The 64,972-nt window shown below is 40.4% G+C and overlaps 1 protein-coding gene and 1 long non-coding RNA gene across 2 annotated transcripts; both read left to right on the top strand.

The window, feature by feature from the left end:
• The first annotated feature begins 32,079 nt into the window (after positions 1–32,079).
• Positions 32,080–63,755, top strand: Caprin1 (cell cycle associated protein 1). The gene is made up of 19 exons (XM_032903815.1): positions 32,080–32,251; positions 32,769–32,978; positions 45,828–45,890; positions 45,991–46,077; positions 49,257–49,495; positions 49,582–49,664; positions 51,028–51,165; positions 53,014–53,066; positions 53,155–53,241; positions 53,435–53,590; positions 53,675–53,783; positions 55,660–55,721; positions 56,352–56,462; positions 56,619–56,768; positions 57,569–57,719; positions 60,064–60,258; positions 60,842–60,942; positions 61,232–61,295; positions 62,863–63,755. Exons 2-19 carry the CDS (start codon positions 32,769–32,771, stop codon positions 62,925–62,927), a joined length of 2,124 nt encoding a protein of 707 aa, XP_032759706.1. The 5' UTR covers positions 32,080–32,251; the 3' UTR covers positions 62,928–63,755.
• Positions 40,215–43,379, top strand: LOC116901691. The gene is made up of 4 exons (XR_004388010.1): positions 40,215–41,065; positions 42,802–42,807; positions 43,241–43,243; positions 43,369–43,379. It is a non-coding gene; the product is annotated as an uncharacterized LOC116901691 (long non-coding RNA).
• Positions 63,756–64,972: the final 1,217 nt, after the last annotated feature.

Below are 64,972 nucleotides of genomic sequence, written 5' to 3'. Positions count from 1 at the left end.
TTGACGATTTTGCAAACTTCTTACAAAGCCTTAGAGGTAGCAGGAACCAAAAGAACATGTAATTTTTTTTAATAGAAGAGGAGCTTGAGTTAGGAGTGGTTGCCTGCTAGAATTGTGCTACTAGCTCAAGGATAGAATTTAATTTTTGTTCGTATGCTAAACACACATGACTTATTTCTGTAAGCAGGGTCTCCTTGTGGAGCCTGGGTTAACCTCAAACTCATGATCCTCTGGTCTCAAATGCTAGGATTACAGAACCGCGTCACTTTTGTGGACTATGTATCATCCCTTGAGTCAGACGATAGTAGGCACTGCAATTCTGTAAATGAAACATGCACTTGCTCTTAAAGACTTGATACAATAGTCAAACAAGTAAACCTCCAACAAGTGCAGAGCAATGAGGGGAGTCCAGGGCATGTGACAGGCGATGTGGGCGGTGACTGATGTACTGCTCTTACACAGCTGCACGATGGTCCAAATGGTAAATGACTTCTGCCACTGGCCAGCAGCCACCTCTCTCTTTTCCTTTCCCCAGCCATCTCTATGGTTCAGAAATTAGTTAGAAATGAGTCTGGAGTCTTAAGAAAAATGACTATGTGGTCCTAAGAGTTCCAGCGAGGCAAAAAGTTTTTCTGGAGAAGGTCTTATCAGATCAAGCAAGCAAGAACGCCCAACACAGGTCCCACAGGATTTAACTCCTAATGTAAGAGGGTCTTGTGCCTCCCATTCTCAAGGGATTGGCTGATTTAAAGTGGCCCAGTTGGTGGGAAGAATGTGATTTTATGCAGAGTACCACCAGAGCATGTATTTTGATATCAAGGGCTAACCCTGGAAGAATTTGAACTTTTGCCAATTGCTTTTTTTTTTTTGACAATTTTTTAAATGTCATTTTGTCTTGTTTAACTGAATCCCCATCAAAATTCCTACTCAATTCTTTATAGAGATAGAAAGAGCAATTTGCAAATTCATTTGGAATAACAAAAAAGCCAAGATAACGAAAACTATACTCAACAATAAAAGAACTTCTGGGGGAATCACCATCCCTGACTTGAAGCAGTATTACAGAGCAATAGTCATAAAAACTGTATGGTATTGGTACAGAGACAGGCAGGTAGATCAATAGAATAGAATTGAAGACCCAGAAATGAACCCACACACCTATAGCCACTTGATCTTTGACAAAGGAGCTAAAACCATCCAATGGAAGAAAGATAGCATTTTCAACAAATGGTGCTGGTTCAACTGGAGGTCAGCATATAGAAGAATGCAAATCGATCCATTTTTATCACCATGTACAAAGCTTAAGTCCAAGTGGATCAAGGACCTCCACATCAAACCAGATACACTCAAACTAATAGAAGAAAAAGTAGGGAAGAGTCTTGAACACATGGGCACTGGGGTAATTTTCCTGAACAAAACACCAATGGCTTATGCTCTAAGATCAAGAATCAACAAATGGGACTTCATAAAACTGCAAAACTTTTGCAAAGCAAAAGACACTGTCATTAGGACAAAATGGCAACCAACAGATTGGGAAAAGATCTTTACCAATCCTACATCTGATAGAGGGCTAATATACAAAATATACAAAGAGCTCAACAAGTTAGACTCCAGAGAGCCAAATCACCCTATTAAAAAATGGGGTATAGAGCTAAACAAAACATTCTCAGCTGAGGAATATCAAATGGCCAAAAAGCACCTAAAGAAATGTTCAACATCCTTAGTCATCAGGGAAATGCAAATCAAAACAACCCTGAGATTCCACTCACATCAGTCAGAATCGCTAAGATAAAAAACTCAGGTGACAGCAGATGCTGGCGAGGATGTGGAGAAAGAGGAACAGTCCTCCATTCTTGGGATTGAAAACTGGTACAACCACTCTGAAAATCAGTCTGGAGGTTCCTCAGAAAATTGGGCATAGTACTACCCGAGGACCCAGCTACACCACTCCTGGGAACACACCCAAAAGATGCTCCAATATATAACAGGGACGCATGCTCCACTATGTTCATAGCAGCCGTATTTATAATAGCCAGAAGCTGGAAAAATCCCAGATGTCCTTCACCCGTGGAATGGTACAGAAAACATGATACATGTAAACAATGGAGTATTATGCAGCTATTAAAAACAATGACTTCATGAAATTCTTAGGCAAATGGGTGGAACTAGAAAATATCACCCTGAGAGAGGTAACCTAAGGGCAGAAAAAATACATGTGGTATGCACTCACTGATAAGTGGATATTAGCCCAAAACTCAAATTACCCAAGATGCAATCCACAGACCACAGGAAGCTCAAGAAGGATAACAAAATGCAGATGCTCCCACTCCTTCTTAAAAGGGGTAAAAATATCCATAGGAGGGGATATGGAAGCAAAGTTTAGAGCAGTGACTCAAGGAATGGCCATTCAGAGTCTGACCCTCATGTGGCCCATATATATACAGCCACAAAACTAGGTAAGATTGATGAAGCTAAAAAGTGCATACTGAAAGGGACCAGATATAGATCTCTCCTGAGAGACACATCCAGAGCATGTCCAATACAGAGGTCAAAGCTAGCAGCAAAGCACTGAACTAAGAATAGGACCCCTTTAGGGGGAATTAGAAGAAGTATTGAAAGAGTTGAAGGAGCTTGCAACCCCATAAAAACGACAATGCCAACCAACCAGAGCTTCCAGGGACTAAGCCACTACCAAAAGACTATACATGGACTGACCCAGGGCTCCCAACTGCGTATGTAGCAGAGAATAGCCTTGTTGGGGCACCAGGGGAAAGGGAAGCCCTTGGTCCTGCCAAGGTTGGACCCCCCATGCAGGGGAATATGAAGGGGGCAATAAGGGGCATGAATAGGGGGAATAACCATATGGGGGAGTGTGGTGGGGTCATGAGGGTTTTTGGACATGAAACAGTAAAGGGGAATAACCTTTGAAATGTAAGTAAAGAAATATATCTAATAAAAAATTAAAAAAAGAAAAAAAAAGAAACTACAAATAAAAAAAAAAAAAAAGAAAAGAAAAGAGAGTAGATGGGCTGGAGAGATGGCTCAGAGCTCAACTCCCAGCAACCACAAGGTGGCTTGTAACTATCTATAATGGGATCTGATTATGCAGACAGACCATTCATATACATAAGTTATATAAATAAAATCTTTTAAAAATTATAAAAAAGAGAAGAAAAGTCAGTAGACTTGCGTACGTTCCCCACACCCATGAATGTCCAGAATTCTGCTTCAGTTCTCAGGGGTAGTCTCTTCTGATTGGATCCTCGCAAGGCACAACTAATTTGTTGATATGTTTAAATAGTTCAAATATCACCCTTGAGAATATTTCAAATATCACCCTTGAGAATACACAGAGAGAGTTACGATTGGACAGCATGTACAGAGAACCAACTCAGGACAAAGGCTTGAAAAATGATTTTGAGGACTGGGAAAAATTACATAACACACTCACAGTGCAATGCAAAAGCAGTCATTATGAGGCAAGCCGGAAAGCTTGGAGATTGCCTGAAAGCTTGGAGATTGCCTGAAACCTTGATGTACTTTTTTTACAACTTGCTGTGAATTTTTAATCATTTTGAGAGTTAAAAGTTTTTATATATGAAGGAAATTTATACTGCTGTGTGTGCATTGTTTGGTTTTGTTTCTCTTAGTTTTTGAGATACAGTTTTGCTCTATAACTCAAGCGGGCTTGAAATTTGCACCACAATCCTGGGAGTTTTGTTAATTACAGTAATATTTGACATAACATTGAATTTGAAATTTTGCTCATTAGAGGACAAAACTGCAATATTTGATAGAAACCAAGGGGTTCTAGTGGCAAATATGGTGTCGACAGGTTTTGCCTTTTACCCTATTCCCCCTTGCTAAAAACTGTTAGATTACATTCCTAAAGAGAGCCACCAAGGTCTATTTCCTTATTTTGCTACTTCCTCCTCCCGAGCTGACCACCAAGGTCCAGCTTTCAAAGCACTGAGGTCCAGCGGTCAAAAGCCCATTCTTGGCCACCCTAATGAACCCGTCCAGTCAAAATCAAACACCTCATCCTAACACAGGATTTCCCCTTTTCCCTTTGTAAACTGCCATTTGCTATGAGCCACGTCTGTCTCCTCTCCACCCAGAGGCAGTCCTTTGCTCCTCCAGGGCGAATATCCTGTGGTGGTTTGAACAAGAAGGGCACGTATAGCCTCATGGGTTTGAATGCTTGGCCCATGATGAGTGGCACTGTTAGGAGGTGTGGCCTTGTTGGGGGAAGTGTGTCACTGTGGGGAGTGGGCTTTGAGGTCTCCTATGCTCAAGCTAAGCCCAGTGGGACATAAAGACCCTTTCAGCTGCAAACCATGTCTGCTCACATGCTATCATGTTTCCTGCTAAAACAATAATAGACTAAACCTCTGTAATTGTAAGCCAGTCCCAATTAAATGTTTTCTTTCATAAGAGTTGCCAAGGTCATGGTGTCTCTTCACAACAATACAACCCTAACTAAGACATAGCCTTTCTCTCTCTTTCTTGCCCCTCTTTTCTCCTTTCCCTTGCCTCCTACCCTGTCTTTGTCCCTCTGGAGCAAATAAATCCCCTCTGAGGAGAACGTGGTCTTGGTATGTCTTGTGCTGACTCCAGTCCTTTTCAATAATGGTAGTGCACATCTGTAATCCCAAATGGGTAGACTCAGGAGAATCAGAAATCCCAGGCCACCCCTCCATCTCTCAGGAGCTACAGACACTGAGTCACTGGGTGGGGGTGGGGGGGTGGAGTCAGATTCCTGAGTGCTACAGCCACTGGTACGTTTCCCTTCCTCAGGTAAATACCTCCTACCTACTCATACAGGTAACACATGCACACGCGCGCACGGGCACACACACACATACACACACACACACACTCAAAAGGAAGGAAAGAAGAAAGAAGATGGAGGTATGAAGGAACGTTGTTGAGAAAAAAGAGGTTGGTGCAAGGGGTAAGGCACTAAGGGAGTATAATGGAGAATATAGTCAAACTTTATTGCATATACATATACATATATATGTGTATGAGTCTGTGTGTAAGAAAGAAAGAAAGAAACAAACAAACAAAGAAATTCGAGTTCAAGTCCAGCCTCTACTATATAGTGAAAGAGTGAATTTGAGTCAGCCTGGGCTATATGGAACCCTGTCTCAAAAAGAAACAACATATAAACAAATAAATAATAAAAGATAAGAATTGTAATGATAAAAAAGCTATCTTAAAAAGATATGTCTATCCCCAGCTCCGAAAAAAAGAAAAAAGAAAAAGAAAAAAAAAAGACATGTCTATTTGACATATGATACAGAGCCAGGCATAGAGGTGCATGCCTTTAATCCCAGCACTCAGGAAGCAGAGGCAGGCAGTGCTCTGTGAGTTCCAGGACAGTCAGATCTATACAGTGAGTTCCAGGACAGTCAGGTCTACACAGAGAAACCCTATCTTGAAAAAAACGAACAACAACAACAACAAAATATTTTTTAAATAGGACACAGTCATCTCTCTGAATAGTCAGTAATATGTAAAGGTCCTTTTTTTCTTCCAAAGTTCTCAGGACCTTGGAGGTCCCACCCTTTGTGGCGTCTGCTGGTTCTGCTACATGTTGTTTCTCTCTCTCTCTCTCTCTCTCTCTCTCTCTCTCTCTCTCTCTCTCTCACACACACACACACACACACACACACACACACACACACACACACGTTGGTAGCTTTTTAATAAGTGTTTGTTGCAGTTTTCCTCTTCCAGCTAGCTCCCAAATAACTGAAACTGGACTATGATGTTTATTTAACAAGCTTTAAGGACAGACACAACAACTGAGTAGTATTGCTCTATTTTAATCCTCTAAACTAATCTGGCTACCTCCTAGTCAAAATCCCAGTGATACTCGCATTTTAGTACTCTTCTGGCTTTCTAGGTTCCAGATGTTTCCCTCTGGTGTCTCATGGACTCTCTACCGGTGGCAAATCCCACTTCCTCTCTCTCCTTCTCTCACCCACAAACCCTGTCTGAGAGGAAGTCCAGCCCCATTCTCTCTCCTGCTCAGTCATTGGCTGATCAGCTTCTTTATTGACCAATCAGAGAATAATTGGGAAGCAATGTTTATACAACATTGAGATAGGATAGTCTCGGAATAAGGATTGCAACCAGATGTGGAGCACCGAAATCATCATTTGAATAATACATGGATAATCTTTACACAGTGCACAGTAACATTATGCCTACACACTCTTGATACACAACACACACAAACAAACAAAGTAAATTTTGGCCTTAAATACAAATAAATAGAATTCCATTTAGTAAGTTTCCTTGAATCACAAGATAAGTTTCAAGGATAACTCCAGAAATGGAAATGAATGGTAGTTTTTGTGTGGAAAAAAAATACCTTAATCACCACATACACATATACAGAATGCATGTGTGTGTGACGTCTACACACACACACACACACACACACACACACACACACACACACACTTTCATATCTTACTCTTAAATTTTCACACACTCTTTTGTTTTGTTTTCTGGGTTTCTTGAGACATGCTCTTGTTATATTGCCCAGACCATCCTTAAACTCATGGACTGTAGGGTTATGGAGTCCCAGGTCCACTCTGCCACAGGGTTTGGCTGCTGGGACACGAGAAGTTTGACTGCGTTTTCCCCACACTGTTGCCGGATGGTTGATGGGCTGTAGGGACACCACTCCAGAGGTGGAGAAGCGCAGTCTGAGGCACACAGCTAGATCTGGCTCAAGGGGCCCTAGTCCTGCAAGGAGGCCAGGGCAGTCAGATTCTCAGGCATCCAGGCTCTGCTAGAAGCCGTTGGAACAGCAGAGAACAGAGTGGGGGCCCACGGGTTAGATCTAGCCTGGGGACAAGGGGGAAAGAGGGGGGGTTCCGGCTGGTACCGCGGGGAGAGTTCTTGGCTTGCAGGGGCAGGTTGCAGGCTTGGTGGCTGTGGTTGCACAGAGACCTTCTAGCAGAGATTAGACAGTAACTCTGTAGGCGAAGGCCTTCTCTGTGGCTCTCCACGGCGGATCCCAGTGAAAACAGACAGTCTGTGGTTTTAAGGCATTTATTGTCATAGCAGAAAGTGGATAAATAAAACTGTACCCCACTTCTCAGGGTGGTCCTGAGATTACCTTTTGCCGCGAGGAGTGTCTGGGAAGGAAAGTTCATTGGCCAAGCCTCCAGGCCTTGGTACTTGTTATAATGGAGATCTGTCTTGAGCCTACGTGACTTGTCACATCCTCTACCTCTAGCTGTGTGTGCAGGGGCTTGAGGCGCTACATGACTAACGGCCATAAATCTATGGAGTGCTGCAGCTAGTGACAAGCCTGGCTCTCCGGCAGTCAGGCGCAACACCTACTGTCCCTTCAAGGTCACCAGGGTTTCAAGTCTTAGCTCAACTGGGAAGCAGTGTGCCTTTCAGGGTCCTGCAGTGGACTCCCTGCCTCTGTGCCGCCAACACTCTATGTATCTTACTTTTTTAATATTCATTTCTAAGTCTTGATTTTTTTAATCAAGAAATAAAATCAAGATCACCTATAAATTTTTTAAAAATCACAAGGAAGTGAAAATTTAGCAAATCTATATTTAAATGTAATATATACATCTTGCTTTAGTTGCAAACTCAGCAGTGACCTTTCACATTCAGTTACTTCAAGTTTAACAACGTAAGACTACAGCAATGGCTAAGCAGTTAAAAGCATTGCTATGCTTGCAGAGGACTCAGACTTGGTTCCCAGCACCCACATCAGACTTGGTGGCTCACAAACAACCAGTAATTTCAGCCAGGGTATCTGCCAACCTCTTTGAACGGATGCACACACAGTACACATAAACTCGCACAGGCACGTTGAGGTTTGGTCTGTTGCTGTGTATTGTGGTGCTAAATATTGGCTCCATAAGGTCTGGCTGCATCCAGGGAGGAGGAAATAAATCCTCATGTGCACCAAGTGATACTATGTAACCTTGGTCCTTAATTGAAACTGTCCATTGAAAAAAGATGCTGGGCAGAAGAGAAGTAGGTGGGGTTTGGGTTCTCAGGCTTCGGGTCTGAGGCAGGACCACAAGAGGGAAGAGAAGGAAGATGGAGAGAGGACAAGATGCCATGGGTAGGTGAGTCATCAAAACATGACCGTGAGGGTTGGCCAATTGGAGTATGAGGAGCCCAGACGGAACATGGCAAGTTATAGCTCTGGGTTATTGATAGGGAATTGGATATCAATAGCTTAGAGGGTATCTGCCCAGCTATAGTGATTTAAAAACTTATCATAAGTATAAAGGTTTTGTGTATTTTTAAAAAAGATTTACTATATTTATTTATATGAATAGACTGTAGCTGTTTTCAGACACACCAGAAGAGGGCATCGGATCCCATCACAGATGGCTGTGAGCCACCATGTGGTTGCTGGGATTTGAACTCAGGACCTCTAGAAGAGCAATCAGTGCTCTTAACTGCTGAGCCACCTCTCCAGCCAGTATTGTGTCTTTTTACCTAGGAACTAAATGATCCAAATCAGGGAAGAAACTCCAATTAATATTATTTACTGCAACATAGGCACCTACATCACATTAATAATGACGGCTCAGTGATTAAAATCACTGTTCTTCCAGAGGGCCAGAGTTCAGTTGGAAACTCACAACCATCTGTAATTCCAGTTCCAAGGGATCTCAGGGAATCTAACATACTCTCTGACTCTACAGGCTCCTGCACACATGTAGTACATGTACATATACTCAGGCACATGCATATAACATAAATATCTTTATTAATACATTTTTAAATTTAGCAAAAGTTTAACCAAAGTTGATATATATGATAGATAGATAGATAGATAGATAGATAGATAGATAGATAGATAGATAGATAGATAGATAGACAAACAGAGTCCCATGTGTATCCTTGGCTATCCTGGAACACTCTGTATAGACCAGGCTCACCTAGAACTCGCAGGGACTCACCTGCCTCTACCTCCCAGAGGCTGGAATTACGCATGCATGCATTGCCATACTTTCTGGCCCTGAAACGTATTTAATACACCTAACTATTGAACACCATAGCTTAGCTGGCCCTACCTTTGAAATGCTCTGAACACTTGCATTAGCCTATAGGTGGGAATCCCAGAAGAATATCTTACCATATGTTGTTAGTCCGGGACATAACCAAAACTTAACATTGGAACTCAGGTTTGCACTGAATGCATATCACTGTCTCAGCAGCATCACCATGAAACTGGAAACACGAAGCCTAATTACTTTAATTCAGGGACCATCTGAAGTAATTAAATCGATTCTGATATTATAAATCTGATTGGCATAATAGTTCCCTGTTCCTCTCAAGCACTTCAGATAATTTACGGGACAGACAATTCATGCTTGAAGAATAATTTTATGCACTTGGAAGTTCTTATAAGTGTTATCAATCAAATGGATTATTACAGTAAGACTGCTTCTCGGTGTCTAATGCTTCAAAAAATATCTAACATCTCTGAGTTTAAAATTACCAATCTAAAATAAATCACATGTCTCAGATAAGCTAGCTTGTAAGATTCTCAGCATGCTAACTCTTAAAAGTTGTATAGTGTAAGAGTATTCTCTAGGTCCCAGCTTTTCCCCATCATTCCTTTCTTTTTAATTAATTTGTTTATTATTTTTAAGTACACTGTAGCTGTCTTTAGACACACCAGAAGAGGGCATCGGATCTCATTACAGATGGTTGTGAACACCATGTGGTTGCTGGGATTTGAACTCGGGACCTCTGGAAGAACAGTCAGTGCTCTTAACCACTGAGCCATCTCTCCAGCCCATCTTTTTTTTTTTTTTTTTTTTTTTTTTTTTAAGATAAGTTCTCATTGTGTAGTCTCAGCTAGATGGATCATGCTGTGCTCACAGAGATCTATGCCTGCCTCTCCCTCGAGAGCTGAAGCTAAAGTGTGTTCCACTCTGCCCAATGTAGCTTTTCTTTTTTTGAATTTTTTAAATTATATTTTATATGTGTGAATGTGAAGGTATATATAGGCACATGTGCGTCATAGCAGTGTCATGGAGGTCAGAGGACAACTTGTGGGATTTGGTTCTCTCCTTCTACCATGTTAGTCCCAGGGACCAAACTCACTCAGGCTGTCAGGCTTGGCAGCAGGGCAGCCTTACCCATTGAGCCATCTCACTGACTCTGGCCCCAGTGCTCTGAAGTGTCAGTCTCAATTCCATAGAGATGCACTGAATGTCAGAATCATGAGGTGCTGCTACAAGTAACATGTTTCTGAATGCACAATAACCGAAAGTAGGTTCACAGTCACGCAATGGGGAGGGGGACTGAGATGGCTCGGTGGTCAAAGGCACTCGCAAACCCAATAGCTTGAGTTTGATCCTCAAAACCCCCTTAAGGGAGAAAGGCTCCATAAATCATCCAGGGACCTCCGCCCTGGTACCATGGCACATGTGCACATCCTACAACAATAGTAAACAAGAATTTGTAGAAAATCAAACACGAATGAGCTAGATGTTGTTTGTGGTAGCTGGCCCATGCTGTGGCACACAGCTTTACTTCAGCCTTGGTTCTGAACACACAACATCCGTTGCTTGCACTGCGTATGCCATCAGGTAATCCACCATGATGGCCGCCTGACACCCGGCTCAGATTTGAGACTGCCGTATGTGATGACTTCTAATAATTTTATTGTACATACACGTTCTCTTATAGTAACAGTGTGGTTTCATTATGGACAACAAAGGCTTAAAGTTGTAATTAAGGGGTTGGAGAGATGGCTCAGTGATTAAGAGCACTGACTGCTCTTCCAGAGGTCCTGAGTTTGATTCCCAGCAACCACATGGCTTACAACCATCTGTCATGAAATCTAATGCTGTCTTCTGGGGTCTGAAGACAGCTTCAGTGTATTCACATACATAAAAAAAAATCTTTAAAAAGTTGTAATTAAACTTGTCCATTTTACTTTATATATGAATATTTTTCTTGCATATATGTCCATGTACCATGTGTGTGCTTAGTGCCTGTAGTTATCAGAAGAAAGCCTTGGGTCTTCTGGAACTGAAGTTATAAATGGTTGTGAACCACCATGTGAGTGCTGAGAACTGAACCTGGGTTCTGCAAGAACAAGAGCTTTAAACTGCTGAGTCATCTGTCCAGCCCCAAAGAGTTTTAATATTTTTCTAACATCATTTCTCAGCGTGTAGGTAGCAATTGGTATATCTGTGGGTTGTATTGTTAGAGCTGTTTATTTACAAGCTGTGTGAGTTGCTGGCTTGAGTGTCATAAACATGTCCCTGCCACTCTACTCTGCAAAGTGGAGGCCTCAGAACTGACACCTATACAACAGGGATAGGGGCCAGGATTAAAAGTGGTGCATGCCTTTAATCCCAGCATTTAGAAGGCAGAAGCAGGCAGATCTCTGAGTCTGAGGCCAGCCTAGTCTACAGCGTGAGTTCCAGGACAGCCAAAGCTACACAGAATAACGCTGTTTCGAAAACTGGGGGTTGGAAAGGAGAGCCCGGTCTTTAAAAACCAAAAATAATAATAATAAATGAACAAAGATAAAAAATAACAATATAGATCACCTCTCAAAAACATCGAAGAAAATCTACTCGCTGAGGTATCAAATATTAATTTAATATTTAATCATTATTTTAAAAAACAAAAAATCACTCTCATTATGCAAATTTTCTTTTATCTTTAATAAATTACATATGGGTCTGGAGAGATGGTTCAGTGTTAAGAGCACTGACAGCTCTTCCAGAGGTCCCGAGTTCAAATCCCAGCACCCACATGGTGGCTCACAACCATCTGTAATGGGATCTGATGTCCTCTTCTAGTGTGTTTGAAGGCAGCTACAGTGTACTCATATATAATAAATAAATAAATCTTAAAAAAATAAATAAATTACATATGTACCAAAGAATTGTTTTCTTGTTTCAGAAGTACTGGGGCGTTGAACTGGGTACTTCACAGGAAAGCACTCTACCACTGAGCTATAGCCCCAGGTCAAAGAGCTATTTTTAAATACCCTCCTTTGTGGTTTATATTGAATAAATGTTTGATTTGTGTCCAGTGGTATGTTGGAGAGGGCAATCGGCATAGCGTGTACCAGCTTACTGGTTGACTGATAAATTTTCAGGCTGTCTGATGGTTGTGCAAAGAGTCATTATGCAGACTTATCAATAAACTAAATTTAAAACTACATGAAATCAATGCATTAAATTATGCATGTGTATCAATAAACTCTATTTAAAACCAAGTTAATAAATACTCAAAACTTATCAGGCCTGGTGGCATGGACCTGTAATCCCAGCTACTTGGAGGGCTGAGGCAAAATGATCTCAGGTTTCAAGGTCGATCGGAATAATTTAGTGAGCCCTCTTTTTTTTTTTTTTTTTTTCAAAATCAAAAGGGCTAGGGGTCATGGTTCACTGGTTGAGAACTTGTCTAGCAGGCTTAGAGCCCTAGCTCAGTCCTCTGTACCATAAAATGTAGAGATGGGTCTGCGTTTAAAAGAGTTTGCTGCTCCTCAGAGGATCTGGGTTTGATTCCCAACATCCATGTGACAGATCACACCACTTACTGTAATTCCAGTTCCAGAGGATCCACAGGCATGTGGAACACAGGCAGTTATACACATAAAATACACACACACACACACACACACACACACACACACACGCACGCACACAACCATTTCCTGTTGGAGAAAGGCTCATTAATCATTAAATAAGACCTGGCGGCTCTCTTTTTTTGTGGCACTATCTAGGCTATTAGCTGAGTCGAGATGCTGCTGCCTATCTCCTTCCCTGCCACTGGCTGTCAGAAACTCATGGACGTGGACGATGAACACAGATTTCATACCTCCTATGAGAAGCGCATGGTCACAGAAGTTGCTGATGCTCTGGTGAAGAGCAGAAGGGTTGTGTAGTTGGAATCTGTGATAGGAACAACCAAAAAAATTTTCCCATGAAGCAAGGCATCTTGGTCCACAACAGAGTGTACCTGCTGTTGAATAAGGGCATTCTCAGGAACTGGAGAGAGGAAGTGCAAATCTGTTCAGGGATGTGTTATAGATGACAATCTCAGTGTTCTCAATTTGTTTATTGGGGATAAAAGGAGAAAGATATTCTTTGGGTGACAGGTACGCCTGTGCCCAAAAGAGCTATCAAAAGGTTTTCATTCCCTCTAAAGGGGATGATACCCCTACCTGGGCGTTGTGGCGCCTGCGGCAGAGATAGATGGATCTTTGAGTTCAAAACCGGTCTGGTCCATCCTGGTCTACAGAGTTCCAAGACATCCAGGATTACAGAGAAACTGTGCTTTGAAGAAAAAAATAAAGACGTCCACCAATATGTTGTCAGATAGCCCTTAAAAAGAAAAGAAGCTCAGAACCAAAGCACCCATTCCACGTACTCTGTAACACAAACACGAACGTGTCGTGTAGGGGGCGGTTCTGATGCTAAGGTTCTGTTTCCCAATTGGTTCTTGATCTGTCAGTAAAGAAAGCCATGGGCCAATTGCTGGGAGGGAGGGAGAGGTGGGACTTCCGGACCCCTTGAGGCAAAGGGTCAAAAGGTAGGAGAAAAGTTTCCCCAGGCTTTGGGGAGAGTAGAACCTGGCAACCATGTAAGATCTCAAAATGGAGTGGTCATAGAGGCCGCTCTTACAGGTGGGTGGTCAGGGGAATTTAGCAATTGTGCCAAGGAGGCAAGTTGAAAAGGAAAAGGTGTGTGTCTTTTATCTGTGGATTCAAGGGAAGTTGGGAGGGGGCTGTTAGCGTGGTCACTTCCTAGAACTACAGGCCGGTAGAGAGTAAAAATTACTTGCAACAATGTTGCTCTGAAACAACACACTAAGGAAAGCGAGGAGGAAGCAGTAACATGAGCTAAGAGAATGAAGGAAGCTAAAGACAAAAGCTGGGGATGGATTGTCCAGAGACCAAGGTTGTACCCACTGAGAGCTACTTCTAAGTTTGAATGCAGTCAAAGCTCAGTCTTCAAAAGTAACAAAGAAGCCGAGCGGTGGTGGTGTATGCCCTTTAATCCCAGTCCTTGGAAGCAGAGGCAGGTGGATCTCTATGAGGTCCAGGCCAGCCAGAGTTACATAGTGAACTCTGTCAGGCCCCAGAGTTTGAGGGTTCAGTTCCCACCTGATACCAGTTTAAAGCACAGAAGATGACCTACACTTCCATACACCATCTATGTATTGGGATCCCTAGTACTCTCTCCTGGGTTAAATTAATTTGCTAAAATGGTTCATGAAACTCAGGTAAACGTTTTGAACTCTAATAAGGGATATAGTAAAGGACTCAAGTAAACACCTAGACAAAAAGATTGTCAAGGGCTGGAGAGATGGCTCAGTGGCTAAGAGCACTGACTGCTCTTCCAGAGGTCCTGAGTTCGATTCCCAGCAACCACATGGTGGCTCACAACCATCTGTAATGAGATGTCTGGTGTCTGAAGATAGCTACAGTGCACATATATATAATAAATAACTCTTTAAAAAAAACGAAGGGGGATAACATTTGAAATGTAAGTAAATAAAATAACCAAAAAAAAAAAAAAAAATAGGTTACATAAGACCTAGGTAAGAAAATAGGTTTCTAAGTTTCATGCATAGTGTGTTGGAAGAAATATATAGTCTTTGAATAATGGTGGTGCAAAGCGAGTGTATGAAATGTGTATTGGGGGAAAGGCATCTGTGGTGACTCTGATGTGAACACAGTTATTTATTGGCGAGAACAGATACCAGATCCACTAAGTAGCACTGTGAAGTTTTTTGGAGAATGTTCACTACTACCAAACTGTGCTTAATTCACCCTAATTTCCAGCTAAGTTTACCGTGCTCCAAGGATATAGGACAGGGCACTATACAGACTTTCTAAGGCTTGACCAGACAAATATGCAACGTTCTTGTAGGTCTCTGCCTCTGTTAGGGCTTGCTCTGGGATAGTCCCCAGCCAGGACACACATGGGGTTTTATAGGTGACCTAACTTTTTCCCCATAACTAATTAGAGGAAAGGGCCTGGTGTAAACTCAGGTTCATCTCAAGAAGTGCAGAAGTGTGTGTGTGTGTGTGTGTGTGTGTGTGTGTGTGTGTGTGTGTGTGTGTGTGTGTGTATGTCTCGGGTAGGGGGTAGTTTTACTCCTCTCAAAAGGACTAATGGGTTGAGTGTGTTTATTGGGGCCATTAGTCTAGAGTACTTGATGGCCCGCTAGACCACTGGTGCCAGAGGAAGAATTTTGCCATTCTATTTTGTCTGGCTCTGATCTAAAATACCACTCACTTTCCTACTGTAGTTCCCAAGGTCTGCCCAGACTGCATTTCTAACACTACCCTTGTCACACACTAGTGTTTCTGTCTGAAAGTCATCAACCATATGGCTCGTAACTCCATTAGCAGCAAGTGGCAGCCAGGAGTGATTCTTGGGGCACGTGTAAACCCTCCTGGGAACATCATTCGGTGGGGAAGGAAATATGAGGGGTGCCTTGACACTGTAACAGCAACAAAGCCAAGGTTTAGAGCCTTGATGTCCTGGTTAAGACACTTAAGACAATGCTGCAAGGCAAAGGTGTTAGGATCTGAGTTCCAGGCCAGCCAGCGCTATATAGTGAGACAGGACTCAAAAAAAAAAAAAAAATCAAATACAGAGTTTAGCCAAGAATCAATGAATCCCCTCTCATCAGAGTGTCCCAAATTTCAGCTCTGTCATCTCTTTCTGGACATTTTTAAGGAAAACTCTGGAAATGACTGGAATCCCTGCTAGTTGATTAGGGAAGTTTGGGGACATTGACACAATGATGACTTTGTATCCTGGCCTGTTGAAGTCTGAGACCTAAGGTTTATCAGCAGCTCTTTGTCACTGCTGTCCTAACCGAGCTGTCTGCATGCCTGACAGCCCTTGTTGTTCTAGCCCCACTGCTGCTCGTCAGAGGAGCCAGGTGCCTGATTATATCACTACTGAGACTCCACAGCACAAGCCCCAGTGCTTCTTCCGGTTCTTCAGGCCTCTCATGCCATGGGGTGAAGCGTAAACAGCCTCCAAATTCATGGATGGAAAGACCCTGCTGGAGGCTGCTGGAAGGAGTGTGCCATAGTGCACTTGGTTACTTTCCTACTGTGCTATAAAATACCTGGCCATGGACAATTTATAGAAGGAAGAGTTTATTTGGGTTTGGGCTTCCAGGAGAGACTGTGTGGTGGGAGCAGTAAGGCAGCAGGCAGGCGGAGTGCGAAGCTGAGAGATCACATCTTCAACCTTCAATATGAAGTAGAGAACAAAGTGGAAGCGGTCTGAGGCCCTGGACTCTCACAACTTCCAGTAACACGCTTCCTGCAAGCAAGGCTGTCCCGCCTCCCTAGTCCCCTGACTGGGGACTGGGTGTTAAATGTGAGCCTCATTCAAACCACCACATACAGTAAGGCTTTCTGGACCCAGTGACATGCTCGCTTTCTGGGACTTAGGTGGCAACATTGGAAGTAAGATCAGACTCACATGGCATCTCCATGTTTAATGTGTTGAGGCCCCAGATGTCGAGTTGATGGTCAGTGGAGTCAGGCTCACTGGCGGTTAGCACAGGCCCTGGCAGGCTTCAGGAAATGTTTCAGATTAATCCACTGTAGCTTGTCATCGCTATTTTCATTGCCACATTAATCACCGATCTATTACATCTACGGTCTAAAGGTGTGGTCTTTGGACCATCTACATGAAGAAAAATCTCCTAATGCAATTCTCAGCCCCATCCCATATCAGTGACTAACTCTGGGGCAGTGACCTAAGGACCTGTATTGTAATAAGCTCTGCCTGTTATTTTGACACCCTTCAAAGTATGAAGACGACTGGAACTGTCCTCTGTGTCCTCATATATTAGCTATTTCTTGGTCCTGACTCAGCTTCCTGCTGTCCATACATGCCCTCCACTCCCCAACTCTCCGACTTAGTGTTTCATTGTTTTAATATATTATCTACCACTGCCTCCCGCAAATACTCTGAAGTGTCTGCTCCTTGACCAACAGATGCCCTTATAGACCCCGAATTACCCAGCAATCTTCTCCCGAGATGATAAATTTGCCCAGACTTATCTCCCAATTGTCCTCCTTTCTCCCCTCCACTATCTTAGATCACTATTTTTATCCCCATTCCTTTGTGAAAAATCCCATCTCCAAGCGTTCTGTGCTACTTAAGTATATGTCAGTCTGGTTTGCCTAAGGGATGCCTCAAAGGGGCTGGTAAGACATTATTTCTGGAATCAGCATTAGAATCAGTAGACTAGGAAAGAACCTCTACCCTCACAGACAGGGCTGTGCACCAACCAATCCACTGAGGACTGCATTCATTACTTTTCTCCTTGCTATCAGAATTCCTATCAAAAGCAACTTAGGGGATAAGGTTATTTTGTTTTTTGGTTTTCTGAGACAAGGTTTCTCTGGGTAACCCGGCTCTCCTGGAACTCACTTTGTAGACCAGGCTGGCCTCAAACTGTCAGAGATCTGTCTGCCTCTGTCTCCCAAGTGCTGAGATTAAAGGTGTATGCCAACACTGCCAGCTAGGAAAGAGGGGTCTATTTGGATCAAAGTTTGATTATAATAGGCCTTCTTGGAAGAAAGGTCTTAGCCCTGGAGTCTGAGGCTGCTGATCATATTGCAATCATCAGGAAGCGGGGAAGGAAAGAGAGAGAGAACAGGAGAGCTGTGTAGAAAACACAGTATGGGGGCACTTGGGTGAGGCTTAGGTCCAGTGAGAATTCTGCTGCAGTCCAGCTGGGAGGTATAAGTGTTGGACTAGAAAAATAATCAGAGTCTTTCTCTGTTCTCAGAGACTACTGAGGAATGTGACTTAGTGGTAGAGAACTTAATCAAATACTTATAAACCCTTGGGGTTTGATCCTCAGCGCTGTAAAACAAACAAACGAATGCAAGGAACACTTCTTGTCTCTGAACTGTTCTCTGGAGATGGGATCCTAGACCACAGCCTTCCACCAGGTAACTTCTAGCCCAGCTTTTCATGCTTTATCCTTCTCACAAAGCTTTGTTCTACTTCCCCCACCCCATCATCCTCAGCAAATAACCATCACCTCTATTCTACAGGAAAAATAAAATGACCCCATCCTGCAGCAATCCCTTCCATTTCTAACCACCGTCACTATAAATAGCCACAAACCATTCCCTTCAGTCCCTCACAGTAAGTGTCTCTCCACTGGGTCTGAGTCCCCAGTGTCCACTATCATCCATCTATGCCTGATTCTTTGCCTACATGGGACAGACACCCAAACCATACCTCCTCATCCTCCAGCCCTCATCCTGTTGTCCAGTTCTTACAATCAGTAGATTTCCAGTTTCTGTCTTAACTGTTCAGAATTTTTTTGACATAGTTGATTGTTTGAAATGGTTTCTTCCATTGATTTCTCTGATGTCATATTACCCCTGTTTGTCTTTGCATGTTCTCTTCCTTATACTGGCTTTCCCATTCTCATAACCTTTAAATATTAGTTATATCCTAGTTCCTTTTATTTTTAATATCTCAATAGGTCTCATTAATTCTCAACAATAACTTCAGTTGCTAGTTAATTATGAGTGAACTCCACAGTGACTGTTTAACCAGGACCTTGCTTCTGAATTCTAGGACCTAGTCAAATGTCTGCTTAGCAAGTCCTTATGGATGTCTCATAACCTCTACAAACTTAACATGTATAAAGTTGAACTCCGTGTATAAAATCCAACTCCTATTGCACCATCTGGTCCTTCTGCAGAGAAGACTTTAGCATTTGCAGGTGCAAAAATCAGAAACCATTTCACCTATGACTCCTTTTCTCCTCCTCCTCCCTCCCACCCTCCTCCCTCCCTCCCTCTCTCCCTTTCTCCCTCTCTCCCTTCCTTTTTACTTCTTTCCTTCACTTAGTCAATTACCATATTCTATTTATTTCACCTCTCAAGCTGTCTTACCGTGGGTTTTATTGCTGTGAAGAGACACCATGACCAAGCCAACTCTTACAAAGAAAAACATTTAATTGGGGCTGGGTTACAGTTCCATAGATTTAGTCTATTATCATTGTGGTGGGAAACATAGCAGGGTGCAGGCAGACATGGTGCTGGAGGAGCCAAGATTTCTACACCTTGATCTGAAGGTAGCCAGGAGAAGACTGTATTTGTTTCACATTGGGTGTAGCTTGAACATTTAAGACCTCAAAGCCCCACCTCCACAGTTACACACTTCCTCCAACAAGGCCACACCTTCTAATCGTGCCACTCCCTATGAGCCAAGCATTCAAACACATGAGCCTATGGGGGACCATTCCTATTCAAACCATCACAGACAAACTGTATATAAAATATAATATATATATGTCTTTCTCCCCACTGGAATCTCTCCATATCTCCTGGAAGTCCTTGGTGTAAGCCACAGTCACTTTTACGAAAGCAGCGACCTCTCATTTCCGTACATTCACATTTGCCTCTCTCAGATCTATTTTCTGCAAAGCAACCAGAATGAACTTTAGAAAATGCAGTTCTGATTAGACCAATATATCCTGTTTCACTCTCCTGGGGTTGAAAACGAGGTCACATTCCTCTCGGTGCTCCAATCAGATGACTTTGAGCCTTCAACTTGTCTCCCTTGTGTGATAATTTCAGATTCCAAAGGTTCAGATTGTCTTAATAAACTGAGCTGGAAAACTCGAGCAGATTCTTTTTCACTTCCTGTGACTGTCAGTAAAACACAAGATTCAACCTATTCCTCTGTCATCTGTAGACCTCACTCTTTGCAGTGTGATTTGCTTTGGCCAGATGTGACCAACAAGCCCAGGGGAACATCCACTCAGTGAAAACAAGTGATCTTTGATGATCTAGGGGCCCAACAGTACTGACTCCTAGATGAAAAAAAAAAGAAAAACACAATTTTCTGAGGTGTTCTACTCAGACATGATGACTTTGTCACAGGCTTAGGATCCAAACATTCATTCTCTTCCCTTACACATTTTCTAGTTCATACAAGGGGATAAGTCGTTCCAGTAGATTCAGAACCTGCTTTTATTCTCTGAGGCAAAGCCCTAATAGCTTTGTAAACTAGGACATGCTGCTTGTTTCTGCCCAATTCTGCTGCACGAGAGGGTCAAGTGCATTTGGTGCCACAGAAGGGAAAGCTGAGGCCTGCCCAATCCCCAGGCATTTGAAGCCTGTGTGTGTGGTTAAGTTTTGTCTAAGAGACTTTATTTCCTTAATTGATCTTTAACCAAAATGCCCTTAATTCTTGTCTAGGTTCTGTGTTTGCTTTTTAACCTGACTACTAATTTAAGCGAGAAACTTCAAGAATCCCAGTAGCTGGTCAAGTGCAGTAACTTAAAATTAATCACAGGAATTGAGAGGCAAAGTCAGCTAGGTCTTTGTGAGTTTAAGGCCAAAATGGTCTATATATAGTGAGTTCTGGGACAAGCAGGGCTGTGTTGAGAGACCATGTCTCAAAAGATCAAAACTAAAACAAACACAAACAAACCAAAAACAGACAAAACCCCAAACTAAACCAAACACAAGAAGCCAAGAAACAAGCAAACAAAACACAAGCTGAGACCTTTTTCTAACTCTGAAAAGAAAGGATGCTTAGAATCTGGGATCGGAGAACCAAGTATCAAGATGTCGGGGGCTGGAGAGATAGCTCAGCGGTTAAGAGCACTGCTCTTCCAGAGGTCATGAGTTCAATTCCCAGAAACGACATGGTGGTTCACAACCATTTGTAATGGGATCCAATGCCCTCTTCTGGTGTGTCTGAAGACAGCTACAGTGTACTCGCATACAATAAAATAAATATTCTTTAATAAAAAAAACTGTCAGAAGCTGAATTATCTGCGGAGTTTTATTTATGCATTTCATAGATGATCTAAAGTTCTCATGGGAACATCAGGGGAATACTTTTTCATGCCTTTATGTGCCTAATTACTTCGATTTAATATTATGTAGACTCATCCACATTGTAAAGTATACCAGAGATCTATTCATTTCTAAGATCTTGAAGTCGTGCAGGGCCCCCAGAGGCATTCAGTTTAGATTAGTTAGAGGGAACTGGCTAGTTCTTTCTGTCCTTTGTCTAGCCTGTCCACTATGAAACCAAAGAGTAGCAGCAGAAAATGTGGTTTTATAGTATACTACTGCTATCTTCCGTTATTTAAATTCTGTCTTGTTGGAAGTAGTAGTTCCAAACTTTAATCCCAGTGTTCAAGAGGCAGGGGGAGGAGCAGGTAGATCTCTGTGAGATCAAGGCCAGCCTGGTCTACCAGGAAAGTTCCAGGCCAGGCAGGAACTTGCCTCAACAAACAAGCACACAATTCATTCTTCCTATTGGTGTTTTCCTTTCTAATAATTTCACATTTATTTATATGTTTATTTATTTCATTTCTTGAAAGGACTGGAAACACAGCTTAGCAATTAAGAGCACTGGCTGCTTTTTCAAGATTCCCGGAACAACATAGTAGTTCACAAGGGAAGTAACATCCTCTTCTGGTTTCCAAGGACACTGTACTCACGTGTTGCATAGAAATCCGGGCAGGCAAAATACCCATACACTAAAATGAAAATTAGTAAAATATTAAAATTTCTTGAATCCTTTAGCTCTCTGTAGTCTTCAAACTTTCAGGATTAGCATCATAATAAGGCTGAGAGGCCCTTAGTGCACCCAGCGTACAGGATTGGCCATTCTAGTCAACCAAATACGCAGGGTGTGGGTCCATAGGCAGCGCCTTAATTCTATTTTCAAATTGTCTTATGGATATTGGTGCTTTGTCAACATGTATGTCTGGTGCTTAAAGAGGCCAGAAGAGGGTGTTGGTTCCCTTGGAACTGGAATTCGAGATGGTTGTGAGTTGCAACATAGGCGTTGGGCATTGGAATCCAGGTCCTCAGGAAGAACACCCAGTGCTCTTAACCTGTGGGCCATCTCTATAGCACATGGAGGGCTCTCAAGGAACCCTGAGTGTACGGCACTCTTCCTTGCTTCATACCACTGGCCCACCTTGCTGACTTGGGCTCAGTTACCCCTCCTTTTCCTTCCCCTGAACTTCCATTCACCATTCTGTATGCATTCTTCTCCCAACACGTTTCTCTCGACGTTTTCTCTCCCATCTTAGAATCTGTTTGCTTCTTTCCAGAATCGTCACTAGAGTTTGCAGACATTTTCCACCTGTGTGGTGATTGTCAACGTTCTTTACTTAACATCACTCCCTGGGAAGAGAGATAAGTTGATAGTATGGGAAGAAAAACTTCTGAATATTTTGGGCATTTTGTTTTGTAGAAATGCATAACACATCCAGTCTCTTCTAGTTAACAGAGATTCGCAAATTTAGGTGTGCAAAAGGGATATTTAATTTTTATGTATTTATTTGTTTTTGGAGACATGGTCTCTCTGTGTAGTCCTGGCTGTCTTGGCACTCCCTATTTTGGTCAGACTTACAGAGATCTGACTGCCTCTGTTTCCCAAGTGGTGGGATCAAAGGTGTGAGTCACCACATCCACCCTGACTTTTTTAAATGCATTGCTCTCAAGTGCTAAATTTGGGGAAACAGATACAATGTCTTGGATGGAACCCTGGAGTCTTAAGTTTAATAAGAATACCAGATGATTTAGAAGTCTCCAGTCCTTTCTCATTTTGGGAACCCCTCTCTCTAGGATGAGATCTGTGGAGTGGGGCTCACATCCCTTTTTCATTTGCAATTCTACATCCACTGAAAACCCTACAAGAAACTTTCAAATTGCATTCTTGGAGCAGTAATTAACCGCTTTGTGCTCCCAACCAGTTCTACGAGCACCTGCACAAGATAATGAAAGACACACACACAGGCACACAGGAGCAGGAGAGTTAATTTGAATATGCCTTGACTAGCTCAGACTTGGCAGTTCTAATCCTTCTTGCTGTTAGCAAATAATCTCCTCTATTACTCCTAAGTTAACATCTTTTAAAATCTGTATTTCATCTCTGCTACCCTAAACACAATTGGGGAAGTGGCCTGTGTGGCCACTTTCCGAGATTCTTACATGCCGCAGCAGGCCTTTGGGTTCTTCCCCATCATGGCATCTCTGCCTTTCTCTCTTCCAGTTCTAGACCTTGCAAATCCAAAGGTCCCGCCTTAATCTACCTGCCCAGCCATTGGCTGTTGGCTCTTTATTGATTGATCAAAAGCCTATTGGGAATAAGGACCTTCAAGGTTTGGACATGCAGATTCCAGATTTGAGAGCCGAATTAATTCAAATCATTAGAATCATTAATTCAAAGCATTAGAACCAATCCCTAACTATCAATATTAAAAAAGAAAAAGGAATGGGCAAGTGAGATAGCTCAGTGAGCAAAGGTACTTCCTGCCAAGCCTGATGACTTCAGTTTGAATCCTAGGACCCACGTGGTAGGGGGAGTACCAATTCTTGCAGGTTTTTCTCTAATTGCCACACATGTCCACCATGTTCCCTGCTAATGTAATTTTAAAATTTATTAACATCTGAGGGGTAAACAGTAACTCAAGGAGAGTTGTATTGTTAGGTGTGAAAGTCAGGCTTGAAATACTGGACATCCTGGCTAGCTGTAGGAATATTTTGAACATCTATTTTTATACTTCTACTTGGTTTGGGACACCTAGTTTTAGTCCTTGTAACATTTTTGAAGTAATTACCTGGAAGGATTTTCTTTTCTAAATTATTATTCACAGAGGGCTGTTTGTGTAACTCACATCATCTTTGTCTGAAAAAGACTATAGTTGCACATCACCCTCCAAAATAAGTGGTAATTGTTTATAACTTAGTTTTATGTTTGCTTACACTTTGCCTCTGTGTTGATTTGAATAAAAATGGACCTCATAGGCTCATGGATTTGAATACTTAAATCACCAAGGAATGGCTCTATTTGAAAGGATCAAGAGGTAAGGCCTTGTTGGACAAAGTGTGTCACTGGGATTGGGTTTTAAGGTTTCAAAAGCCCATACCAACTGTGATGGCTATTCTTGTTAATTTGACTACATTTGGAGTGAATTATAATCCAAAAGTAGGGGCACACCAGTGAATTTTGGGGGGGGTTGGTTTGAAATGGGTAAAGCCACTTTTAGTCTGGACCTTTGAGGCAGGAAGACGCACATCTTTGATCTGGATCTTGAGGTGGGAAGACACAGGTTTCATCTGGGCCACACCTTCTGCTGGAAGTCTAAATAAGGACATGGAAGAAGGAAGCTTTTGTTCTTTGCCTGCTTGCCCTCCTCACTTTGCTAGCAGATGCATTCTTCATTGGCTTTAGAGCCTACCTCTTTGGGATTTCAATATCTATTGAAGACCAGCTGAGACATCCAGCCTTGTGGACTAAGCAACTCCTAGACTCTTGGATTTCCTGTTAACAACCAGTCATTGTTGAATTAGCTAGACTGTAGCCTATAAGTCATTCCAGTAAGTCTCCTTTATATAGAGAGATTCTTTCTGTAAGTTGTTATTCTAGAGAACCACGACTAGTGTCCCAATGCCCAGAGACTCTCTCTTTTCCTGTTTCTTTGTGAATAAGGATATAGAACTCAGTTACTCTCCAGCCATCATGTCTGCCTACATGCTGCCATGTTCCCCAACAGGTTGATAATGTACCAAACCTTTGAAACTGTAAGCCAGCCCCAATTAAATGCTTTCTTTTTATAAGAGTTGCCATGGTTGTGGTGTCTCTGCAAAATAACACCAAGACAGTCTCTAAGTGTTTTCTCTTTTGCCAATGTCATTTCAATGTTTTTAATATAAAATGTTATTGATAAACATTTTTTTCCTCTTGAAATGAAACAGGCATTCCCAAACTTGGCATTACTGTCATTTTGGCCCCAGTGATAGTGTTCACACACACACACACACACACACACACACTATGGCCTTTAGAAGTATCTTTCACTTCCATCTACTTTGTACAATTAACATTGCCCCTTTAAGTTGTGTCATAAAAACAAAAAACCTCCCTATATTGCCAGATATCTCTGAGGAGCAAAGATAGACAAGTAGAACCATGAGGTTAAAACTATGCAATTCACCTAAACAAGTGCATGGAAGAGTTCAGTGTCTTTGGCCAAAGTTTTTTTTATTACATCGATCATTGAATATAGCTTCTAAGAGTGTTTTTTAAGAAACGGCAATATAGTTTTTTTTTTTTTAACTTGATCCTGATTGGCTGCTGAGTAGGAAACTTGAGTGTCCCCATAGACACCTCTAGAGAGGCAAACTCAGTCCTGAGGGCTCTCCCAGCACTCTGGGGTCAGGAGTCCACCCACTAAGCCTTTGAGTTTTCATTAGAAATGAAGCTCGGATCTCCAGAATGTGCTAGAATCTGCCTGAAGGCACCTCATGCAGCTCCAGACAGACAGAGTCGTCATCTTGGAGATCATGGCTCAGGCAGTTGAGATCCCAGCTCTCCTCTCACTTCACAGAAATCCTAGGACCTCTTCTATCTTGGAAAGAGAAAAAAAATGTTTTGCTTTCAAGGACCCCAGTGAGAAGGACCTCCAGAGCTGTAGTACCGGATCATCCCACCATTCCTGTGCTGTATGCCTTGAACATCAAGCTCGACTCCAGGGATAGTCTAGAGACCCTTGGTTCTGCCTCTGCCTCCACTCCTGGTTTGCTGGTCCTGCTTCGGCTTTGAGGGCCAGGAGACTTGTTGTAAGTCTCATCTGTAGTGTGTTAAATGTTGTGTGTTCCTAAGAAACTCTAGGCTCCAGACTATACTCCCCTGGGTCTCTCCCAATGGAGAAAAGAAAATGAAAGGTTTCAGAGCTCCTGAAATGAACTAGGTGGGTGGGCTGAATTTGAAACTTCTGTGTAGTTTGGTGTTCTGGTCAAATTAGATAGAGTGGGATACACGTGGTCACACTTTCCCTTCTCCTCCCCATATATACTGCCCCTCAAATGGACCACAACATTTAAAGAGATATCTTTACTTACTTTATTAGGCTGGGTGTTGCTGGCCCTTCATTATGTGGTAAATTGGTCATCTTGGTCTTTCTTCTATAGAGTATTGGGGTGAGAAAGCACTTTTGCTCAGTACTAGCTATGACAGAAATAGGCAGCATGGAATATGGTCAACCTTGAACTGTCCCTTTGCAGTTTCCCTCTTTGGGTGGCTTTGAGTCCAGCCACCAGCCAATCTGTACATAGGCTTTGGGTTTCCTTTTCAATTCTGTAGATAGTCTGAAAAGAGAACCTAAGGGCTGGTAACAGTAGGACTCCTGAAGAAGCTGGATATGGAGCCTGTGAAGGAGAGAGCCACAGGTGAACTGAGCACAAGCATCAGCTATGTGGGAACAGTTAATGTGTTCTGCAGTTGACATGTTGGATATTAGGGCACTGCTACTTGGGGCACAGTGGGTATATTTCATGTCAAGGTCCAGATGTCACTAACTTAAGGTTCATAGTCACTGGCTGGTTGCCTTCATGGGGGCAAAGAGTGAGTCCTTTTTTCACTATTCATTTCTTTCAAAATGAGCAGCACAGTGTCCTCACTGGAACACTGGTTAAAAGATTATTCCCATGAGCATTTTGCAACTATATTTGTAGAGTTCCAGGCAGCTTTTCTCAAATGCCAGAAAGCTATACAGCTGATGGCAGCCTTCAGTTAGCTGGGGCATTCAGACCATTCCCCAGGGAGGTGGTGTGTCTGGAAAGATGTGGGGTATCTTACAATTTTTCTGGGTTGCTGACTACCTTTTCCTTTCTTCAACTATGGCAGAAAGTACGGTTTCAAAGATTACCTGATCCACCTCCAAATTCTTGGTCATTAGCCTTCACATTTTTAAGTTAAAGGGAGAAGCTGAGGGGAGTGAGGAATGGCTGGAGAGTGAGTGACTCATGGTGAGGTGAGTGCATGATTATGTATCAGAGTGAGCCAGCCTGACAGAAATAAATAAGGGCATGAATGGAAGCCCAGGTGGTCTGTTCAATGTCTTATGCTGTCAAACCTGCAAGCAGACCCATGGCCAAGGTATATACAGGTAGTTTTGAGTGGAGCACACTTGGAGAATGAATGCTGATCCTCCAAGGGTCCTGCAGAATCCAGACTTGGATGATGCTGAGTTGGTGCCATCCCCACATACCTTTGTCTGTGAAGAACTGTGTAATGTGAGAGAAAACTGAGATTTAATTTCAAACACAACATTAAAGAATAAAATAACAGTGTTTGGGATGCAGCTGGAAACCCTCAGCACGATATAAACCAGGATTGCTGGCACAAGCCTGTAATTCCAGCACTTGGGAGGTGGAGGATCAAAAGTTCAGGTCAGGGCTGGAGAGAAGGCTGAGTGTCTAAGAGAGCACTGTGCTCTTCCACAGGACTCGGTTTCTAGATCCAGGTCCTAGATTCATACTGGGCTGCTCTAAAATACCTGTAACTCCAGCTCTAGCCCCTTTCTGACCTCCATGGTATGTACACTCATATGCATATACCTATACTCAGACATGCATCCATCCATATAAAAATATGCCAAAAACCCTTCAAGGTCATCCTTGGCTACATATCGAGTTTGAGGCCAGTCTGGGCTACTTGAGACCCTGTCTCAAAAACAAACAGGCAAACAAAAACAACAGTATCTGGGAAAGTTTTAAAAATAACAAACCCCATTCTGAACATACTGTATCTCCCTACAAAGTATGTTTGTTCTATATTTAGGCATAATATCACAAGAAAATGTGTACATAAGAGAATATAAATTACTATTTAGGCCAATAAGTCAGCAAAGAGATGGATCAAATATGGTAATCAGTGTCAAATTGATGTACAAATACAGAGGAAATAATATTGACAAAAAAAAATTGGCAGGCCTGATACTGCTTCTGAAAAGAGGTGAAAAGGCAAAGCTTAGGTTAAATGAACTATAATTAGCTGAATTCACAGGACGGGGGGGGTAATTAGAAAAGTATACTTGAAATACTTTGATTTATATTAAAATGAAAATAATTTAGAGATTTTAAGAGCCGTGTTTATGTGATGTTCATACTTCACCAGGTTTCTGTGTCAAGCTGAAGCAAAGATGTACTTGATGAAAAATCTTTTTGGTACACATGAACTTGCTATCACCCAGAACTTGGGAGCCTGATGCAGGAGGATTGCTGAGTTTACAGCCAACCTGGGCTACAAATGAATTTAAGGCTAGTCTACTATTTAAGTACTTCTGTTACTTAGTATCACTATGGAAACAACAGAATACTGTGGTCTCAGGTATTAAAATGAGTATCAGCTTGGGAAATCTGGGTTGTTAAAATGTACTACTGTGCATAGTACTAAGGATTAAGGACCCTTGGCAAGTGTTTTCCACTGCTTTGCACTCTCCCTTGGGTTTGCTTAGAATACTCTTTATACTTCTTTTTCACCAATACAATGATTCTAATGGAGGAACCAAAAGGTTAAAAGCAGCAGTGATTTAAGGTTTTGCATAAACATTTCCCTTCTTTCAAACAGGAAACAGACACATTTGTTTTACAGAGATCACTGCATCGGGCTAGGCAGGAAGTCAGCCTAAAGACACAGCTTCCCCTTAAATGTACTGGTCTTCCTGGACTTGCTGATATTGTTCCAGATTATCAGAGCAGAAAGAAAAGGGATTGAGATGATGGAGTATGGAAAGTGAAACCACAACAGCTACATGTGCAAGTATTTCAGTTTCCCAGCTAGGTGCCAACAGAATATTGTGTCTTGATCCTGTTGTTCAGTGTCATGTAACTCTGGCATATGTTGTATGTCTGGAGAATTTGACTAACTTCTAGAGCCAGCCATGGAGATGTGTGTCTGTAATCCTGTCACTCAGGCTTTGGCAGGAGTATAGTGAGTTCAAAATGGCCTGAGTTACATAGTAAGATCCTGTCTTAACATCCCCCCTTTCCCATTACCAGAAACACCTGATTGACTTTTTTCATTTTTGGAAACAGGTTTCTCCTGGGTGTCCTGGAACTAGTTCAGTAGACCAGGCTGGTCTCACTCAGAGATCAGGATGCCTCTGCCTTCCAAGTGCTAGGATTAAAGGCATGTGCCTGTAGATACGTCTGATAGTCTTACAGTATAGTAATCAACAGCTTCTCTGGCATTCTGGTCTACTGAGCACTGTGATAAGCAAAACCTTCTGCTTCAGGCAGGGATATGAATACTTCTGTTACAGATATGTTTTAGATGTGTGACTTTTGCTGGGTGTGCATTTGTGGGCATGCACATTCCACCAAAAGCATATTTAAGGTCAGACATCAACTTGGAGTCCATTTTCACTTTCTACATGTGGTTCTTGGAGGTCAAACTTGGGTTGTCAAGTTTGGTGCAAGTGCTTTTCTTACTGAACCATCTTACTGGCTTGAATTTTAGATGTTGTATACTCTGTGTCACAGTGACTTAACTCGGATTTGCTGTGGCTTAAAAGTCACCATAGAAAATACATGGAGGCAGATATATTTCAATACATCTTTATGAAAACAAATGGATCTGAGAGATAGCTTAATGAGTATTAACATTTATTCTGTAAGTATAAGGACCCATGTAAAAAGTCGAGCATGGCTGTGTCTGTCACCCCAACATTGCGGTAAAAGTCAGGAGGATCCAGAGTTCTCTGGCCACCAATCTAGTCAAAATAGTGAGTTTCCCTTACAGGGAGAGATGCTGTCACAGGCGAGAAGGCACAGAATAAAGAAGACAATGGTCCTGCTCTGGCCTCTACACGCTTGGCTACACATCACCTATACAGACATGCATTCCATTCATATACCTAACCCATAAAACAAAAATCAGATGGAGGCCACTCCTCTGCCTATGGAGACATCTTGCTGGCCCCGGTTCTCACACTTTGGCATCCATCAGAATTATCCACAGAGCATGTTACAACAGACTGTAGGGTTCTATGCCAGAGGCTTCTGATCTTTTAGGTCTGTGGAGAAGCTGTCTACTGGAGCGCTTAATGTCTGCTCTCAAAGACATTGGTCAAGTTGTGCTCAATCAAACAATTTGTCAAAACTTTCCAAAATTCTCAACATTTGATTAAAATGCAAATTTCAATAGGTTTGGCTTGGAGGTAAGATAGTGATATGACATTGGTTGGTTTATATTTGGAGTTACAAGTAGCTACAAGGATCATAATCCTCTCTAGACAGAATATTTTTTATCATAGTGCTAAATAGTTTACTTAATTCTTAGGTCAACTTTTACTCTTCTCAGCTGACACACAGCTGGCTAGGAAATCTGACCCTGGTTACCATTGTCACTGCTCTACAGTTACAATGTACAGTGAGTCCAACTCACTTCACCACGTATTCCTGGTTTGAGCTATAGTACTCTAGGCTGGTTGATTTCAACAGTCCATTCCTTGGTCTCTTGGCTTTTGGTTTTACTTTAGCCTCTCATCTCCAGTACATACTTCTTGACAATTCTTTATATAGCAGTAAGGGTGGTTTTTAAAAATTATTTACTTTTTGGCTTTTCCAGACATGATTTCTCCTGTGTAATAGCCCTAACTGTCCTGGAACCCACTGTGTAGACCATGCTGGCCTAAGACTTAGAGACCCACCTGCTTCTGCCTCCCCAGTGCTAGGATGTAAGTGATTTAAAACACATTTGATGAAATGAACATTAGCCATGTCACTCAGCAAATATTGAAGCCAGGCCCCTTTATGGCTTTCTTACTGCTTGTTCTAGCCACTGTGAAACCCATTAAGATTGACAGGTCACTCTTGCTCAGTCTGGAATTTAATATGTAGACTGGGCTAGTCTTATGCTAAGAGGTCTGCCTGTCTCTGCCTCTCTGTGCTTGGACTAAAGGCAGGAGCAACCAAGCCACGGATCCTGCTCACTGGTGTTCTTTTTACCGTCTCCCACCCCTAACTTCCCCACCCCCGCACCCCCAAGCTTTCTTTGCTTCCTCCAGACTATAAAGTACCCAGGAAGGCTTTCACTGACCACCTTTTTTTTCTTCCTTTGGTTTCCTTGTTATTTTTGTGTTCACCGCCCGATACAAACTCCATGAAAAAAAATGTTTTGTTCATCATCTCTAGCACTGAAGATTTCCTAGTATGCCATAAGGTGCTCGATAAATATTTAAAAGCACAGATTACAGACTTTATGGTTAACGGGAATATCTCAAGGCCACAGGGTGCTGCTGTTTCTCCAGGCTCCCTCAGGATATACTGGTGCCAGCCAGTATTATTCATTTTAATACCCAGGGAGCAGTGACTTTGATAGAATCCTCTTCTAAATTTCCTTTTCATGGAATTTAAATTATAAGTTGGTCATTTATTGTTCTCATACATCATGTTGCTGAATTTTCCACGGATCATATTCCTTTTAGTACCTTTCTCTAGAGCACTCATTCCTTTTTTTTACTCGTTGTCCACCTCACTTTGATCCCCCCCCCGAAATAATTCTCTTGGATAAAAGCCCCCCCCCCAATGCAGTCTTTAAAGTTTTGGGTAAAATTTAAAACACATTGGGGAAAGATAAGTAATTCATGATAGGGCCTACTGGTTACTTATCTCAGAGTTACTTATCTCAGGGTAGGTGAAGACAGTTTTTTAACATAAGTGGGAGTATTTTAGGACATCAAAAAGCCATTAAAGATGCTCCTTCTCCATACATTCTACAGATAATACCTAGGTTATTGTATAATTGTTATGTGGCAAGTTGTCTTAGACCTTTGAGGGTGAGTTTGCATGCTTTGCATATAGAAGGAATTCTAGAAGCTGGGATTGCACCACCCACCCCACGCACCCCTTACTTGCAGAAACCTTTGCCCCTCCAACCCCCACTCCCTCCAAATAAGGGCTCTACAAGGGGCAGTCCTCAGCCCCTGAGCCTGCTGCTTGACACCTATTGTCCCTGTTTGGATGTCAAGAGATTTCGCCTGAAGGACCCCAGTTTAGATTTCACTCAAAACTCAAGAGTCTGCAGCAGCGGCCTCCGTGGGGTACTTTCCAGATTTTCAAAAGGGGCAGGAACCTGGGGCAGAGGACAAGGCCGGACGGGAGGCACGGTCCGGTGACCTTTTTCGACAGGCATTTACGTCGGGCAGCCCCAACGACTTGAAGGCCCTCGCTCCCTATTCCCCCCGCCCCCCTCGTTTCAGAGCGCAGGCTGGCCAAGTCCCTCCCGCGCCGGCTCTTGTCCCACTAGGAGCAGCTCAGTGCAGCGGGGACAGGGCGAAGCGGTCTGCGCCCACGGAGCGCACGTTTCTGTTCGCAACGCAGCGCTACCCTTGCCCCCCTCGGCTGCCCACTCCAGACGTCCAACGGCTCAGCGCGCGCACGGTGAGCGCCATCCCGGATCAAGGCGCCGAAGGGAAAGAAGGCCGCTGCACCTGGGTGTCCTTTTTACCTTCGGAGCGGTCCGAACGGCTAGAAGGACTCGCTCAAGGCCTCCCCACCCCCACCCCCACCCCGGTCACTCCCAGTGCCCTTCTCTACCCCTGGCCCTGACCTCTGTCCCTGTCGTTCTTGCAAGGCAACGGGTGCCACTTGCCCCGATGGAGACCGTTGCCTTGGCGGTTGGCGGCGGCCGTGCCAGGCCCCGCCCCCGGCGCGAGCTCAGTGCCCCGCGGCGGGCAGGAAGGGGGAGGGGCAGTCTGTCCGGCGCCCCGCTGGCGGGTCGCGCGCGTGCCCGCGTGCCCCTTCCTGCCGGCGGCGCGCGCCGCCCCCTCCCCCCCATCGCGCGCGCGCAGCCTCCCGCCCGCTGCGCGTTTTGTCCCGCGTCTCTCCCCGTCCGTCTCCTGACTTGCTGCTCTTGTCCTTCCCTCCCGCTCTTTTCTCCTCTCTTCTCGGTCTAAAGATGCCCTCGGCCACCAGCCACAGCGGAAGCGGCAGCAAATCGTCGGGACCGCCGCCGCCGTCCGGTTCCTCCGGGAGTGAGGCGGCGGCCGGGGCAGCTGCGCCGGCTTCTCAGCATCCGGCAACCGGCACCGGCGCGGTCCAGACCGAGGCCATGAAGCAGATTCTCGGCGTAATCGACAAGAAACTTCGGAACCTTGAGAAGAAAAAGGTGCGAGGAGATAATGGAGAGGGAGGGCTTGTGGCTCCAGCCCTACTCCCTTCTCGGCGGTGGATGGAGCTTCTTGCCCAGAAAACGGGCGCCTCGGGGAGGTGCCTGTCACCTGACCCGAACGCGGCGCTGCCTCTAGGCCGCGGTTACTCACATCAGGCTGTGCGGGCCCTTTCCGCCTTGTGACCGGTTTGCCTGGGTGGTGGGGCCCATTGCTGCATATTCTCTAAAACCAAGGCCCGACTTCTGATGGAGGCCATGGGGAAGAAACTGTGTGCCCGGCCAGCAGATTGCTTGTGGAGTTGAGCGGCCCTTGGCTTGTAACTGTGGCGTTTTCCTCTGTTACCTAGGCTGGAGGCTGGTGGAATGGCTCAGTCCCCTCTTCCCTAGAAAAGATGTGAACTAGGTCTGAACTAGGGTTGCAGTTGAGTCAAGTCCTATTTAAGCAGGTCTTCACCTGGGTACCCCCGCCCCCTTCTGATGGGCTCCCTACGTTTTTCCCTTTGTTTCGATTGTCTAGATGCTTGGAACCTCACGCCCAGCCTAGTCACGAGGTAGTTTTTTAAAAATGATTATTATATTTTTTTTCTTTTTGCAATGACTTTCTTTTAATTTATTATTTTTTTACTGCTTCAGCATTCTAAAAGCTCAGGGAGATATCATCGATCCTTCAGAGGTGGATCTAGATTAGACTGGAGACTGCCTCTGAGGCTCTGGGCACATGGAGTGTCTAACATGGCGGCGGCTGCGGGAGAGGGAAGCGCTGTACAGGAGCTGCATTGTGAGCACAAAGCGAAAGCAGAGGGGGAGGGCAGAGACCAGGCAGCAGCCCCGCCTAGCCCCCCCTCTCAAAAAAAGTGGAGCCACACCCACTCCATTTTTGGCTTTAATATTTAGCCATTCTGGGCCATACTGTTAGATTACTTAAATCAGCTTTTTGTTTTATGCGTTTAGTATACGACGGTGTACCAACACTGTTTAGAGGAAGAGTCTAGGTAGAAGTAAATCTCTCCCCTGAATAAGAAAAGTAGTAGAGTAAAAACGGAGGCAATTATACCTGGTACTGTTATTCTAACTTGCCCTTTTACATTAAATAAAATATAACTTATGCCTGCTGCTCTCTAGGGCATAGTTTTCAATTTTGAAAAATTCCCGTGGAGGAGTTTGTTTAGCTAGTTAGAGGATATTATTGAGGTAGGATTATTGGCTAAAAAATCTGAGCTATAAGTAGTAAGTTGGGAAAAAAAAAAACAGGATATTTAAATCTTGGTAGTTTGTCTACTGATTTTCCATTTTTGGTGAGTTTGAAACTTTAACTTTTGTTACTTTTCTGCCTCATTGTTGAAGAGTAGCCATTTTACTATAATTTCCCGGACTTTATTTGAAATTGAGAATATTCATTAACAAGATTTCAAGCTTTAGTTATTTTGATAAGATTTCCTTATTAATTGGAAAATGTATTAACATAGTGAAAACATTGTAAGCTACATTCATATACGGAATTTCATGCCAGCATTTTCTGATACTTGCTTTGTGTTTGGTACCCTGTGTGAAATTGAGTTTAACTTGGGTATCTTTAAATTTTCCTAATGCAATAAGCAATATTGTTAGTTTGGCTGTTGCTACAAATGGTTTAATTTTTGGAATTTCTGGGAACTCAGTTTCTTCTAGACTAGGAACCAACATGAGCATTAATGATGTAATATTTGAGGTATATATGTTAGTGGTTGCAAAATCTTCAAATATGTTTTAAAGAATAACATTGAGTAGCAGTCATTGTATTTGTGAGGTGACAGATTGAAGTACCTAAGTATCTTTGAAAACAAGACACAGAAATCTAGGTTATCCCTATGGGGACTTGCACCGTAACTGGCTAACTATAGGTAAGAGTAATGTTATTATCACCTGGGCCATAGTGGTACATTCCTTTAGTCCCAGCGCTCATGTGGATCTCGAGTGTGAGGCCAGCCTGTTTTACAGAGTTCAGGACAGCTAGGAATATACAGAGAAACATGTTCCAAAAACTGGGGGTGGAGAAATGAACTTACTGTTATAGAGATTGACTCAGATAGTAGTATCTTGTGATGATGTAACAAACAAATGTACATAAAAAGTCTTACATCATTTCTGTTGTCAGTGTTTTGGTTGCTGAAGAACAGTGGAAAGATGAAGTTATAAAGCACAAGCTGAGCTGCTCCCTTACTCGACTCTTGATACCGTATCTTACTGGCTGTTAAAACTACAGTTACTTTTGGAGATTCACTCAAGGCACTGGATTTTGTATTAATATGAGCACATCTGGTTTTTTATTTTTCTATTACTGGATAGTTTGCCCTATAAGATGTTTTCAGTAGGGCTGAGCATTTGTAATGTACCTAAATAGGATTTACTCAATGAATCAGTTTTAATAGTTCTTTAGAAACTCCAGTGCTATGGCCACATTTGACTATCACCTATTCATACTACAGCTGGCTAGACTAAGAAGGCATCCTAACAAAAGTTACTGGTAATGTAGTATCACTGTAAGGTAGAGACCCAATACAATTGTATTTCATTTAAGAACACAGTTTTTTTATTCATTTCCCATTGGTGGGGGGTCATAGAGTGATCCAATATCCTGCATCAGAAGTATATGAAATTCTGCCTAATAAATGGCTTGGTTGTTTTTTGACTTTTAGGCTATAGAAAATCAAATGTAAATGTTAAAGTCTTAGCCATTAAAATACAAATAATACTGGGTTTAAATAATACCTAGTTTTCTTTCAGCAGTTCTCAGGACTTTAGGCTATATAAAATGATATTTGGAAAAAGTCTGAATTTTTAGAGATACTCATTTTATAGCGTAAGATTAATCAGTTTTGATGTAAAGGATGTTTTTAATAGATGGCATTTAAAATGACTGGCAACTCTACTAGGTGAAAGGTTGGCTAGTGTTCTCTTAGTTTTAAAAAAGCTTAGCTGAAACTCAAACTGATTGAGAAATGTATGTTTTTACCCAGTCCCTAAAACAGTGGCTCTCAACCTGTAGGTCACAGCCTCACTAGAGGGCAGGTTGGGTCACCTAAGACTACTGGAAAATACAGATATTTATATTACAATTATTAAGTGAAGTAGTAACACAAATAATTTTGTGAGAGAGTCACTACAGCATAAGGAATATATTAAAAGATTATAACATTAGGGAAGTTGAGAACCACTGCTAAAGGATATGCACTTTATGTCTTTGTAATATTATTTATTAAATAGGCTAACCTTTCTAGACCTGCAGTGTGTCTCTTAGAATTTTCGATGCAACTGTTGTACAGGGCTTGTGTTACATGTTTTAATACTCATTCTTTAAACTATTTAGTAGATAAAGTTTTCTCTTGTGCTAATGTAGGGTTTTGTTGTTTTTTGTTTTTTGTTTTGACATTTCAGGTTTTGGGTGAGTTAGCTTCTTAATTAGTTTTGTAAGATCCATTCATTCCCAATGCAGAGTCCAAAGTTACTTGGTTTTATATTCTTGTCTTAGAAAAAACCATGATGATGCTTAATTTAAGAGCAAGGTTGTATTTTGTTTTTTGAGTGTCTCTGTGTAGCTCTGGTCATCCTGGAATTGACTATGTAGGCAAGCCTGGTCTGGAGCTCACAGCCCACTCCTCCTGCCTTCTGAGTGCTGGCTTAAAAGGAGTGCCACTACACAAAGTTACTTTGTTTCCAAGGGAAAACACTGATAGGTAACTGGTTCTCAGCTCTCTTGTGTAATCCTCACCCCCATGGTGTATGATATTTAAAAAGGTTAAGTTATGAACTCCTTTTTTGGGGCAAGAATAGAATCATGAGTGTTGTTATGATGGGTTAAATGATAGATTTTACTTTAGGATACTTGTGTGAATAAGAATACATTTTGTATTATATGCAGATTATGAATATAATTTGTTGGGGATGGAGAGATGGCTTAGTAATTAAGAGCACTGGTTGCTTTTCCAGAAGTTCTGAGTTCAATTCCCAGCAACTATATGGTGGCTCACAACCATCTGTAATGGAATCTGATGCCCTCTTCTGTCATGCAGGCAGAAGCTTAGTAAATCCCAGGAGAATCAGAACTGTATAGTAAGACCCTGTCTTTGGGGTGGGGAATGGGGAATTTGTCATAATCTTTTTTTTTTTTTTTTTTAAAGACAGGGTTTCTGTGTATAACCACCATGGCAGTCTTGGAACTTTTTTATGCAAAAGACTTATTTTATGTATATGAGTATATTGTCACTCTTCAGACACACCAGAAGAGGGCATCGGATCCCATTACAGATGGTTGTGAGCCACCATGTAGTAACTTGAGAATTGAACTAAGTTTATACTTTGGGCTAGGTTGACAACACCATCTCATCTTTTTAGAGATCTAGTAAAAAAAATTTGTTGGTAAAAGTTGTCATGACTGATTGACTTTTAATTTTATGGCTATGTTGTTATAGAACCTTAAATTCTTTAGATCTAAAAGCCACCTTAGAATTTAGTCCCAATTCACTTTATAGAAAAGCAAATAGAAATGCTTTTATAAACCAATCTAGATCTTAAAAGGTGATCTAATGGCATTTCAGAATTTATAATATTGTTTAGCCTAGGTGTAATTGTTTACCTTAATTACCCTGTAGAATGAAATAAATGCTTTTACTTTAAATTCTTTAAAACATTTTAAAATTTATGTATATGAATGTTTGCCTGAATATATTTATATGTTCTATGTTTGTATAGTGCCGGCTAGGAACTGGAATTACAGACTGCTGTGATCTGCCTTGTAGGTGCTGGGAATGGAACTGTCTCTTTCTCAAGAGCAACAAGTACTCTTTAACAGACGAGCCCCTTTAATGGCCCCTCTCCTACTTTTGAGGCAGGATTTTTCCGTATTGCCCTGGCTGTCCTGGAACTTGCTATGTGTAGACCAAGTTGGCCTCACAGATCTGCCTGCCTTTGCCTCCCAAGTGCTGGAATTAAATGCCTGCACTATTGAGGAGGGCTGTTTATTTTGATGTTGCCTGTCTTGGTAGTCTGCACAGCCAACAGGAGTTGTGCTGAGATTCTTTATGTAGTTTACTGTTTATGCCTGGGTGTATATATGTAAGTGCAGTACGGTTGTGAATCACTGTTGGTGTTGGGACCAAATCTGGGTCTTCTGCAAGAGTAGGAAGCTTTCTTAACTGCTGAGCCATTTCTCTAGTCCTTAGTTACTCATTTAAAAATCCAACATGCAGGGGGCAGGGAGAAAAAAAAAATCCAACATGCAGGGATGGGAGGGGGGAACTGGGAAAGGGGATAACATTTGAAATGTAAATACATAAACTATCCAATTTAAAAAAAAAAATCTACCATGCAGCTAGATGTATTGGCATATTCCTCTAATCCCAGCATTTTTAAGCCAGAGGTAGGTGGAGCTCTGAGTTCACAGCCAGCCTGGTTTACATAGTGAGCTCTAGAACAGTCAGGACTACTTAGGCCTTGTCTCAAAAAAAAAACAACCAAAAGGTGAAAAGTTCAATGTGCAAAAAACCCCACCTTGTTAGACATTTACTAAGGTTACATTGCTGAGTTTTGTAAACTGTCTCTAGGCAGTGAACATACCAATGTCAGGTATTAGGACATTATTATAATTAAGTGAAACTTCAAAAAATTTAAACTAAGTTTATATGTGTGTGTTCTAGAGCACGGATTCCACAGCGTACTTTTGGAGGCCAGAGAACAGTTTTCAGGGTGACTGAACTCTGGTCATCTGATGTCGTGTACCTTTACTGATTCAGCCTTTTTGCCATACCTTTGCAAAGGGCTGGCCTCAGATTTGCAGTGTAGGAGGTTGACCTTGAACTCTTGTACTTCCTGTGTTTGCCTTTCCAGTGCTAGGGATACAGCTATGTATCACATGCCCAGATTTTTTTTTTTTTTTTTTTTTTTGGCAGATCCAGGCCTGTATTTGCCAGTCTCCATCTTGAAATGTTGTAAACCAGGAATATTTGAGTAACAGATTAGAGTCTTAGATTATAGGCTCCTGGGCATCTTAGTAATGTTGGTTCCCCCAATAAACAATGGGTGTGCAGTAAAGGAGGGAAGAGGAGTAGCAGAAGCAAAATTCAGCCCCAAATCTCCCACCAGCTATTCGAGTACTCTTATTACATAGAGTATGTGTAGAAAAACATAGGAGACTTTCCTGGGTAGAATTAAGAATTCGTGTTTTCTTGGGCTGGAGAGTTAAGATTAGTGGTTAAGAGCACTGGCTGTTCTTCCAGAGGACCCAGGCTCAGTTCCCAGTACCCACATGGTAGCTCACAACTGTTTGTAACTCTAGTTCCAGGGACTTTGATACCTCATACAGACATTTCAGGCAAAACACAAATGAACACAAAATAAAAATAAATCATTTAAAAAAGTTGTACTCGCCGAGGAAAGGGTAAAGTGTGATTTTGGTCAGTCTGCTACAGAAGTCTGCTTAAGCTTTGTTACTTGTCTGCAGTTTGGGGACCTTTACATACTGCTGTAGGTTCTTTACCTTGAGGGTTTTTAAAACTGGTGATTTCATTGGAGGTAAGGATCACTAGTAAACCATTTTGCTGTTCTTCCCTTACACATGTACTAAAGAGGAATATTTCATACTCTGACTAAATTATTACCTAGAAATATTTGTAGCACCACCAACAATCCTTAAAGTGGACTAATCCATGAATAGAAAACTTACTTGTGGGGTTGGGGATTTAGCTCAGTGGTAGAGCGCTTGCCTAGGAAGCGCAAGGCCCTGGGTTCGGTCCCCAGCTCCGAGAAAAAAAAAAAAAAAAAAAAAAAAACTTACTTGTGTTGATTTTTTTCCTTTTTCTTTTTTTAAAGTAAACTTGAGTTTTTATTTTTCAGGTGGGCACACAAGTAGGACAATTCTGGTAGCATAAGCAGGGTTTGTCAATACTTTTAGTATGGTGGGCAAAGGTAATTCCTGGTATTAGAACCATTGTGAACCATTAGAACCATTAGAACCATGCATTTTAGACAATGCATTCCTTGTTTTTTTTTTTAATTGTATGTCAGTACACTGTCACTGTTTTCAGACATACCAGAAGAGGGTATTGGATCCCATTATAGATGTTTGTGAGCCACCGTGTGGTTGCTGGGAATTGAACTCGGGGTCTCTGGAATAGTAGTCAGTGTGCTCTTCTTAACCTCTGAGCCATCTCTACAGCCCCTGTATTATTCTTATTCCAACATAGAAATTTAAAAATTTGCTGGGCTTAGTCCCAGGCAGAGGCAGGTTCAAGGCCAGCCTGGTATACAAGTGAGTTCCGGGACAGCCAGGGCTACACAGAGAAACCCTGCCTCCAAAAGCAGGCTCAATCTCCAATTTACATGACTCAAGGAGGGGAAGAGAATGAATATGAATTTGTGCATGTGTGTTCTTCAGTTGTGTAGATTTGTGTGATTGTTATTTTTTTCAACTTTTAACTTTTTTAGGTGGTATACTGAGGATCAAATTCAGGACCTTTGAAATACCAGGCAAAAGCACACTCAGCTCTATCTGTCTGGCCCCAAGCTTCAGGTTTTGTAAGAATGTGATTCTAAGTAGATGGTGTTGGAGCTCCCCTTCTTTTTCTTATCAAGGTCAATTGCTTCCATTCCTGCATGGACAGTAAAGGTTTTGCAGGATTATCTTTTTAAAGTGTGAAATGAAACTTTTGTATATTAACTTTGAAAAAAAATTGGAATGAGACTAGATAACATCTAATAAATACCAAGAAATACTTTCGTCTTACGCTCTTAATACTTTTTTGTTTAGGGCAGACTAATGCTACACGAACAGGCCTTCAGCATTTGAAGAGAACTGTTACAGATCTTCTGAGTTGTACGTGTTTTCTCCACTATTCTCTGAAAAAACTGACAATTTTTGCTGCTTTTATGAATTTTACAGCTACTAATTCTCAGTGGAGAGTGATAGGAAGTAGTTGTTTATTGCGTACAGTCAAAAGTAGTATTTCTCTAGGTGATGTGTGGGGAGTGAGGCAATAATTTGAAATATCACTAATGAATGCAGGAAGTTGAGAGAAAAGAAAAATCTTTACCTTTCCTTGTCTGGATTTGTAGTATTACTGGATTTATTTGGCTTGGGTACAGAAAGTATAATAACCAGGTGCTCTTTCTTTTTTTAAGGCTTCACTTTTATAATCTGTCTCAGATTAGGTTTCATTAATTTTAAGAACGGAAGTTACCTGGTTTTCCCAGAGTTTTTCAGATGATGTCTTTATTGGGACTAGTTGCAATTAGATAATTTTATTTTTGGAGTCTCACATCTCCTGATTTTTTTTTAAATGCATAATTGAATATGTTTTCTTTTGGGATGGTTCAGCCGTTAAGAGCATGTGTTGCTCTTGCGGAGGAACTGTTTTCAATTTCCAGTGTACAAATGGTGGCTTACAACCATTTGTAACTCCTCTTCTACCTGTTCAGGGTATCTGAGCCCCTCTTCTGCTCTCACTGGGAACCAGGTGTGCATATGGTGCGTATACATACATGCATGCAAACACTAGAAGAAACAGATCAAATAATTAAAGATGGTTCTTTAGTGGGGTTTGTTGGCTGTAATAGTAAAGTTTGGGAGCACATCTGTCATAGATACCCATCTTGCCTATGTCAGTAAAGAGACTTTGAAGGTGATGACAGAGCTCTTTGGGAAGGGTGGAAGCTTAAGATACACTGCTGATCATCATCATCATCATCATCATCATCATCATCATCATCATCAGATTGGAAAAAGGAAAAAGGCAGAGGCTGAAGTAAATCTAGTTAACAACTGGAGTTTGGTGACATAAAAGATGGATGTTTAGATAACACATGACTTTTCTGGGATATATTATGGCAAGTTATTTTACTGCTAGTTTTTAGTTTATAAATGGGTGAAATATGATTGTCAATAGTGTCTCGCTGGTAAGGTAGCTATCTGATAGTTAAGTTTAAATTTGAATTTCACATAGTATTGCTGGCTTTTGGAAGAAGAAACTGGAGTTAGAATGGGACAGAATAGCACTTGGTGTAGTTATTTCTCTGTAAAACAAGCTTGACTTCTGAATGTAGTTGCACTTCTATTATAGGGTTTCTCTTCATAGATTTGTTATTTGGGGAAATGTTTGAATTTTATCTTCATGGTACTATAAATGAAAAACTTTATTTAATACATTTCAGAATATGTAGTAGTTGAAAAAGAAACCTTAATTTGACTTTCACAATTGGTATTTCAAGGCAGCAAGGATGTGGTAGGCTTCATCTTTTTTTTTTTTTTTTTTTTCCGGAGCTGGGACCTAACCCAGGGCCTTTGCGCTTCCCTAGGTAAGCGCTCTACCACTGAGCTAAATCCCCAGCCCCTAGGGTTTCATCTTTTTATGCTACCAATATAGCTCCTATTTTACCTGTTTGCGTTTAAAAACTATTTGTTTTTATCACTATTTTAGATGGCATGTTCTGGCTTCAGGGAAGAATCTTTTTATTTGTTTAATCTTTGCCTTTTTGTTTTGTTTTATTTGTCCTGTTAGTGTAGCCAGTTCTCCTAAATTCATTAACTTACTTTATACTGTGAAATTTAAACCCAAGTGTGTATGAGTGCTTTTTCTTCATGGACAGCAGAAGAGGGCATCAGCTTTCTAGTTGAACTTTGAATTGGAAGTGAAAATGGGAGTAAAAGCATTAAGGTAGTGTCATTTGTTTCTAGTCTGTTTTAAAGATAAGGTGATTGCTGTTGGTTAGTGAAGTACTTGTGTCTTTTCCCTTACCACTGAAGGCTACTTAGTATTTGACTTGACTTGCATGGCAAGCTACTGCTGTTAAGGTTTTTGTCTAGTACAAGTTGTTCCACATTTATTACTGAATTCAATCATAAACCACTTTTAACTTCTGGTACTTTAACTATTACTAAGGTTTAACAGAAGCACTACTTTTCGGTAAAAGGTGGTAATTAGTGTGAGTTAGCTTTCCATGGCTATGATTAACAAAAAACCTGAAGAAAAAAATCAACTGAAAGGAAGAAAGATTTATTTTGACTTAGTTTGGGGTATGTGTTCCTTTGGCTGCAATGGAACCATGACATGGAATGTGTGTAAAACAGAGCTGCTTATCTTAGAGTAGTTGGGAAGAAGAAAAGAGGAAGGAATTGGGAACTCAGCAGGTCCTCCTTCCTTGGTTTGATATAAATCACAGAAGTATTCGGATCATAAATGGATTTATTTTCTTACAGAGTAGTTAGTGGGTTAAATTATAAGTTGGTCTAGAAAGTGAACCACATTTTCTAAATTGTTTATAGGTGAACCTTTAGGCAGCTTGTTTCTAAGTTTAAGTTGCCTTGTGATGAAAACACATATTCAGGAAAACATAATTTGATTCAGATTTAAAGTTCCAGGTATTACTGGACTGTTACAAGGGGATTAGTGTGTTTGACCTATATGTGCCTCAAACTTAGCTGTGCAAAGAATCACAGAGAGCATGATAAAACGAAGATTCTGGACCCCGGCATAGTTTAGCAGTTTTAGTTCTGGTTTAGCAGGTTTAGGATAGTGCTGTGGTATTTTTATTTCTTACAGTTTCTCTAGCTGATGGTGCTGGTTTGATGGCTGTACTTCAGGCCTCGCTGACTTAGAATGGCAGAGTCTTTGCTTTGTAGACATTTGATGTGCTGTAATAGTGAACAGAGTTTCCAGCTTGTCTTTTCTTGGTAACAGATAGTTCTGTCTTAGCCGTGATTCTGTATTGTATATGCTGATAGAACAACGGGGGTGGGGGGTGCTTGTAAATGTAGAGAGTGTTAGAGTGCTAGCTACAGAGAACCTATGGCAGTGGATTAATTTGCCTTACATTCTCACCCCTCTCCCCCCCTTTCAGGAACTTGTGACCAAAGAACTGGTCTGCTTTTTGAAATTCTGATGAAGTTTCTTGAGATTGTTGTACAGTTCATGTACCTCTTCTCTCACAGTGGATACATTTCTTATTGTAGCTTTCTTCTCTCTTTAAAAAATGTTGGCTTCTCAAGTTAATGTGGTTTGGGCATTTATATCCATGTTGATAATAGTTGAATTCCAAGTATTGGACACATAAAGACACATAAAGACACAACCTAACTCTAGTGCCAAGGATTGATGCCATCTCCTGGCCTCTGGCACTGCACCGACATACAGGTAGTACAGCCCTACATACACAAAATACAAGTAACACTGAAAAAAAATGTATAGTAGAAAAAGAAGAAATTAGATATAAATAAGCTAATCAAGTATCCCCAGTTCAGAACTTTAATTATATATTGGGCCTGATATTTTAGTATCTTCTACATTTCTTTTTTTTTTTTTTTTAAATTATTTTATGTACATGAGTACTCTGTAACTGTCTTCATGCACACCAGAAGAGGGCATCAGATCCCATTACAGATGGTTGTGAGCCACCAAGTGGGTGCTGGGAATTGAACTTCTGGAAGAACAGCCCATGCTCTTAACCTTGAAGCCATCTCTCCAGCCCCATCTTCTACATTTCTAAATTAAGAGAATGAGATGATACATTCAAAAAATATCTTTTAAGTTATAATTAAAAGCAAATCAAACCTAGTTTTTTACTTAAAGGAGAATGAACTGGGTCTGAGGCTAAAATAACTTAGTGCTAGAGTGGAATTTGCTATGTGCAAAAGCCCCTGGATGAAGCCACCACCCCCCAAACTAAAATGATGGATGGGCCAGGGGCATGTAACTAGCATTTTTAATAGTCTAATGATTGTCTTCATTTAGCTACCTCCTGTATTGTTGTTGTTGTTATTATTAGCAGCTTTTAAAGTGGTTAGAAGGGTTGAATGAGCTGAAGTATTTCTGTTGTAAAGAAAATTTGACTTAAACCGTACTGAGTTCCTGCCTGGTTTCTGATGGTGTTACTGCCTTTTTCCTGGGCTTTGCTTTCTACTCGGTTTCTTAACTTTGTGGTCCAGGAACTGTAGGCGATTAAAAATCATTATTTGAAATATTTTTTTTCTTTAAGTTGGATTTTTGTTTATTTTTTTTATCCTCTAGTTCTTTACAGTAGTGATTGAGTTCCTGACACTGTTTCATTGTCTGAATATCTTTTGTGATGGTGATCTTTAATAGTTAAAAACCTGGAATGTTTTTAGCTAGCTAGCTAGCTAGCTAGCTTTCTTTCTTTTCTTTAAAATTACAGATAGGGTCTCTTTATGTAGCTCTGGCTGTTCGAAAACTCAGTATGTACACCAGGCTGGCCTCAGGCTCATAGATCACCTGTCCCCCAAGTGTTGGGATTAAAGGCATGTGCCACTATGCCTGACTAAGTTTTCATTTTTACCAAAAAAGGATGATTTGACAGGGTTGTTGGAACCCTGCTCAATTGCATAGAAGCAGTGGAGGAGTGTGACCATGCAGCTTCATGGTGTTTATGGTAAAATGGGACAAACTTACTAGTGAGTTCATTAGGATATTAGGGTTTATGCCATCTGTTTACATGAGTTCTTTGAAGGATAGAAACACATATATTTAGCTTTATAAATGTCCATTATGTACAATTGGGTAGAAAAATATTTTAACCATACTGTGACCCTCACTCATGTCTTGCTTAAGATGGTATCTGCTTTTGAGTATTCTAAAGGATAAGAATATTTTTTGTTGGCTTGCATAGTAGGATTTGATGTCTGTGATTGAGCAGTGGTCAGTGTTTCAAGTTTATTATTAAACTTGAGCTAGATAAATATATTAAGCTGGAGTACATTTGAAAATTAAGGCAAAATTTGAAGTAGACTTTAAATATTTATTTTGGGTTCTCTCATTTGGCCTGGTTAAACTGATAAATGTAATTATTTTCTTTCTGTTTATATAGGGTAAACTTGATGATTACCAGGAGCGAATGAATAAAGGGGAAAGGCTCAATCAAGACCAGCTGGTAATGATGTTACGTCTTAACAAAGGCTCAGTGCTCACTATTTTAACAATATTTTGTGGTTGTGTTTCTAATAAAAGTGTGCTCTGATTTGTCATTTCAGGATGCCGTATCTAAGTACCAGGAAGTCACAAATAATTTGGAGTTTGCAAAGGAATTACAGAGAAGTTTCATGGCATTAAGTCAGGATGTAAGTACAAAATACTGTGTGCCTATCAAAAATGAAGTTAGGGGAAATTTTATTATTTGGGGCTAGTCACTTCACTACTTTTGAGTTCTCTACAAGGTGTAGAAATTGGATTAAATTATGTCTTACTAATTTGCCAGTTCTGTGTAACTGAAAACACTTTATTTTTGGAAAGGACTGAGTGAAATAAAATACCAGAAGGAGACCTGTCATTTTGTGTGCTAATTAAAAAATAATACATGTGGGAAATACTAGATTAGCTTTGATTTGGTACAGTGAAAAACCCTTTTTATATGACGGACGAGAGACAATTCCAGCAGGTTTTAGGAGACTAAGAGCTCTGATTCAGGAATGAGATTAACTTGGGTTAAGCGATTGACTGTTACTTAGTAATTTCGTAACCTTGGTGGCCAAGTTACCTAGGTTTGTTGTTCCTGTATTAAATTTTCACACAAAAATAATTGGATAAAAAGAGACAAGGCCATCATAGCACCTCAGTTTTCTTTTTCTTTTCTCTATAAAAGATTCATTTATTTATATAAGTGCACTGTCGCTGTCTTTAGACACACTGGAAGAGGACATCAGATCTCATTACAGATGGTTGTGAGCCACCATGTGGTTGCTGAGATTTGAACTCAGGACCTCTGGAAGAGCAGTCAGTGCTCTCTTAACCACTGAGCCATCTAGTCTACAAAATAGTAATGTCAGTCCTCCTTTTATAAAGTTGTGCTTAAAAGAGTATTTGATACATATTTCCAGCACTTTGTTTTACTGTCACATCTTATAATTGTGCATAGAAGGTGTATTTTGGTAGTTGATTTTTTTTTTTTTTTTAACCAGTGCTTTAGTTTGTTTTATGCCTTAGTCACTGTTCTGTTGTGCTGAGGCACCAGGACTAAGGCAACTCATCAAAGACAGCATTTAATTGAGGCTTGCTTAAAGTTTTAGGGGTTTGGTCAATTATCATGGCTGGGAGCATGGTGATACTGGAAAAGTTCTACATCTGTCTCCACAGGGACAGAGAGAACTGGGCCTCACTCAGAGGCCACCTTAACTCCAGTATGGCCATATGCTCTAATCCTTTACACATAGTGCCATTCCTTGATAACTAAGCATTCAAATATATGATGAGCCTATGGGGGCTGCCACAATGCCTCTGTAATAGAATATCAAAGATTGGGCAGTCTGTAAAGAAGAAAAATGTATTTCTCTGAGACACTGGAAATTCAGGACTAAGGCATTGGCATTTGGTGAGGACCCTAGAACTGTATTCACAAGATAGAAGAGGGAAGAAGAAAGAGTGTGATCCTACTTCCACAAACTGTATCATAACAAAGTTTACCAGTTCATCAGGTGGTGCTCTTTGGACCCAAGTAATTGGCTAGAGACTTTACCTCTCAGCACTTGAATTTAGGTCTTTAAATTTCCAAAACAGGAATACCAGGTATGGGGTTACACAGAAACCATAGTAACCAAGTGGAAGATACTTGGTTTAGGTCAGAACTTTAAGCTTCATGAACTGTTCTTTCTCTTTCACACTTCCTTTGCTTATGAATATAGTTTATTTATTTTTTTTTTTTTTAAAAAAAGATGTTACTTGAGGGCTGGGGAGATGGCTCAGCGGTTAAGAGCATTGTCTGCTCTTCCAGAGGTCCTGAGTTCAATTCCCAGCAACCACGTGGTGGCTCACATCCATTTGTAATGGGATCAGGTGCCCTCTTCTGGTATATAGGTGTACATGCAGGCAGAATGCTGAATATGCATAATAAATAAATCTTTAAAAGAAAAGATGTTACGCAGTTAATTTACTCTGATCCTTTGATATATTTTTCACAATAAGTGGATACCTTTTTTATTTTGTATCAAAATAGTAGCTTAGGCTAGTTCTAATCTACCCTTAATCATACCTTTCCTATTTGAGCTGGTATGTCTCTCAAACTTATTAGTATAAAAGAAGCCTTAGGGCTAGGGAGTTTGCTGAGTTGGTTAAAGTGAGGACCTGAGTTAGATCCCAAGAACCCACGTCTAAGCCAGGTGTGGCACTTGTTTATAATCTCGGCTGTAGGGAGATGAAGACAGGCAGATCTCTGGGGCACCTGAGGTGTATGGTACCTCAGGAAGGATGTCTGAGATCTTCCTGCCTCCAGATTTATGTGTGTGCATGTGTTCACACGTGTTGTACATGCTGTACACACACACAAACACATGAAGTTATTTCTTTTGGGTAGGTGTTTTTGTTTTTGTTTTTTTTCACATTCCTACTTCTCTTCCTGTTTTCTGCCTCCAGCTACCTATGAAAGACCTTCCTCATTTAAACTGCTTCTCCCAACATTGAAAAGCTCATCCATTTCAGTAGACGACATTTTCACCTTGTAAGCTTACTTGCCCATCCTAAATTAGACCATAGCTGTTTATATACGTTTATTGCTGTAATACCATTTACCTCCGCTGCTGCCAATATAAATTATCTTATTACAATGTTCATTATTTCTTCATTCCTCTCTTTAAGTTTTAAAATTTTGTAAAAGATTTCTGTTTCATGGGTGTTTTTCCTACATTGTGTCTGTGTACCACATGTGAGCATATCTTTGGAGACCAGAAAAGGGCTCAGATGCCCTGGAACTGGAATTATATACACATGGTTGTAGTGTTGGGAATACATACTATGGATGTTGGGAATCGAACCTGGGTCCTCTAGAAGAGCTGCCAGCTTGAGCCCTGAGCCAACTCTGTAATTCCCAAACTCTAGGTTTTATATGTATATCTCTATTTTGTTTTTTTTTTTTTTTTTTCAGTTCATTTTAGTTAGTTAAGCTTGAGATGGTGGGGAAAGATGAAGGAAAACAGTGCCATGACTTGAAAAGACTTTACCCTTCTCTATCCCTAAGCTGATGCTAACATGAAAGAGAAGGTGAGAAATACTTGACTTGGATGCTGTCCTTTCAGTCTTTCAAAGGGAACTGGGGGAAAAGAAATCCTTCATCTAACTTACATGGTCTCATTTTCTCTGTCAGTATTCTTCATTCATGAAGACAGAATTTTATTATTTTTCAAGTACTGAACTCCTTTCTAGTATCATCAGTGATTGTTTGCAGTAATGAGGAAGTGGTGGATCTTTGGCTTGTTCTTGCATAGAATGTACTTAAGTTGGACCCTGTCTTGTGTTTTATGTTCTTTGACAGATTCAGAAAACAATAAAGAAGACAGCACGTCGGGAGCAGCTTATGAGAGAAGAAGCAGAACAGAAGCGCTTAAAAACTGTACTTGAGTTACAGTATGTATTGGATAAGCTGGGAGATGATGATGTGAGAACGGATCTGAAGCAAGGGCTGAGTGGAGTGCCAATATTGTCTGAAGAGGAGTTGTCATTGTTGGATGAATTCTACAAGCTAGTAGACCCCGAGCGGGACATGAGTTTAAGGTATGATGGTATCTGGTAACAGAATCTTAGAGGTATTGCTCTAATTGGTAATTGGCAGTAGTTAATGTTTTCTTTGTTATTACAAGGTTAAATGAGCAGTATGAACATGCCTCCATTCACTTGTGGGATTTGCTGGAAGGGAAAGAAAAGCCTGTATGTGGAACAACCTGTGAGTATCACAGATAATTCTGATTTCATAGCTAGGTATCTTTAAAATACATTTTCTGTTTAAGGCATTTTGGAAGTATTTAAATAGCAAATTGCATTTATTTTTATTCATTCTTTTTTTGGTATGCCTCAGTAACATTCTTTGTTTCTTTTTGTGTTTGATACCTTCTTGGGGCAAGACTTGTAGATGGCTTTTCTTCTACTATCACCTACTTACTTCCCTCTTATCTACCTCCTGTCAGCTTACACAGCAGTTACACCAGAGAGATTTTGGAGGTCTCAACCTGAATAGGTCCAGTCTGCTACTTTTGTCAGTTTTTTTTTTTTTTCATTACCTTTTTTTATTAACTTAAGTATTTCTTATTTACATTTCGAGTGTTATTCCCTTTCCCGGTTTCTGGGCCAACCTTTTGTCAGTTTTTTATCTTGATACCCCTGCTGGTAGACAAAAATTAGTGAACATGTATTGCCTTTTTAGATTGTTTTAATTGATTATTTTTTAAAGATTATTTCTAAGATGGGTATGGTGGTGTGTACTTTTTTTTTTTAAGATTTATTTATTTCATGTATGTGAGTACACTGTGGATGTCTTCAGACACACCAGAAGAGGGCATGGATCCCATTACAGATGGTTGTGAGCTACCATGTGGTTGCTGGGATTTGAACTCAGGACCTCTGGAAGAGCAGTCAGTGCTCTCTTAACCACTGAGCCATCTTTCCAGCCCTGGTGGTGCGCACCTTTAATCCCAGCACTTGGGAGTCAAAGGCAGGAAGATCTTTGTTTGAGGTCAGGCTGGTCTACAGAATGAATTGTTGTAAAGCCAGGGCCGCATAGAGAAACACTGTCCTAAAATCCAGAGAGAAAGAGAGATTGATTCTTTCTAATTAATTTGTGTGTGCGTGCATGCGTGCGTGCATGTGTATCTATATGAATATACATGTGAGTGCAGGTACCTGAGAAGACCATAAGAGAGTATCAGATCCCTTGGATCCCTTGGGTTTAGATGTTTGGGAGCCAACCCATGTTGAACTTTAGTCCTTCTGCAAGAGCAGCAAGTGCTCTTTTTCCCTGAACCATTTCTCCAGTGTCCACCACGTGCCTAACACAGTATGTTCAACAGGAGTTTTTATTGAGTAAATAGTCTTCGCTCATTGGCTCCTTACTTGCTTAGTATAGTAGTTTAGGTAGGTTCCTTTTTCACTCCTATCATGTTGTAATTTGTTTTATATATTCGTATGTGTGGTTGTTTTACTAATGATTACTTTTTCTTACTGCTTTTGTTGAATATTATTTTTCCCCAATTCTTACTCAATTTTTTTTCAAATCAAATTGTCAGTGTAACATTGTAATCTCTGTTTTTTAGATAAAGCTCTAAAGGAAATTGTCGAGCGTGTTTTTCAGTCAAACTACTTTGACAGCACTCACAATCATCAAAATGGATTGTGTGAGGAGGAAGAGGCAGCTTCAGCACCTATAGTGGAAGACCAGGTAGCTGAAGCTGGTGAGTATTTAGGTGGTTATGAGCATTAGCTTTGGGTCTGGTCTTAATTTCCTTTTTCTTTGTCATTCATTCATATATATATATTTAAATTCCCTTTGAATGTGGCAAGGTACAGTCAGCAATCCGAAGTATTCAGAACCCATCACATATCTTATAGGCCTTGATAACAGGTAAATTGGTAACTCTCTTACCTACTTAGTATTGTTGGATAAGGAGTATGGGTTAGGGGCAGTTGTAAGGATTTTTGTCTGACATGTTTTACTCCTCTCCATATCAACTTATAGTATGATAAGGAGAATTTCCTTTTTAAGTGTGTGTATAGAACTCTATGGCTTGAACTGTAAACTTACTGGTTAGAGAGTTTTGGCAGTTCATGTTTAGAATCTGAATGAAACAGACACGAGTGTGACTAGACCGCCTGAGTACTTTCATGATAATTATTAAGTTGATGAATAAGATTGAGCACAGTTGGATATACAAAAACCTTGTGGCAGTTTATAAAGTATGAGTTCAGAACTGGATTGCTTAAGGTAAAAACATAAAAGACCACCTATCTAACTTGGGGTAATTACTGCAAACTTTATACTCCCAAGTGAGTGGTGTGAGTGGTGTATTCAGTAAGGCACATGGTAAGCACTAGTACTGCCCTCCAAGTGCTACTATGCTGAAGCCAGAAGGGAAGACTGATTACTGCTGGAATCCACTTTTACTAATAGATGGAGAGCTTATTGGTATTTGTTTAATTCCTTTAACGGTCTTAGCATTTAGCTCCCTCTGGCTTGGAACTCTAGAAATGTGCCTGCCTCTGCCTACCTAGTGTTAGTTACGTTTAAAGGTGTGCATCAAGTTGGGCATGGTGGCACATGGCTGTACAATTTCACTACACAAGAGGCACAGGTAGATAGAGCTCCTGAGTGTGTGGCCTGTCTGGTCTACGGAGTGAGTTACTCTAATCTAGAAGGTTTCTACTTTCATCATGCCTGCCATAGAAACTATAGTTAAAGGTACAGTGACTCATTCTTTCTGGAATAAAGTAAAGAAACTTAGAAATGTAGGTTACTGACTATAAAAATGAATTTATCAATAATATATTCTGATTATGTGACTATGTAATGATAAAGTTAGAGTTTAAGTAGACTTGATACCATTAAATAGCATTCACTTTTGGGGGTATATTATTTACAGGCAGAATTTTCTTTTTTTTCTTTTTTTTGTTTTTTTTTTTTTGTTTTTTGTTTTTGTTTTCAAGATAAGGTTTCTCTGTAATAGTCCTGGAACTCACTTTGAAGACTAGGCTGGCCTCAAACTCTCAGAGATACTCCTGCTTCTGCCTCAGGTGCTGGGATTAAAGGCTTGTGCCACCATTGGATTGGCTGCAGACTTTTTTCTTAAGAGCAGTTTTAAGTTCGTTGTTAGGTGAACATAAAAGGGGTTAAGAACACTGGTTACTCCTGCAGAGGACCAGGGTTTGAGTCTAAGCGACCCACAGGATGGCTATAAGGGTATTTGCTCTCACCCTCTTCGGCCTCTGGACACATTGCGTGTGCCTGGTACACAGACACACATATATGCATAACTTCTATTTGTATAACAGGTTTTTAATTGCTACCTGTCTTTCCTTTTCAATTGCATAACTTCCTTACTCCAGCATTCCTGTTAGAGGTACATTTGTTAAATTGACAAGCCTAATTAATATATTTTCACCTAAGAGCGTGTGTGTGCGTGTGTCTGTCTGTTTCCCTGCTTTGTTTCTTTGTACATTCTGTAGATTTATATAACTGGTTCCCACTGTTACAGTTAACCTGACCTAAATAAATCTTTTCTGCTATATTTCCTTTTAAACTTTAGAACCTGAACCAACGGAAGAATACACAGAGCAAAGTGAGGTTGAGTCAACAGAGGTACGATTTCTTTAAAAAGTTTAGTACTGCCTCTACCTTTCTATCTACCTTTCCAACAGACATCCCAAACAGTGACTTTTCTTTTTAGTATGTCAATAGGCAGTTCATGGCGGAAACACAGTTCAGCAGTGGTGAGAAGGAGCAAGTGGATGAGTGGGCAGTTGAAACAGTTGAGGTAAAAGTTCTTTGCATTGTGAGGTAATATTTTTGATTTTAGTGATTTCTAGTTATCCTGAAGAAAAAATAGGTGGTTAGTCTTTTTATTATTGAGACATTAATTATAATAAACATATCACATAATAGATATTTAGTGTTTGGGAAACAGCCATGAAAATAATAGGTTTTCTTTTCTCTCTATTCTATTTTAGGTGGTAAACTCACTCCAGCAGCAACCTCAGGCTGCATCTCCTTCAGTACCAGAGCCCCACTCTCTGACTCCAGTGGCTCAATCAGATCCACTTGTGAGAAGACAGCGAGTACAAGATCTTATGGCACAAATGCAAGGGCCCTATAATTTCATACAGGTAGGTATATTTTAGTAAAGCACCATTAATAGTAAATTTAAATGTATGTTGTTTGATGTAATTCAGTTATATTCTGACTTGTAGGATTCAATGTTGGATTTTGAAAATCAGACGCTTGATCCTGCCATTGTATCAGCACAACCTATGAACCCTACCCAAAACATGGATATGCCTCAGCTGGTTTGCCCTCAGGGTTAGTAATGATGATTTTAAAAGTTTTAATTTTTTAGAAGAAATGTGAGTACATGTATTTTCATATGTGGCATATGTATGCTGTCTGAACAACTTAGGAGTACCCATTTCTGCTCCTATATGGGTTCTGAGGAACACACTTGGGTCGTCAGGCTTGGTGGGGCGTGCTGCTCTTGTATCCTCTGGACTTTTTTTTTTTTTCCTTTTTTTTTTTTGGAGCTGGGGACCGAACCCAGGGCCTTGTGCTTGCTAGGCAAGTGCTCTACCACTTAGCTAAATCCCCAACCCCTATCCTCTGGACCTTCTTATCACCTTCCAAAGTTTGTGTTTTTAGCCCCTCCTAGCTCAGCAATAATTTTTTTGGAGAGGAAATAGAAGATGCACTATAGTCTTCAGAAGTTTTCAAAGTTAATTTTGCCTGTTCTTTAATGCTTTGCTTTGAGTCCTTTAATTTGATGCAGAATGTCGTCCTGCAAGAAGTTAACAACTAGTTTTATCCTCTCTTGTAACGTTTTTATGGGCGTAGATGTATAGAATTGATGAGTTCACAAATTGAACACAGCAGCATCCAAATGGAAACTTACCAGTGCTGCGGAGATCTGCACACCATGTTTTCTTCAATTTACAAATTACCCTCTGCACCTCCATGTAACAACCACTCTCTTCTGATACTCTTAATTAGCTTTAACAGTCGTTACAATTTGTGTTAGTGAACAATTGTGTGTCATATTTCAAAAATATTATAAGCAAACATTTTTAATATTTATTTTATTTATATGAGTATATTTTAGCTGTCAGACACACCAGAAGATGGCATTGGATCCCATTATAGATGGTTGTGAGCCTCCATGTGGTTGCTGGGAATTGAACTCAGGACCTCTGGAAGAACAGTCAGTGATCTTAACTGCTGAGCCATCTCTCCAGCCCTCAAAAATCTTTTTTTAAAAATGTATGTGTATGAGTCTGGGTATATGCATGTGAGCTCAGGTGTTCTTGGAGACTATAGGATGATCCTTTAGAACTGGGGTTTTAAGTGGTTATGAGCTGCCTATGTGCTTTTATATGGTAAGCCTCAGTTTAAAAAATCTTAAGGATCAAAACAACAAATGTTGCTTGTGTGGGTGCTTGCAGCTCTTGAGGGAGAATTTCTGATCTTCCATGAAGGGAATGCATGAGAAGAAGAAATGAACAAGACATTCAGTTCTCTATCATGGAAGTAGGAAATAAGAATCAGTGCGTTGTATTGAGTGGATCTTCTCAGTATGGGACCATTAGCAGTTTTGATCTTGCTCTTCCCCCCAGAACATATCAAAGTAGTATAAAGAAAGAAAATCTAATGTTGTGCCTGCCAGAGAGGAGAGGGTGTTGGATCACCTGAATTTGGAGTTACAGGTGGTTGTGAGCCCACCTACTGTGGATGTTGAAAGCCAAACTGGTCTTTTGGAAGAGAAGTGAGAGCTCTTACCTGCTGGGCCATCCTTCCATGACCAGATTTTGAGGTTACTAGGAGATTTGAAATCAGGCTGTTAACAACCGGGGAAATTGTAACTTCCAGACCATTCTACTTTCAGAGGTAGAATTTCTCAAAAGTTCTGATGACACTGGTTGTTATTATTACCTATTATTGTTTCATTGATAACGTTTGTTACAACTATGAGAGTAAAGTATAATCACTGCCAGGAAACTAAACTGCTGAAATCTGAAAGCTGAAATCTTAGACATAGTCTGCAATTTATTTTCTTGCTCTGAAAATGTTCATTAATCACTTAGTTATAGAAACTTGCCATTACACTATGTGTATGATTTTAGATAATAGTTAAAAAATTTGATTCTCTGAAGAAATTTGATTTTGTGTAACAGTTTTCTTAATATTGTAGTTCATTCTGAATCTAGACTTGCCCAATCTAATCAAGTTCCTGTACAACCAGAAGCCACACAGGTAAGATGGATAAGAGTTAGTATTCATTAGGTTTGTTAGAGTCCAGTCCTGCTTAGTCAGCTTAGTCTTCGCTGCATCTGATCACTTTTTGAGTGTTCAGTTACAAAGTCATTGGCAGTTTGTAATCAGCCCTTATTTCATGCTTATGTTTGGTTTTCTTTTGGTAACTAAAAGTTTTCATGCTTAGACCTTGTCTAAGACCTTTTTTTCAACATTAATCCTTGCATTAAAATGAAACAATTGTTTGCATTTAAAACAGCTTACTATTTTACAAGTTAGGGTTTTATACTTACTAGACAGGTTTAAATTTAACTGAGATTTAAATATTTATAGCTTGCAATTGTTAAGTATTTTGTTTTGGGAAAGAGTCTACACATGTAGCCCTTATTGGCCTTGAATTTGCTATATAGATCTGCCAACACTCCCCCGCTGCCCAGTCCCCTTTGTGCTGAGCTTAAAGGTGTGTGCCATCTATCCAGCAAGTATTGTATAAAATCTTACAGTTTCAAAATGAAACTCTTCATCTTAATAGACAGGACTTTTCTTTGCATCAGTATTAGGACTGGTATAATTTGTTTGTCTTTAATTTTGTTAGGAGAAAATAAGTCTGAGGTCTGTATGTCTGTGTAGGTTCCTTTGGTCTCATCCACAAGCGAGGGGTACACTGCGTCTCAGCCCCTGTACCAGCCGTCTCATGCTGCAGAGCAGCGGCCACAAAAGGAGCCCATTGATCAGATTCAGGCAAGTTCCGTTACCAAGGGTGAATTGGCATGGTACTTTATAAATGTGATTCTTTCTGTTCCTGGATTTTACTTTCATAAAAGTTATATTTATTAGTACGTATAAATTAGAATTAGTTTACCACTAAAGTACATTTGTTTGTTTGCTCTTGTTTAGGCAACAATATCTTTAAATACAGAGCAGACTACAGCATCATCATCCCTTCCTGCTGCTTCTCAGCCTCAAGTGTTCCAGGCTGGGGCAAGTAAACCTTTGCATAGCAGTGGAATCAATGTAAATGCAGCTCCATTCCAATCCATGCAAACGGTGAGCAATTTAACATTGTCTGGTGTACTATGAATCACACTAAATGGAGCTGAGCTGGAGCTTGTAATGTGTTATTTTTGCTGATCACTAAACTCTGCTTCTTAAGCTTCTCAGTGATGTATTTGAGTGCTATGATAAACTCATATTTTTCGCTTTATTTCAAAGGTTAGAAGATTGAACAAAGAGCCAGAGAGAGAGATCAGTTGGGAAGGGGTCTTGTACCAAATCTGATATCCAGAGTTTTATCCTTGTAATTCACATGGTAGAAGAAAACAGAATTCTGAAAGTTGTCCTGACCCCCACATGTGTGCAGTACATGCACATAAAGACACACTACATCTTTAAAGAAAAGCTTAGTATAGTACTCATGGACTTATAACCTAGTTATAGAATTGTTGACATTTTGCTCTTTTAGCTTAATCTTTATTTTACTGAAATGTTTGAAAGTAAAATTTAGATGCTATATACTTATCACTGGTTTGTCAGTATTATCTTTAAGTTGTATAATTTCTAGAAAAAGTATTATAACCTAGAATACAGTTGAATTAGTGCACAAAGGAATGCCTGAAGAATTAAGCACTTAAGCCTTTTTCATTAATTTATTAAGAGTAAAATTTGAATGAGTTACGGTATCTTATCAAGAAGTCAGTGAAAGTACATGAAAGCTTTTTTTGTTGGTGATGTGTGTGTTTTGAATTTTTGGGGGTTTTTAATTACATTTGAAGGGAAGACTGAGATATCCAAATCTAAACCAAAAGTAAAGGTATGAACCAATCATTCATTTACTTGGTTTGCTACAGGTGTTTAATATGAATGCCCCAGTTCCTCCTGTTAATGAACCAGAAACTTTAAAACAACAGAGTCAGTACCAGGCCAGTTATAACCAGAGCTTTTCCAGTCAGCCTCACCAAGTGGAACAAACAGAGCTTCAACAAGACCAGCTGCAAACTGGTAAGAAGGCCAGGGTGACTTTCTTTTCAGTCCTTTATTTTGCTTTTTAAAATTTTTGGGTTTTTAGATTATAATATAATGAGATTATAATGCTATTTTCTGAAACTTCCCATGTATGTCCGCCTTTCAAATTCATTGCCTATTTTCTCTTTTTAATTGTTGTTAAATGCTTATTCCTCAATACATATTACAACCTCATCAATCTATATAATGTTAATTGTATATATGTTTTTAGGGATGGCCATTTAGTATTGGATAGTCAATTGCTGTGCTCTCTACTGAGGAAGACTAGTTCTGCTGCTCTCAACATTCCTTGATTTCCTCTAGCTCTTGTCTAGGTTGAGGCCTCATGGGTTTATCCCATTCTCTTTATGTTATCTTGGTGTTGTGTTATCTTTGCTCAGTCATATTTAGGCTTCCAGATTGGTGAGACTTCATGCATGTAGCTTCTGATGCTTCTAGGAGACAGACTCTAAAAGAAAAGTGCATGTTCTTTTGTCTCAACAATCTTACCTCCCTCTGCAATAATCCTGAACCTTAGGAGCCAGGAGAGTTACATTGTAGATGAATTAGTTGGGACTGTTCTGCATTTTGGTTAGTTGTGGATTTCTTTAATGGTCTCCATTGGAAAGAGAAGTTTCCTTGTTAAGGGTGAGGACAATACTTGTCTGGCTAGACACTGGGAAAGGAGATTTTTCAGTCTTAAAATTTTAATTAATTTTGTGTGTGTGTGTTGGGGAAGTATGTTGGGTATGCATGCCACAGCTGTACTTCTGTACCAGTTTCTTTGACCTGCTCAACTGTCTCGTACTTTTTTTGACAGTATTAGGGAAGTTTCCGTTTTAGAGTGGCATACCAGTTAATGTTATTAATTGGTTATTGAATTGTAGAAACTTTTAGCTGTTTATTGTTTGTATAGCTTGCTGCATGATACTTGGCAGTAGGAGGTTGGATTGATTCTTAATGATGGTGTGCAATAAATAGTGTTGGGGAAAACACACATTGATTGTAATTGGTGGACTAGGTTGAAAAACTTCTTTGCCTGTAAGGTCCTCATGTTTTCATCACACATAATATACTAATACACACAGTCAAAATACTCATACTCATAAAAATTTAAAGGCCTTGTAAGTAAAGTAAAACTTTAATTTGTTGGCGTGCACATTTGTTCTACAGCATGCGTGTGGCATCTAGAGGACAACTTTGGTGTCAATTCTCTACTTCCACATCAGTGTGGGTCACAGGCTTGCAATTTCTTGAATTTATTCACTTGTACTTGTTGCTTTTTGACTTTCATGTCTTGGGGCAAATGCCACCTCATTTTCATCACTCCAAATATAGCTTACTGGTGATCATTCATTTTTACTTCATCATCTTTTGTTAGAGTAGTAAAGTGTCTACGTTGACAAGACTGGTAATTTGTTTCCAGAAACTACATGGAAACAACAACAAAAAGGATCTGAAAAAGAATCTTTTTTTTTTTTTTTCTTTCCCGTTGCATTCTCTGTTTTGGAACTTGCTATGTAAAATAGGCTGGCCTGGAATGCACAGGTCTGAATTCTGGGCATGCCTAATGTGTGCCTTCTTAGAACTAGCCCTTCCAGTAGGTAGAATGCCAGTGTGAGTACCTTTAGTGTCTTCTACGTTGGCTGTATTTGTCATTTTAGTTAGGCACCCATGGCTGCTAAGCTGAAAGTCTCTAATGTTTCAGATATGAAATCACTCACCTATGGGTATGATTTCATGTTTCAGTTAGTAAACTGTAAGAAAACTTGATTATTTAAGGTCGTTTACAATGAGAAATAATGACATATACTGTTTGCTCATATCAATCTTGTGAATTATGGAATCTACTTTTGCTAAAAGGTCAGTTATTCTCAACAGGTGTTGGTCATGTAGAGCCTTTCCAAATTATTTGTGTGCTCTGCTTTAAAAGATTTAGAATTACTATTTGGGAAATGACCCTCTAGCTCAGTCTTATAGGTGGATAGGGAAGGAATAGGGATTTGATTATAATTTCCTAGTACTAGGCAAATTTATTCAAATAACTGAACTTTAAGACTAGAATGCAGGAACTAGGCAGTAGTGGAACATGTCTTTAATACTAGCATTCGGGAGGCGGAGGCAGGTGGATCTCTGTGAGTTTGAGGCTAGCCTGGTCTTCAGAGCTAATTCCAGGACAACCAGGGTTTCACAGAGAAACCCTGTCTTGACAGACAAACAAAAAAGAAAAAAAAAAAATGAAAAAAATAGTAGAGTGCAGAACATTTCATATAGTTCAGGAAGCATGTGAGAGAATGAATGGTAATGACTTCTTTATGTCTATAAACCTTTCTTTTAACAGTGGTTGGCACTTACCATGGATCCCAGGACCAGCCTCATCAAGTGCCTGGTAACCACCAGCAGCCCCCCCAGCAGAGCACCGGCTTTCCACGTAGCAGTCAGCCTTATTACAACAGTCGCGGTGTATCTCGAGGAGGGTCTCGTGGTGCCAGAGGCTTGATGAATGGATACAGGGGCCCTGCCAATGGATTTAGAGGTAAACAAATAAAAAGTCAACTTCTGATTAATTTTTGCAGTTTCAAGTCTTTCCTGATTTGTAAAATGTGAAGTATGTCTCATGATTTTTGGGATAGTTCCTTCTCTGCATTAGTCCCTTAATAGAAAATTTAAACAGTTGACATGTGTGCTGAAGGTATGTCACCTGAGACTCAGATTCATTCGCCTGCCCTTCTCCTGGGTGCTGGGATTAAAGGCCTGTGCCACCTTATATTGCCTGACTTATTTTGACAGCTTTTTAAATGACAAAACTGGGAGAGAGAAAAATTGAGTTGCTATACATGCATTTATTTATAGGTTTGTCTGAGTTAACAGTTTCTTTAAGGATTTTGTGTGTGTGTATGGTGGGTGTGCCTGCTCCTACGTAGACAAAAAGTGTCATCCTCTATGACGGATGGTACTTAGATATTGATATGCAGATTGGATCGAGGCAGGGAATTCAAAGTTAGTTTGAATTACTAGTGTGGCTTAGAGTTTTACTTAGAGTAATACTCTACTCTTCCCTTTGTGAAAGCAGATTCCTTGTAAGGAAAAGTAAGTTATTTTCTCATCTTAAATTCTAGGAGGATATGATGGTTACCGCTCTTCATTCTCCAACACTCCAAACAGTGGCTATACACAGTCTCAGTTCAATGCTCCCCGGGACTACTCTGGCTACCAGCGGGTATGTAAATATAGGGTAATTAAGTGATTTGGGGTTAATTTTATGGTGTCCAACATGCATTGTTATATGACTTTGGCTTTTTGGTTGTTTGTTTGAAAAAACATGTTTTTCTTTAAACATTTATTACAGACAGCCACTTAATGTAGTTTGCTTAAGAGAATCTCAGACTTAGCTGTAATATGCTGATGTCTAGAAGGAGTTAATATATTTTGCTATTGGTAAGCTATCAGACTAGATATAATTAACCAAAACTACCTTTCCTTTCACAACTAACTAGCTTGTCTTTCAGGATGGATATCAGCAGAATTTCAAGCGAGGCTCTGGGCAGAGTGGACCACGGGGAGCCCCACGAGGTAATATTTTGTGGTGGTGATCCTAGCTCCTATGTGGAGCTTCTGTTCTGGCCTTGGAAGAACTGTTCATAGTCCGCATGTAGGCTACATGTTAGGAAAACATTTATCTTTTCCAGACTTGTTGCTAAAGATTAAATGAAATGCTCTGTTTCTAAAATTTCATCTTGAATCCAAATTTTAATTTTTGAATGACTTTCCCTGTTATTGTCTTGAAAATCAGAACATTTTCTCTGCCTCAGAAAAGCGTTTTTCCAACTGGAAATTTATTTTTCAGGTCTTAAAACCTGCTAAATGTTTTTAGGAAGTACCTACTGAAACTTTTTGTAAGACACTTTTGGAACGAGCTTGAACATTTATATAAATTTATTACCCTCTTTGATTTTTGAAACATGCATATTATATTTTAGGCTGAGAAGCCCTTCAATTGGCCAGATAAGCCACTTATATCTAGAGAACCATTTAGAATTGACATAATTAATTGGAAATTGAACACTTTTAGACCAGCGTTAGTGATCTAAATACCAACTGATTGCTGATGCTCAAACAGATCTCCAAATTCTCAGGAACCTGATGTCATTAAAGTTAAGAAGGATAGATGTAAGAGTTTTTTGTTTTTGTTTTTTGTTTTTTTTTTTTCTTCATTTGTCTTTTCATGTAATGGAAAATAATTTCTTACATGGGCAGGAAGTTAATCTGTTGAACAATTACAGGTAGCATTTCATGTAATCTGAAGTTCTAAATGGTTCTCTGATTGAAGGAGGTTAAAGAATTGGGTCTCTTATAGTTATTGGCTGGCCATGACATGTATAAAATGTATATTAAGGAGGAATTATAAAGTACTTTAATTTGAATGCTAGTGGCAATTTACCATTAAGAAAGTACTTTAAAACAAAAGGTTAATGGGTCATCTGGGAAATACTGATTTGAAGTATCAAAGGTATTTGCATGTGAATGTGGGTTATGTTCTTCTATCCCACCTTGTAGCATATTCTATGAAAGTTGAGTTAAATGATAGCTAAAATATGTTTTAACAGCATGTAAAAAGTTATTTTACCTGTTACAAGTCATTATACAATTTTGAATGTTATGTAGTTTCTTTTTAACAGTTTAGGTGAAAAGGTCTGTTTTCATTCTGGTGCTTTTATTAATTTTGATAGTACGATGTTACTCACTGTTGCAATGTAAGCTAGCGTGTACCTTAGAATGGAAGCTCCTCGAGAGCAGGTACCTTGTCTGTCCTCACTGCTGTATCTATTCCCATCGCCTCATGACAGTGCCTGGCACATAGTAGGCACTCAATAAATACTTGTTGAATGAATGAATGAATGAGTACTGGTGGAATACTCCATTAGCTCTACTCTTCTTTTAGATAGAGAACATGAGCAAATTTGCACATGACAACATTTTCAAGGACAGTTGAAACTTGAACACTTGAAGAATTGGCCTCTTAAGCCTAATAATGTGCTGACAAGCTGCCCACATGCTTCTTGACTTCAGATGAAAGTCTGCTTGAAGGCAAAACAAATAATACTTGAAAGAAAAATCAAATGCCATTTTTGTCTTCTAGGTCGTGGAGGGCCCCCAAGACCCAACAGAGGGATGCCGCAAATGAACACTCAGCAAGTGAATTAATGTGATACACAGGATTATGTTTAATCGCCAAAAACACACTGGCCAGTGTACCATAATATGTTACCAGAAGAGTTATTATCTATTTGTTCTCCCTTTCAGGAAACTTATTGTAAAGGGACTGTTTTCATCCCATAAAGACAGGACTGCAATTGTCAGCTTCATATTACCTGGAAATGGAAGGAACTATTCTTACTCTGCATGTTCTGTCCTAAGCGTCATCTTGAGCCTTGCACACGATACTCAGATTCCTCACCCTTGCTTAGGAGTAAAACATTATATACTTATGGGGTGATAATATCTCCATAGTTAGTTGAAGTGGCTTGGAAAAAAATGCAAGATTGACTTTTTGACATTGGATAAAATTTACAATCAGCCCTAGAATTATTCAATGGTAATTGACAAAGTTTAAAGCATTTTCCTTGAAAGGAAGATGGAAGGAGTGGAGTGTGGTTTAGCAAAACAACTGCATTTCACAGCTTTTCCCATTAAATTGGAGCACGGACAGATTAGAAGCATACCAAATTATGCATGGGTTCTAATCACACAAGTGAGGCTGGCTTACACCAGCCCTGTCATAGCACTCACTAGTCTTCTGGCCAAACGACTGTGATTGAAAACACATGTAAATTGCTCTTTACTAGTGGATACTGTGTAAGACAAAGCCCAGATGCAAATCAGGCTTTGACTGACTCTTCTGGAAGATATGCATCAAATATGGGGTATAATCTGGATGGGCTGCCTCTGTGCTCAATGTGAATTATTTAGATACCTTTTGAACACTTTAACAGTTTCTCTGAAACAATGACTTACATGAGGATTGGTCCTCACGATAATGTGCATTGTCATCACTAACCCTGGATCTTGCTGTATTGTTACTCAAATTGGTAATAGGTACTGATGAAGATCGCTAATGGATGGATAATCATAACACTTTTGGTCACATGGTTTTCTCCTGCAGCCTGAAAGCTCGTAAAGAAAAAGATATCAAATGTCTGCTGCTACCACCCTTTTAAATTGCTATCTTTTGAAAAGCACCAGTATGTGTTTAAGATTCATTCCCCTGGTTTAGGAAATGGCAGACAGTAGTTTCAGTTCTGATGGTATAAGCAAAACAAATAAAACATCTCTAAAAGTTGTATCTTGAAACACTGGTGTTCAACGGCTAGCAGCTAAAGTGAGTCACACCATGCATTGTTAGTGTCACACACAGACTTCGTGGTTATGTCTAGTAGCTGTTTCTGAAGTATTTCCATTTATCTTTTGTCTAATTTAACCCTGATTGAATTCTTTCCTTTTCTCAAGGAGACACGTATGCTCAAAGTGTTGACTCTGCCTTAGGTGCATAGAGAGAGTGTACAGTTTGACAGAGATGGAAAGTTTAGCAGTGACTTAGCCATATGTCCTGTGTTGGAATCTGTGCTAGCAGTTTGAGCACTAGCTGTGTGCCTATGAACTGAATGCTGCTTGTCCCATTCCATTCTACGCCATGGAGAATTAATTCCACTTGTTAAAAGCAAAGGCTACTTACTACGTTAATGTTATTTTCTGTAAAGAAATTAAATTTTACTTTTAGCCTTTTGCAAACTTTTTTTCCCCCAAGCTGGTAATCAGCCACTCAAAACAATTGTTCTCAGATATTCATCATTAGACAACTGGAGTTTTTGCTGGTTTTGTAGCCTACTAAAACTGCTTAGGCTGTTGATCATTCCACATTCAAAAGTTTTGTAAGGTGATAGATAATGGGGAATTGTCAATGTTTATTTTAAAATAAATAAAATAAGTTCTTGACTTTTCTCATGTGTGGTTATGGTACATCATATTGGAAGGGTTATCTGTTTATTTTTGCCAAGAACATTTTGTGAGCACCTACACTTGTGTGCTTTAAATGACAACTGCCTGGGATGTACCACAACCATATGTTAGTTGCATTTTATTGGGATGGACACAGCGTTTGTGGTTTATTGGGTAATCCCTAGATGGTGTGTTATGTGTAGAATATAATTTTATGATATTAAGAAAGCAAAATTGAAGAAAATAAGTTTAGT

This window comes from Rattus rattus, chromosome 5, assembly GCF_011064425.1.
Source record: "Rattus rattus isolate New Zealand chromosome 5, Rrattus_CSIRO_v1, whole genome shotgun sequence".
Lineage (NCBI taxonomy): Eukaryota > Metazoa > Chordata > Mammalia > Rodentia > Muridae > Rattus > Rattus rattus.
Note: the sequence above shows the minus strand (reverse complement) of the source record. Positions and strands in the feature narration are given on the sequence as shown.

Coding starts and splice junctions, on each gene's coding strand:
- Caprin1 (XM_032903815.1), top strand. CDS start 32,769: ATGCCCTCGGCCACCAGCCACAGCGGAAGCGGCAGCAAATCGTCGGGA. Junction 32,979..45,827: donor GGAACCTTGAGAAGAAAAAG/GTGCGAGGAGAT, acceptor CTGTTTATATAG/GGTAAACTTGATGATTACCA. Junction 55,722..56,351: donor TACAACCAGAAGCCACACAG/GTAAGATGGATA, acceptor ATGTCTGTGTAG/GTTCCTTTGGTCTCATCCAC.